The sequence below is a fragment of the Apium graveolens genome, chromosome 4 (genome assembly GCF_009905375.1).
Source record: "Apium graveolens cultivar Ventura chromosome 4, ASM990537v1, whole genome shotgun sequence".
Taxonomy (NCBI): Eukaryota; Viridiplantae; Streptophyta; class Magnoliopsida; order Apiales; family Apiaceae; genus Apium; species Apium graveolens.
This window is the reverse complement of record NC_133650.1, coordinates 57,683,362-57,755,450: the sequence shown is the minus strand read 5'-3', so window position 1 is coordinate 57,755,450 and position 72,089 is coordinate 57,683,362. Positions and strand designations below refer to the sequence as shown.

The following is a 72,089-nucleotide window of genomic DNA, read 5'->3' as shown; positions in this document are numbered from 1 at the left end:
CTCACGCTCCGAATCTACAATAAAACCAAAAATCTTAATCAGATTCTCAACTCTCGTTCCCGGAACGATCACTCTATACGATAACTCGATTATATCTTTTACTCGAGCATACGAATATAGCTTATACATATAAGCATATAGCACAAAGCACATAGCATATCCCTTTCTCGTAGTTTTTATATCCTTATATACTTAACCATCAAAGCGCACTCGCTTGACCTTAGCTATTTCTCAAATCACACTAACACGACTCTATTACGAGTACAAGACCTATTCACAACCAAACAATTACGTTCACAAGTATCACTTATATTCTTTAAAATCAATCAACTTAGTTCCCTTTTCTTTTGTTCCTTAATTTGAACCACATATTATAATCAAGCAAACAAATTCATAGATATTCACTTATACATCTTTAATCATCCTTTCGATCATAAAAACCAAGTTTTCAACTTTTAATCCCTATGGCCTATTCGGCCTTATCACACAAAATCAACCAAATACTCACTTTAATTCACATACGCACACAACTCATTCAAAACTTATTAAAGAATCATCCTCCTTTCCTTTAATCATAAAAATTCGAACCAAATTATACATACATGCTCGCATGCAATTCAATTTCAACTTATCATTATATCAAACACTTCATTTTCATCAAGTAAGCCAAATAAGTTTCTTAGCACAATCCTAAATCACAACATGCATCCATTTATTCATCAAATTAGTCCCTTTTAACTCAATTCCCATTCGGCAAAACTCAAATTTGCACCTCAAAGACAAATCAATGACATGCACATCTTGATCCTCTTTAAAATTAGCATGCAATCACTTTTAGGCCATACAAACTTAGTGTTTACCAAGATTATCTCACAAAAATCAATTTCCTTTCTTATTAACACAAAATTCGAACCTAAACTTAGCATGCAACAACAATTTCATTCCTTTTTAATCTAATAACAATCCATCATCATTTTAAACAAGTTAACTCAAACCCACAACTTTTAAAGATTAACACCATTCGGGTTTTTCAAAAAAAAACAAAACATGCAACTTGATATCCTTAATCTTTAAATCACAAATCAACCTATATTTCAACATCAAATCAATAACTCATGCATTTCAATACAATCAACTTGATTTCCTTAAAATAGTAAGGGCCATTCGGCCTTTTAATCAAAACACCACATGCAAACACAAATACTTGATTTTAAGGTTCTAGAGCTCAGTTTTTAACATCATAGCTCACCACCGGTTCACCGTAGTTCATCACCGGTGGCGGTGGCATCTCGGTGGTGCCCTCATTCGAGGGTGTCCAACCACGAAGCCCCCGATTTCATCAATTACGCAAGATAAACTAACATGCACATCTTTTCTATCATTGGTTTGCAAAGAATCAAGCTTAACAAGATGACATCAATCAACAACAAGAAGGACATATGGTTCTCGGGTGAACACATACACCGAGCACACACAACACACACACATCGACATGCAAGCTTAATCACACACATGTACATGAATTAAAGCTCTTTTATGGAATAAGGATGAAGATTCATGGAGTGTTTCAAGGAATTAGAGAGGGAGAGGCAATATAACGAGAGAAATCAAAGAGAGAGAGTTGCCGAGAGAGAGAAAGAGAGTGAGAGTGAGAGAGAGTTCGGGAGAGAAAGAGAGAAAAGAGAGAAGAGAAAGTGAGTGCACAAAAAAAAGAAAAGAAAAGAAAGTGGGTTATATATACCACTTAGAAACAAGGGCAATCTGGTAATTTACTAACTCTCTTTTAACTCACTCATTCCTTTTCTTTTTACTCAAATGCAACAAAATTCAAATATAAAATATATCTCTCTCGGAAAGTCGAGAATTATTGAAAATGAAAATTTTAACACGTAGGTCTCGAAATTAGCTTTTTATCCATTACTCATAATGAATTTTTGAGCGAACGGTTGATTTACATTTCGCAAACTTGCTTTAATAAATACATTTTTCTCATAAAATCAATTTAAAAATGCAAAGATCAACAAGTAAATTCACTCATCATTTTTAAAAAGTCTCTAGGACCTTTACGAAGATAACAAAACAAATCCCATGTTTTTATCTTACTCGAATGATTTTATAAAAATGCACGAAGGTTAATTAAACCTTTACATAAATCATGTAATTCCTTTAAAATTCAAAAAATTGACACAGAACACGCAGTCATGCATACAGTCAAGCAATCACACATATACAGTCACATAACGACTCAGGTCTGATCATAAAATTCATCCTTCCTTATTCTTTATCCTCTTTTACGCGTACCGGGTCACGTTCAGCCTGACGGCCCGACGCTCAGCGTTTTGATTACGCTTCTCAATATCTTTACCAATCAACACGTCACTTAGGACGAAATACTTTATTTACTCATTCATTCATTCAATCACATAATTCATAATTTATATTCTTTAACTCCATATTAGGACATGTTCCGTTCTACCTGATGGCCCGACACCACAGCTTATCTTTTAAGCTGACTCTTTAAATTGGAACGTGTTTATCCACGCTCGTAAACTCTAGTATACAGATAAGACAAATAATCATCACTTAATTACATAATTATAATCACATCACATAACACACTCTTTATTTACTTAATTACGACGCAAAATTCCTCAGTCGTCACAGACACTCTAAATGTAAGAGAGGAATTATAGGCGCTCGTGCCAGAGGAATACAGTGATGATGGTTGAAGCCTTGAAGGCTGTATTATGGTTTGGAAGATTGACATTCCTTCTGATGACTGTGCAATACCCAACCGTAATAGTAGTTTGGTAAAGGTTTAATTCGTGTAATCGCCATGAGCGGGCTATCTATCTTAGAAGGTACTATCTTGAGAATAAGCCAGGACCATATTTCAAAAGGACTAAACAAACCTTTGAGTTAAGTCTTCTATTGAAGGCATATGATTAATAATGGTATTAACCTACTATCGTTGCTTTTATTGAAACTCTTCTGCAATTTTATCTGCTTCATGTCATGAAAGTACGTCAGGATCTGGAGTGTTCTTCATGAATTATGAATGGGGATTATGTTAACTCCTTAGAAGAATTAGATACGATAGCTATGGACTTTGTATGGTTAGATATTAAGATTTCATGGAAACGAATGACTATAGTAGGTCAACGGTGGGCCATAGTAATGCAGGAATGATTCTGCGAGTAATGAGCCGATTACTTACAACCGTGAGAGTTGTATTTGAATGGATGTTGAGAGTGAGTACCACTAATCGGGTCATGGTGGAGTATAAGTTATCATTGATAGACTAATTAAGTGGATTATCTACCTATTGAATACTTATTCCTTCTTATCAATAGAGAGTCGGATTACTATACGAGGAAGGTTGCGGTGCAAGCATAGGATTCTAGTAACGATGATGTCTAGAATGAGACCCCAGATTCGATTTTCGATGATGAGGGAGTTTCAAAGGTGATTGAGTATAAGCTCGAGGAAGAGCATGGGTCCATAGAATGATGGACGGAATAGCAAAAATAATTAGGCATGTGAAATACGATGCTATAATGCTTGATGTTGATTTATATACATATATGTTTTATTCTCCTATGATAAACCTCTATAGTTCAGAGGTAGATTTCAAGCCAGATATTTTGTGGCAATATATATTTATATATATATATACAATTCTCTTCAATTCGTTATTTTCTCTCTTTTTCATTTCATGTAAACTGAGAAGAAAACCCTTCCAGAAGGGGAGGTATTGCCGAATGACTATCTATCTGTGTGATAGAAGCCTAGTAGGATACCATCTATTGTTTAATTGCTTGTCAAGTACTAAAGGCTGGCCACCTTCTGTACTAACTATGCAATGTAACAAGTGTTCATGATCATAGTGATCTCTCAATAAATTCTTTTACTTCTATATGAAGGACCGAGCTTTCGAAGATGGAGGCAGCTAGAGATGAAGTGGTACCAAGTACGGTGGTATTCCGAATCTAACACGTTCGTGATACTAAGGTTGACATGATTATTAAGAGGTTATAAAACTCTAGCGAGTAAAGGTATATCTAGAATAGTATCCTGTACGGAAGATAGTAACGATTACGAACTGGAAAAGAATGGGTATTGAGAAGCAAAAGCTATAGTGCTAGAAGCTATGATGAAATTCTATGCAATAGACTTGAAAGAATTTGGAATGATCACTTAACGCGGATTGAGTTTTCTTACGTAATAGATCGTATGTCAGTATCGAGATATTGCCTTATGAGATCCTTGAGGGAACACAATGTCGATCTCCCTTATGTTAGGATGATGTTGCAGAGCGCAAGATTCTCGGACCAGCAGTGGTCCAAAGGACCAAGGATATAATAGATCTAATTAAAGGACGGTTGGTAGTAGCCCAAGATGGACATAAGAAGTATGTTGATTTGACACGAAAGGACAAGGAATAGGAAGTAGGGGACCTAGTGCTGTCATAGGTATTCCCTTGGAAAGGATGGATGAGGTTCGGAAAGAAAGGAAAGCTAAGCCCACGAATTGTTGGACCCTTGGATATATTAAGAAGTATTGGGAAGATAGCATATGAGCTATCCCTACCCCCAAACATGTAGCAAGTTCATAACATTTTCCACGTATCAATGTTAAGGAAGTATAATTCGGATGCCAGACAAATAGGGGCATATGAGCGCATAGGCATGCAACCAGACGTAACCTATATGGAGCAACCGGGAAGGGTTATAGATCGAAAAGGAACAAGTGTTTAGGAGAAGTGTTATAAAACTAGGCAGAGTTTGGTGGTAGAACCACAATGTGGGAAAATTTACCTGAGAGTTAGAAAGTGCAATGTTAAGAGAGCATCCCTATTCATTTTCTATCTGATTCCGGGACGGAATCCTTTTAAGGAGGGGAGACTGTAATAACCCCAATTTATTGGAATTTTTGAAACCCTTATGAATAGTGATTTTGCTGATTATGCTGAATAAGAAAACTTTTCATGCCACACTATGTAGGGGTTCTTTTATTGATCTTCTGAGATATTATTATTACTCTATGCGGTATATAAGTGTATGTATGTAAAGATTGTCAGAATCCAAATCCGAACACTTTGATTTTTCCCAAAAATCCACCAGATACCGAAAGAATTGAGTATAAGGTAACATGATTAAAAGGATTTAAATTCAAGGATCATAAGAAAGGATCATAAAAGGAATATAATGTATTGAGAAAGGTTAAGGGAACCCAAGTAATAAGATCCCGGGTATGATCCCTCAAACGATAAATAAGAACGAAAGTTAAGCGAACCGTATAACAGATCAGCGGTCATTAGCCAAGTGATTAAGAGTTAATCAAAGAGTTAGTGGAGGGTGATGTCATTTCACCAACAAGAAGAGGAAAAGTGTGGGATGATGACATAAGAGGATGACATGAGCATGACAAAAAAGGGAAGGAAGTGTTGGTTTCTAAACCACACAAAATTCACCATGGTTAAAAGTAATTAATCAAAACAAAGCAACCAACCAAGGAAAGCAAAACAAATCACAAAAAACACAACTTGACTTCCTTTTCTTCAAGAAAGCTCTCGGCTTTTCCATGGAAAGCAAGGGAATTTTTTTCAAAACTTAAGCTACACACCTTCATAATTCAAGAGGCTTGTTTCTTTAGCTTCCATTATTCATAACTTAGATGAGCCATAAGTTTAAGCTCAAGATTCCATGATTATCATAGCTAATCAATTCATCAAAGTTCTTGGTGAATAGTGTTTTTTCAAGAGCTTGAAATTTTGATCTTGTGTTTTTGTTTAGATATAGCTTTGGTAAGGATTTTCGAGGGTGATTCCAAGCTCCCTAGTTACTTTTACTCACCAACGAAGGTATAATCTCATACCCTAGCCCTACTTTTGTATAAATTAGAGTTAGTATGTTTGGTATGGTTCATGAGAGGCATGGTTATTGTGTATTTAGAGATTGGTTGGTTTTGTGATGTTTTTGGAATGGTAAATCTTGGTAATTAGTTAATGAACTTAAGTAAACTTTTAGTTCATGATTGAGAAGTAGTATAAAGTGGAAACCTTGAGATATTGGGGCTGTTGTAGTAGTTTATGGATGAAGTTTTGTTCTAACAATGATTGTGGGTTGATTGTGGATTGAATTGGAGTAGTATAAAATTTGGTAATCGCGTAAACATAGCCGTCGTAATGCCCGATTTACCTTAGACTGCTTTTGTTCTTAACATCAGGACCCGTGAACTCACTGTTAGGTTTTGACCATTGCCATGATTAGATAGTTCATGTTATGAGCTTCGTTTTGATATGTGGTTCACTTGAATCCGATGTACGGTTTAGGAGAACCGACCGTTTTAAGTAACGGCGTTTCGCGACCGAACCATTACCCCTCGCCTTACTTTGAAACCTTGGTTAAGGCCCTTAAATGACTAATTGGAGTATAAAACAATTATGTAAAGTGGATAAGGCAGTTGGGAGGGTACTCACGAAAGAATCACCTTAAAACTCTTAATGGTTAATTTATTAAAATTGGTGGAGCCGAGGGTACTGGAGTGACTTAAGTGAATCGTTAAGCGCAAAAACGAACATTAGGGTCTAATTGGTTAAAGTATAGATTCTTAAGCGACTTTGGTTTAATTCCAACTTATATGTTATTTATAGGTTACCAGACTCGTCCCAGACCTTTTACCACCCCCAGTCGCTCAGGCAAGTTTTCTACCCATTATACTGTTGTTGTGATGTAAATATATGTATATGCATTATCTTGTGATAAGTGCATGATTGTTATTAGCAAATCTTGCGATATATTGGAGCATGCTGATATGGTATATATGCATGTATGTTTCGTAATCTTGATATCTCTTTGTTGATTCAAATGCTTATAAGTTGCATAATACCTATGCTAGAGATAAGCAGTAGTTGCGTATACCCTTAGTATAGGGGACCCAAAGGTGAACATTTTCTAAATCGGGAGTCGATGTTCCCGAGTATAATATATATATATATAGATATAGTTTTCAAAACTATTAATCGAATAAGGTTAATTCGATAACTTTATTTTATTTAATGAATATTATTTTGAATATTCATTCGAGGACTTATGACTCGGTTTATTTTATTTAATGAATATTACTTTGAATATTCATTCGAGGACTTATGACTCTGTTTATTCTATGTAATGAGTATTATTTTGAATATTCATTCGAGGACTTATGACTCCGATTATTTACTAAATAATATTCTTTATTTTATTAAAGAATAATGTTTCGATAATCAACGTATTTTCGATTATTCAAATAAAGATAGTACTTTTGTATAAGTATATCTTTGGTTATTTAATATTCATTTCAAGTACGAGTTTTAAAACTTCTACTTCAAATTATTTTTATAGAGATTATCCTAATGGGAATATTATTTAAAAAATATTATTCAGATATTTTCTAATATATTGGGACTGATTTATTTCATTAAATTAGCATTACTCCAAACATTCTTAAAAATGTTTTTGAGTCTTCAAAATAATTTTAAAAGTTAGAGTATATCCCAAAACTCATTTTTATATTTAAGATCTTCCTTTTAAAGGGGATTTAAATACTCGCTCAAACCTGAGGGATCCGGCTCTGTGGTGTATTTTATATTCGCAACGAGGTAGCTGTTTTGATAAATGAATTAATTACTTACCCAACGTTCGGGTAGTAAGTCCATCTATTGAGTCGGCATAAGCAACATGGGCTCAGTAGGCGTCCATGAAAGTGTAAGTGGCTCAGTAGGAGTCCATCAAATGCGTAAGTGGCTGAGTGGCAGTCCAGCATAAGGTCCTATTGCGGCAAGGGTGATGGCCAGTGGGGAATTCGTCCATCTACTAGTAGAAAAGGTTACTTATTGGTATCTTTGCCTGATCAGCAAGATATCAGGTTTATGCCAGGGTTTTCTCCTTTCCAAATTCATTGGATATTGCAACTCTGTTTATAATTTTCATAATAGAGGTTTTCAAGGTGTGTATGAAATGTATATATATAGGTGTATATATATATCGGGACTTAATGAAGTATCTCGTAACTTTATTATTTATAATGGTATTTCAAGGATTGAATCTATTCAAATCTTATCTTGTAGTCTCATCTATGTTATGAACTTTTGAAACGGATTATACCTTGAACGGTGGTAGTTCGAGTAGTATTCGGAAAAGATATAGATATATTGGAGTATCTCGTAACTTCACATTTTCAACTTATATCTGGTTAATGATTATCTTATACATGACAAAAAATTTCAGAAAAACGTTGAGACAAGGTTAGATATATGAGATCACCTTGCAACGATATTTTTATACAGTTCTAAACTGGAACTCTGCGTATATTATGCATGGCAGAGGATTTCAAGGATTTTTAAAAGTATATATACATACATACTAAATATTTTGCGACTTGGTTGCATTAAGAGGTCAAACTTGGTTCATTTCTTTTGACCAAGACTTTCATGAGTACAATGAGAATGCTCATATATTGTTAATTATTATACATATTATTTCGGTGGGCTTGTTGCTCACCCTTGCTTTCTTCTTTCATCATACAACAACAGATAGACAAGATGAACTGGATCAAGCTCCCAATTCACGAGCGGATAGGAAACGTTCCGCAGTTTCCTGTAGGCGTTGATGTCGTCGTAGCTGAGTTAGGAACTACCAATAGGCTAGGCTTTCAACTATTGGTGAACCAGACTTATGTATATTATGAATTGTAATAATGGCAAAGAATATGTAAATTATTCAGAAACCCTTTTTAAGGTGAAATGGTTTATAATTGTGGAATAAAATGACTTGTGTTATTTTTGGTATTCATCTCTGAGACTATAACTTGTGGTGTGTGTGTGTATTATGGGGTCACAGTACGCAGCAGTTGGTTGATTGTTAAGGTTAAGTATTATTAAGGGAAATGGAACTCGTGACAACCCGAATCCCCGACCCCGAATTTGGGGGTGTTACAGCGTCCCACCCGACTCTTGGTCATTCCGACAAAGTGTCTCATCATAACACTGTTCGTCCCAATCAGAAAGCAAAACTTGAGGGGAACAATTAATTTGAAAGGAATGCAATATCCTCCTTTTTGATATCATCATAAGGAGTTTATTAAGAAAAGAAGTTAATACTTGTTTAGGAATCAAAAAGGGATATACGGTGTAATATTGGAGACAAGAACGATACCATTGGTCACCATCCCCATTTCACTTGTATTCATCTTTCGAGCTTGCTCGATCATATTCCTATTGTTCTATATAACAACTTTAGAAAGTATGCTGAAATGCCTTCGCAAATTAGGAATTATGGTAAATTCTTACTTGTCACGTCTTGCGTCTTTAACATCGCACCTACATGTATAATACTTTAATAATTTGATCATAATGGCGTTCTCATCAGATAACTTCTGGTTTCCTCTTTTTAATTTAAAATAACCACGAACCATTCAACATAACGATCCCTTTTGTTAATAATATTCTTCTTTTAGAGAGGTCAGGAAATCTTCCCAATCTTCTTCGATCACACCCAGGCTCCTTTTACATCAATGAATCCTTTAAACTTTAATGGTCTCTGCCACTGGATGAACAATTACTCCGTACGCGGATTCTGTTGTTAATCTTATCAAACAATATTTGTACCTTTCGGTTAGGGATAATCAACTTTTTCATAATCGCAGGTTACTTTGTTCTCTGGATCAATACCAAGTCTAAAATAAATATCTTTCCAGGTAATCAGGGTTTTTAAACAAACAAGAAACTCAAGTAGTAACTTGACAACCAATGTTTAAAACTTATTTTATTCAAAAAGGCTTTTAGAAATTTTGTAAGGAAAAGTCTTTTTCGAAAACTTGTTTAAAAATTTTGAAAATCACAAATCTAGTTGTCCTTACTATATTAGTTGGTTGTTGTCCTTCCTACCTATAACAAGGTACTAAATTAAAGAAACAATCACCTAAAAGTCCGTTTACTTCAATCTACCTTTTCTTCTTTATCGTGTCCATTTGCCTTCCTTAATTGACGAAAACTTCAATTGTCGTTGCATGTTATCTTATTCGTAGCTTCACATCAAAGTTTCCATACTAATAATACTCCCGACATTATCGTTGCAGTAATCAAGTAGAACAGGCTATCCAATAGCCAACAAATCGGCTGATATCACATTACCTTGTTACTATAAATATATCACATTGTCATAACACCACTATCTAATTTCAAGAAAACTCCAGATCCATAATCTCCTCTAACTCTCTCTTTTCAATGCTTATCTAATCCATTCCACAAGCTAGTCATGGGTGACCTAATTACTAATGGCTTCTGGTAATCCGGTAACAATTATCCTTCGGAACACCTGAATCTTCTTTCTAGACTTCTTCTCACCTTTATTTATATCTCCAGTACTCACCATTTACTGCGACTCCCATATCCATCCCCATACGTACAATTGCTTCATAGGACAAGTTTTAAACTGAGAGTATAGAACAGGATGTAGGGTAAACTAAAGAGATACACTCACAACCCAATGTCCAGTAAAACAAAATTAAATAGATGGAGGTTCTTGTATTGGTAGTCTCGTATCAAAAGGTAGTAGAATAGCGTAGAATAGCTTGAAGAGGTGCAACTGTCATAACGGAAGGTAGTACCATTAATACTGATGGAAGAACAAGGTGCAATCAAATCTGATAGAAGATGACAATCCTCGAACGGAAAACTCCAAACGATCCGATAATACAGGGAAATCAGGATCTGCCATTGTCGTTGTCTGGAGATCACGTCGCAAGTTAAGAATCCTGAATCGCAACATGAACCGCACCGGAGACCTACTATACAATCGCACTCAACCTCACAACGTCTTATCTTTCTATTTCCTAATCCTAATCCTAACCCTCTACCCAATCCCGACAATCTAGGCTTGTTTCAGTGACTTATAACCTGTAGCTCTAATACCAACCTGTGGCGCCCTCCAAACCCGGGTCAGAAGTTTGGGGTCCACAACACAAACACAATATATCAACTTGTATAAGAAATATTATTTATAATGACCCTGCTTCACAAAACCACGGATCGCAACAGGTTAAAGTATGAAAACAAGCCACAACCTTAATTTATTATTACAACGTATCAAATCCCAACTAATTTAACTTACAACTGATAATAAAATCATTCTTACAATCTTACTATCTCCCTACTTTAATAAGTTCCTGCTAGCTCGATCCAACATAATCTGGAACCTTAGCCCGCACCTTGGACTGAGGAGCTTCTCTATTATCCATATCCTTTTAACTGTAAAATATATAAAAAGTTTCGCAAGAGTGAGCTAACTAGCTCAGCAAGTCACAATAATGATAACTGAGATTAAACAATGATCAAATGAGATGATTCAGAGGAATCAAGTTTCTTTTTAACTAGTCATTAGAATTGGATATTCATTTTAAGTTTTGAAAACCAAGGATAGTCATTAGAATTGAATTTTTAAATCATTTTTAAATAATTAAATCTAATTAAATAATTGATTAAAATCAATTAATAATTAATTAAATCAATTAATCAATTAATTTTAGAATTAATTGACCAACTAATTAATTAAAAATTAACTGAAATTAATTAACTAATTAATTTAGATTTATTTTTGAATTAAAAATAATTTTCGGAATTAAAATAATAATTTTCAGAATTTTCAGAAATTAAAAATGAATTTTTTTATAATAAAAATAAATAGGAAATATGATTTTTAAACATTTTATAAACAGGAATCCTATTTTTGAAAACTTTGCAAACTACAGGGACTAAACTTTACCATCTTCAAAAATACAGGGACTAAACTGCAATTTTGCAGTTCCAGTCGCCGGAAAATCGGGGGTGGCCGGAGAACTCACCTCCGGCATCCTCCCACCACCATCACCTTCAGAATTAAACTACACAACACCAGGAACCTATATCTGCAATCAAAATTCATCAATAACCCCAGACTTGGCCGGAATTTGATCAAGAAACTCGCCGGTATCCGGCGGGTTCGACGTAAACTTCAAAACACAACTCCCTTCTCTACAGACCTCGTTGATTCATGAAACTTGTACTGACTAGATTGCAAATTTCACAGAGAATACAATACACTATACCACAACATCAATCTATTTCAGAATAAGAAACCCCCAAATTTCAATTAAGAACATTCATACGGGTTATAAACCCTAATTTTAAAATTCGAAAATCAAACTCAAATTTGAACATGTTATTGAACTCCAAATCAGACGTATAATATATCAAAATCATCAGGAAAACAAGCTCTAATACATGCAATCATCAAATCATACAAACAATCATCCGAACAAAAATTCATATTTTTAATAAATTTAATTCGAAAATAAATAAATTTCCAGAAAATAAACCTTTAATTCTGCAGTGAATCAAAGCTCAGAATCTGATAGAACACTTCAAATCCTTCGTTTTGGTTACTCAAGCTTTGAAAACAAAGATCGGTAACGCCTTCGTTTTGCTGTTTGATTCTTAGAACAGTTTATGTAATTCGGGTTTTTCTCTGAAAATTATAAAATTAACTATCTGCAAATGATTTTGATACGAAATAAAATACGGAAAAAGACTATTTATATTTACGGAATATTAGTATCCCGTTGGATCATTCCGGATATAAAACGGTACGTTTATTTGTAAAAACTGATCCAAACGGTATCGGTTTTCGGGATAATTATCCAAATCAGTACAATTTATACTGCGGTCTTGGTCTCAGCGCCTGGTTACACGTATTACGAAGTGATAATTGGGATAGTTTAATAAAAAGCTCCCGTTTATCGAAAATACGGGTTTTATTGATTTATCGGAACGAGTATTGTATTGAAAATGTTGCGCTGGGACCCGCGCAGAACAAACCGTGCGCTGGATCGAAAAAGTCGAAACATGGAATATGCTCGGAATATTACAATTAGGTTAGGAAGGAGTTCTCGGAAGAGTTTCGGGTTCCAAAAACGTAACAACGGGTGACGTCGGTTGGTTCCCGTTTTTATAAAATAGATTTTAAATACTCGGAAAAAGATTTTAGAAATTTCATGTGATTCTTATAAATCCATAAATCATCATAAAATTAATTAGGAAGATATGACAATTATCTATGTTTTATTTTGGACATATAAAAATTAAAATACTCAATTAATATTATTTTTGAATATCCAAGTACAGATAATATTTAACAATTAATCACAGAATAGATACTGAACACACATAATAATTATTGAATAGCAAAAATAATCACACGATATATCCCGGATATTACATCCTTCCCCCCTTAAAAGGATTCTGTCCTCAGAATCTCCTAAGAAAACAAATGAGGGTACTTTTCTCTCATATCATTTTCTAACTCCCAGCTTGACTCTTCAACCTTTGGGTTTCTCCACAATACTCTTACTAACTTTACCACTTTATTTCTCAATACTTTCTCTCTCTCCTCTAGAATCTCTATCGGACTCTCTACATATGATAAATCTGCCTGAAGCTCTATTGGCTCATATTCTATTACATGCCTGGAGTCTGGATTATATTTCTTGAGCATTGATATATGAAAAACATTGTGAATGTGCTCCATGTGAGGTGGTAACGCTAACTCGTAAGCTACTTTTCCAACGCGCTTTAGGATCTCAAAAGGTCCGACATATCTTGGGCTTAGCTTCCCTTTCTTTCCAAACCTCGTTAGTCCTTTCCATGGTGATACTTTCAGTAATACCAAGCTTCCTTCTTCAAATTCCATGTCTTTTCTTGACTGATCTGCATATTTCCTCTGACGATCTTGTGCGGCTATCAATCTCTTCTGGATAATTTCAACAATTTCCTTTGTCTTCTGTACCAATTCAGGTCCAAGTAATTTACGTTTTCCTACTTCGTCCTAATATATTGAAGATCTACATTTGCGTCCATAAAGGGCTTCATAGGGTGGCATCCCAATGCTGGCATAATAACTATTATTGTAAGCAAACTCTACCAAAGGTAATGTTCGTCCCAACTTCCTTTAAAGTCAATAGCACAAACACGCAACATGTCCTCGATTGTCTGGATCGTTCTTTCACTTTGGCCATCCGTCTGGGGGTGATAGGCCGTACTCATATTCAGTCTTGTTCCCAAAAATTCTTGAAAACTCTTCCAAAATCTTGAATTAAACCTTGGGTCTCGATCAGATACAATAGACACAGGAACTCCACGACGAACTACAATTTCCTTCAAGTACATATGGACCAGCTTGTCGAGCGAAAATCTTTCATTTATAGGCAGAAAATGAGCTGACTTGGTAAGTCTATCCACTATAACCCAAATGGCATCATGATTAGCCCTTGTCCTTGGTAATCCAACTATGAAATCCATGGCAATATGTTCCCATCTCCACTCTGGAATCTCCAATGGCTGTAACAATCCACTTGGTCTCTGATGCTCTGCTTTAACTCTCTGACAGGTATAACATTTGCTAATCCATTCCGCAATTTCCCTCTTCATGTCTGGCCACCAATAATTCTTCTTTAAATCTCTTTACATTTTGGTACTCCATGGACGGACGAAATACCTTGAATTATGTGCCTCCTATAGAATTTCATTTTTCAGCTCCGTCACTGGTGGAATCCAAATTCTAGATGAAACCTCAAAATACCTTGGTCATCTTTCTGCGTGCATAACTCTTTCCCTACCAAGCGATTTATATCTTGATCCATTACATCTTCCTGACATTTCTTTATTTTCTCAAATGATTCTGGTTGGAAAGTCATACTGTATACTCTCGCTTCCTCAGGCTTGCAAACTTTAATCTCCAATTCCAATTTCTGAAATTCTTTATATATATCTTCAGGTACTGATAACACATTCAACCTTTCCTTCCGAATCAATGCGTCTGCTACCACGTTCGCTTTACCGGGATGATAATTAATCGAGCAATCATAATCTTTGATCAACTCTAACCATCTCCTTTGTCTCATATTAAGTTCCTTATGTGTGAATATGTACTTTAGGCTTTTGTGATCCGTGAAAATCTCGCACTTTTCTCCATACAAATAATGTCTCCAAATCTTCAAAGCGAAAACTATGGCTGCTAGCTCCAAATCATGAGTAGGATACTTCTGTTCGTGTGGTTTTAATTGCCTTGACGCATACGTAATCACTTTTTCGTGCTGCATTAGAACACATCCTAATCCTTTGTGAGAAGCATCACTATAAATTACGAAATTCCCTTGATCATCTGGAAGTGACAAAACAGGTGCCGTGATTAATCGTCGCTTCAACTCCTGAAAACTTTCCTCGCATTTGTCGTTCCATATAAACTTCTCATTCTTTCGTGTAAGCTTTGTTAATGGTGTGGTAATCCTCGAGAAATTTTGAACAAATCGATGATAATATCCCGCCAATCCTAAGAAACTTCTTACTTCGGTGGGTGTTTTCGGTCTCTCCCAATTCGTAATTGCCTCGATCTTTGTCGGGTCCACTTTGATCCCTTCGTTACTGACTATGTGTCCTAAGAACTGAACTTCCTGTAGCCAAAACTCACACTTCGAGAATTTAGCATATAACTTCTTTTCCTTAAAATCTCCAAAGTTGTCCTCGAATGTTCTGCATAATGCTCTTCCATTTTTGAATAAATTAAAATATCGTCTATAAACACAATAACAAACTTATCCAAATACTCCTTGAAAATTCTGTTCATCAGGTCCATAAACGCTGCCGGGGCATTGGTCAACCCAAAAGACATCACTAAAAATTCATAATGTTCATACCTTGTTCTAAAAGCTGTCTTTGGTATATCTTCTGGCTTGATCTTCAGTTGATGATATCCTGATCTTAAATCAATTTTGGAGAAGTACTTGGCTCCCTTCAACTGGTCAAACAAATCGTCAATTCTGGGTAACTGATACTTGTTCTTGATTGTCAGCTTGTTGAGCTCCCTATAGTCGATGCACAGTCTCATGCTTCCATCTTTCTTTTTGACGAATAATACCGGGGCTCCCCACGGGGATACACTGGGTCTGATTACGCCTTTCTCTAACAACTCCTGCAACTGCTTTGCTAGCTCTTTCATCTCAACAGGCGCCATTCTGTACGGGGCCTTGGATACTGGTTCTGTTCAAGTGCTAAGTCGATCGCAAATTCTATTTCTCTATCTGGAGGAAGTCCTGGTAACTCGTCGGAAAATACGTCTGGAAATTCATTCACAACTGGAATATCTTCAAGTTTTGTTGGTTCTTGACTTCTGTCAATCACATATGCCATGAAATGCTCACATCCTTGTCGTAGTAACTTCTTGGCTTGAATCATCATTAAGAACTTCTTTACTTGTTTTTGACTCTTGAACGTTACTATCCTTTCATCTGGCGTTTTCACCATTACCTTCTTATTTCGACAATCTATCTGGGCATCGTGCCTAGATAACCAATCCATCCCTAATATAACGTCAAATTCTCCTAACTTAAACAGTACCAAATCTACACAAAACTTACTACCAGAAATCTCAATCTCACAATTCCCATAAACTTGATTAACAGATACACATTCTTGATTTGCTAATTCCACAGTCATTATTTCATTTAAACACTCAACTGGACTATTTAACTTACTAACAAAATCTTGTGAAACAAACGATCGAGTTGCTCCCGGATCTATTAACACTTTGGCACATAAAGAATTCACATTAAGCGTACCTGCCACGACATCCGTATCTTGGATCGCATCCTTCACCGACATGTCAAAAACTCTAGCCCTTGGAGTCTCATTCACTGCTAGGGTAGATCCCATGATCCTCAATGTATTACTGACTGGGGCTGGTCTCTTGCAATCCCTGGCCATATGTCCTGGCTTTCCACATTTAAAGCACGTAAATCCAATGGCTGGAACCTTTACTGCTGGATTCCGGATAGGCTGATCCTTACTTGCTGGTTCTCTTGCCGGCTGATTTCGGCACTCCCTCGAATAGTGCCCTTTCTGGTTACATTTGAAACATACCACATTCAACTTATTACAAACTCCTCCATGCTTCTTTCCACATACTTGACAATCTGGAAAAGTTAGTCTCAACTGATTTGGCTGATTTGTATTAACTGGACGGTTGCTCTGGCCTCCGTCTCCTGCATTCTGTTTCCTGAAATTAAAATTTCTCCCTTGCTAAAACTTGCCTTTCTTAAAATTTGAAAACTTCCCTGGTTGTGACTGGCCCTCATTCCCTTCAAATTTCCTTTTCTTGCTTTCCTTTTCCTTCTGGAACATCTCACTCTCTGTCTCTGCGATCATAGCCTTCTGTACTACTCCTGCATAGGTATCCAATTCAAAAATGGCTACCTTCCCTCTGATCCATGGTTTCAAACCTTGTTGGAATCTCTTAGCCTTCTTCCTGTCAGTATCCACATACGACGGTACATACCTTGACAATTCCTTAAACTTACCCTCATAATCTGTTACTGACATGTTCCCTTGTTTTAATTCTAAAAAATTCAGCTCCATTTGATCCTGAACAAACTGAGGAAAATACTTTTCTAAAAACAATTCCTTAAACCTTTCCCAAGTAATAACATATGTACCTTCCAATGTCTTCACCATTTCCCACCAATAGGTGGCCTCATTCTTCAGATAGTAACTTGCAAACTCAACATTCTGTTCTTCCTTTACTTTCACTAAGGCAAATGCCTTCTCTATTTCCTTTAACCAAACATTTGCTTCAATTGGCTCTAAGGAACCCTTGAATTCTGGTGGGTTTATTGCCTGAAAAGTTTTAAAAGTTACCTGGGGATTGGTCTGTCTTTGTTGTTGTTGTGCCAGGTGAACTGTTTGTTGGGCCAAGATTTGAAGAATCTGGGCTATGGCTGGGTCCATGGGTCCTGGGTTCACATTTGGATTTGTATCATCTTGGTTGTTATTATTATTGTTGTTGGTTTCTTCATTCTGGGTGTTGGTGCGGGTATTTCTTCTGGGAGGCATTTTCTGTAAAGAATCAATCAACTTATTTAGCTTTTGAATCAATCTTTTGCATAAAAAAACAGTTTTGCAAAACAAAAATATCTCTTTTTGAAAACAGTTGTAACTAAGTAAATTGCATCCTTCTTTACAGAATATAAACAGTTATGGAAAACAGGGTACATGGTATCACAGGGGTATAACTGGTGCAATAGATAAGGTAAGGTAAAACAGGTGCAATAAAATAAATGACAATGCTGGAAAGGAAAAAGGTACTGATATATATAGATCAAAAGTTTTAGGTAATACAAGCGTAAAGACGCTTCGGAAGTAAAAGCAAAAGGGTACAACAACCTACTCACTAGTCAGCATAGCTAGTCTATAAAGACAACTCAAAAGTCTACTGATACACACTACACACTACTGTACGTACTACATAACCATAACAACACTGCTCAACATCTCCATCTCTGAATCTCTGGCTCAACTCCAAGGAAACTCTGGTCCTGCCAGCCTCTCAAAGTCCCCCATCACCTCAGTAGCCCAGCCCATCAGTGCATCAGGGCCTCTGCCAGGTAGTGTAGCTCCATGTAGCCTAGCCTCCAGAACCCTCCGTGTCACATGAATCTCCTCTCGAAGCTCCCTCACACCACGATCAACATCTGTAGTCCTGATAATATGCTGTAGCTCTCTGATCTGGGCCAACAAGGTATCACGCTCCGATAGAAGGGCCTCATATCGGTAATAAGGAACTGGGGGCAATGTAGACTGGAATGGGGCACTCACAACTGAATATCCAGTGGAATCTGAATCAGCTGGTGGGGGTCCTCTGACAGGTGGCCTCATGCCTGGAGGTGGAATAGCCTGCAATGGTACGGGCTGCAACACAAGTGGAGGTAATATAGCCAACACTAGTGGAACAACAGGACGTGGATCCGAAGACGGCACTCCAACTAAAGGCTCTGAGTGATCAGCTGATACGGGAATAAAAGAGTCGGCCATCGCTGCTATCTGAAATCATATCGCAATATAAGAATCTCGAACTATAACGCGAATTACACTAATACCTGATATACCGAAGCACTCAACCTCTCGACGTTCTATCTTTCTATTCCTTACTTCTAATCCTAACCCTCTACCCATTCTCGTCAACCTAGGCTTGTGTCAGTAACTTATAACCTGTAGCTCTGATACCAAACCTGTGGCGCCCTCCAAACCCGGGTCAGAAGTTTGGGGTCCACACACACACACACTTTATTTATAACCTGCTTATAACAATAATAAAGATAACAGTAATATGCAGTGACCCTATTTACCAACTACCACGGATCGCAACAGGTTAAAGTATGCACACAAGTCACACATCTACTTATTACATACCATTCAAATCCCAACTATTCCAAACTCAAAATTGAGTATTAAACATTATTACAAACTTTTACAGACTTAAATTATCCCAAAAGAAGCCTACTAGCTCAGCTCAATCAACCTGAACCCCTAGCTCTCGTGCTGGACTGGGGATCCGCTGTACCAACTGGTTCCTTCTTAACTGGAAAAGAATAGAAACAATATCACACAAATGAGCTAACTAGCTCAGTAAGTCACAATGACAAAACTGAGAATAATGATCATCAAGTGAACATGATTATGATATCAAGTGAACAATGGATTATGATTTAGAATTGGATATTATATTTTCATGTTAAAAACCAAGGTTAGGCTGCTGATCAGTCACGCACTAACCCCGAGCAAAGCACACAACACTGCTCTAACTACTGGATCCAAGGCACACGTTGGCCTAACTTGACCATTATATGGTCTGACCACGAATCTGGTCCACAATTTTATAAAAACAATCCAATTCTAACATAATAACAGAATAAGCAATAATAATCAATAACCAGAATCATTAACAACAATGAGTGTTTAACAATGAAAGAGTTTCAATCCTTGTAAGGATCAATAAGGTAATTTCAAAGCTTGGATGCTGGGTAATGAAAGAATTGGATAACAAAGGAATCAATGTTTCAGGGTTTCAAGGATTTGTTCTTTCAAAGCATACAATACAAAGATTTGATTGTGTAAGCAATCTGGTTCAGTGTTTAATATTTAGTTTGTATGTATTTGTGGAGTAGGATCGTATACTTGAGGTTCGTGTTTGGGTATACAACAATCAATGGTATAGAAAGAATCAGGTTACGACTCAAGATCAATAACTGGAATTAAGGTTTAGGGTACAGTGCTTCAAAGCACTTGCAATATCAATAAGACTATCAAGTACTACAATATCTCGAGAAAGTTCAGAACACTTGCCTGGTATTAGCTTACTACACTGCACTCGCTTCCAATCACAATCGTCTTACTCCTCAACTACTTATTTCCCTTTCCTACACCTTACCTCTTCTGCTCACATATCATAAGCATCTATCAATAATCGACTCATAGAGTTCTATTCAACACATACTTCTATCTACCCTTCATTTTACCCAAATCCGATTAACGGATTGAAAGTTATGCAATAATCAAGTAAACACTGTATATATAGACCGATAGTCAATCAACAAGTCACATATAGCACATAATACATCACGTAATCAATGATATATTATTTATAAAGAAGTCTCGGGTCATAAATAGGCTTTCTGATATTTAAAATGATTTTTAAAACATTTTTCGGAATTAAAACGGGTTATTGGATCAATTTCGGGTTAATAAACAGGGTTCGGTAGGCCAATTCTGGCTCCGAAACAATTTTATACTAATTATCGAGCTTTAGAAATAATTTAGAATAATATTTTAAAGCTCGAAACTATTTTTCGGAATTTTTAAATCATTTTTAAATAATTAAATCTAATTAAATAATTGATTAAAATCAATTAATAATTAATTAAATCAATTAATCAATTAATTTTAGAATTAATTGACCAACTAATTAATTAAAAATTAACTGAAATTAATTAACTAATTAATTTAGATTTATTTTTAAATTAAAAATAATTTTCGGAATTAAAATAATAATTTTCAGAATTTTCAGAAATTAAAAATGAATTTTTTTATAATAAAAATAAATAGGAAATATGATTTTTAAACATTTTATAAACAAGAATCCTATTTTTGAAAACTTTGCAAACTACAGGGACTAAACTTCACCATCTTCAAAAATACAGGGACTAAACTGCAATTTTGCAGTTCCAGTCGCCGGAAAATTGGGGGTGGCCGGAGAACTCACCTCCGGCATCCTCCCACCACCATCACCTCCAGAATTAAACTACACAACACCAGGAACCTATATCTGCAATCAAAATTCATCAATAACCCCAGACTTGGCCGGAATTGGATCAAGAAACTCGCCGGTATCCGGCGGGTTCGACGTAAATTTCAAAACACAACTCCCTTCTCTATAGACCTCGTTGATTCATGAAACTTGTACGACTAGATTGCAAATTTCACAGAGAATACAATACACTATACCACAACATCAATCTATTTCAGAATAAAAAACCCCCAAATTTCAATTAAGAACATTCATACGGGTTATAAACCCTAATTTTAAAATTCGAAAATCAAACTCAAATTTGAACATGTTATTGAACTCCAAATCAGACGTATAATATATCAAAATCATCAGGAAAACAAGCTCTACAACATGCAATCATCAAATCATACAAATAATCATCCGAACAAAAATTCATATTTTTAATAAATTTAATTCGAAAATAAATAAATTTCCAGAAAATAACCCTTTGATTCTGCAGTGAAACAAAGCTCAGAATCTGATAGAACACTTCAAATCCTTCGTTTTGGTTACTCAAGCTTTGAAAACAGAGATCGGTAACGCCTTCGTTTTGCTATTTGATTCTTAGAACAGTTTATGTAATTCGGGTTTTTCTCTGAAAATTATAGAATTAACTATCTGCAAATGATTTTGATACGAAATAAAATACGGAAAAAGGCTATTTATATTTACGGAATATTAGTATCCCGTTGGATCATTCCGGATATAAAACGGTACGTTTATTTGTAAAAACTGATCCAAACGGTATCGGTTTTCGGGATAATTATCCAAATCAGTACAATTTGTACTGCGGTCTTGGTCTCAGCGCCTGGTTACACGTATTACGAAGTGATAATTGGGATAGTTTAATAAAAAGCTCCCGTTTATCGAAAATACGGGTTTTATTGATTTATCGGAACGAGTATTGTATCGAAAATGTTGCGCCGGGACCCGCGCAGAACAAACCGTGCGCCGGATCGAAAAAGTCGAAACATGGAATATGCTCGGAATATTACAATTAGGTTAGGAAGGAGTTCTCGGAAGAGTTTCGGGTTCCAAAAACGTAACAACGGGTGACGTCGGTTGGTTCCCGTTTTTATAAAATAGATTTTAAATACTCGGAAAAAGATTTTAGAAATTTCATGTGATTCTTATAAATCCATAAATTATTATAAAATTAATTAGGAAGATATGACAATTATCTATGTTTTATTTTGGACATATAAAAATTAAAATACTCAATTAATATTATTTTTGAATATCCAAGTACAGATAACATTTAACAATTAACTCACAGAATAGATACTGAACACACATAATAATTAGTTAATAGCAAAAATAATCACACGATATATCCCGGATATTACAGAAGGCCCACACAGTTCTAGAGGCCGATGCCCATTATCTTCCCACCGTTGGGATCCCCCCAACCATAACGCCCCTATTTCACTTCTCTTATTTACTCAGACATAACGGACGATCATTCATGGTGAGTTTGGGTATAAAACCCCCCAGGAAAGTAAGACATAAATAGTTCAATTTATAGTATACTTTCTTATATTCCCCAAACTCACTCTATATCCAGATCATTTATTCTCAAACCGGAGGTGAATCGGGGACTATTCTTTCATATAGCAAAAGGATTCGGGGCATAAAAGTTATATATAAATGTATTGAAAATTTATAAAATCTAGTGAGGTCCGATAATTTCTGAATTTCTAATTCGATTCTGGCTCAACTCAAAACTTATTATTATTATATTTTTATTATAACATATAGTGATTTTGTTAGACACCCGACCCTGACCATTGTTAGCGTAGTATTTACTCCCAATAAACGAGGATAAATAGAAACAAACAGAACCTGGGAGAGAGGATGGATCCAGATGCAGTAGCAAAGGCATTTGTGGAGCACTACTACTCAACATTCGATATGGACAGATCTGGTTTAGCTAATTTATACCAAGACAACTCTATGTTGACTTTCGAAGGTCAGAAGATCCAGGGCAGTACTAATATAGTTTCCAAATTAGTTTCACTTCCCTTTACTCAGTGTAAACACACTATCACTACTGTTGATTGTCAGCCTTCCGGTCCCGCTGCTGGTATGCTTGTGTTTGTTAGCGGTACTCTTCAACTTGCTGGTGAACAACACGGTCTCAAGTTCAGTCAGGTTTTTCATCAAACACCCTTTTGCTGCCCTCTAGCCTATGCTTCGTTTAATACGCGTTCAATATGTTAATTTTGTGTTTTTATACTATGATGACAACTGTTATACATTCCTTAGATATATTTTTATGAATGTGGCTGTAGTAAATTTTAGATTGTAATATGGAGAATTGTTTCTGTGTTTATTGATGTGTGTGTTTTCTGCCCCTTTTCCTTATTTTTGTGATTATTGCTGCAAATTACGAGTTTTAGCGCATGTTTGAAACAAATACAACTAGAAAATGAAGATGGATGGATGCACGTGACTTGTGTACTTGTTGCCTATTTAAGATATTGATTCCTCCGTAAGTCCTTCATCATCGCGAATTTAGTTTGTTTGAATTGTTTTTTGTCATTAGTTTAATTTTGGATGTTCAGTTTTCCAGTAAGGTACCACATTCAATCTTCTTCCTGTTTATAATTACTCTGATCCTTTTCAAAAATTTAGGCACTTTGTCTTAGTAACAACTTATAGAAATAAATTGAACTACCATCTATAATTTCAAGACTACTTTTTATAGTTGTGATTTAAGTGTTATGATAATTTAAGGAGGTGGTATTGTATTGTATTTGTATATAGCGTAGTAGTGGTTTAAATAATTTGTCTTTGTTGAAATGCTTATAAGTTCTGTTCTGCACTTTCTATATATGTTGTTAAGAGCCTCAAAGTCCAAACTCTTAGGATTGTGCAAGAGTGCTTCTTGTTTTCGCAGAGTAAGGGATTTGGGGCTTACAGCTTTCTTATCTTCAGTTTTACCCAATTTTTGTTCACTACTATCAAATTTTCTATTTGAGATGCTTTGTGTGCTTTTCTCGTAGTCATTTTTTAATTGGATTGATATGAATCATGAATGTGCTGTCAGTTTTCTGTAAACTTCATATACTGCGCTTTTCTTGACATGGAATAAGTAGACTCTAGAAGTGTATCTGTATTCTGTATTTGGCAGTAACTTGATTAGTTTAGACCTCTTTGATTTGTTGCGGCCTTTCCTCCGTGTGTTTGTTATTAATACATTTTGCATGCCGAATTATTACAATGCTTCAATGCAATTTTTTTGAACATTTCATAGGCTTGTCAGTAGTAATTTTTTTGAAGTATCATACCAAGTGCCCTTTACCTTAATGAAGAAAAGAGTGCATATTTGTTTATAACATGTTTGAGTATGTTATTTTTATGCAAGTCTTTAATATGAATAGTTTTTCCATTTTTGGTTAAGATTGACAACTGAGTATGCATGCATGCCTGCATATATATTTGTTATTTTTATTTAAGTCTTTGATATGAATAGTTTTTCCATTTTTGGTTATGATTGACAACTGAGTATGCATGCATGCCTGCCTGCCTATATATTTTAGCGTTCTTAACATAAATTTTTTTAAATCACTCTATCAAAATATCAGTAACATTTTTCATATAAACATTTTTTAAACGATATTTGTAATTTGATATTTGTAACTTGAAATTAATTGTAACAAGTAACAATTTAAAATTATGTTTACCAAACACTTGTATTTTTCTTTTAACTTGATGACTGTTTCTACCAAATGGTGCCTTGTTACACTGGAAAAAAAGTTATGAACTTGTATGAGGTTAACAGCCACACGCTCTAACCAACTGAGCTATTCCAGCAGATGGTAAGAAGTCTGCTCTAATACTTACATATCTATATTCAATACATTATAAAATTGCACCAACTTCAGTGAACTGTTTTTGGGTCTCAACTGACAATCAGAGGCGTGATTTACAAGGTGATCGCTGTTTCATTCATTAATACATATATGTAATCATACCATACCTATTATGTATCTGATTTCCTACTGTGTGTGTATGTCACAAGTACCCATATCGACCCATTAATTTCTAAAGGTGTTTGGTCTTTGTACATATTAGGTAAATAACAAGCATTGTCTAATGCATGATAACTAATAGTATGACGATATTAGGAGTCTATTACAAGTTAAAATCAAAGCTTCAGTTTCTCATACTGAAGGCTCTCTAGTTAAAATTTTCTAGGGATTTGTTGTGGTTTGAGGTGTTGAATTCCTTTTTATATTTGCTTACCTTAGTACAACTTATCCATATGCATATTTTACTTGATGTAATTTTGACTGTTGTAAGGTTCATATATATTTCAATGACGTTTATCTAGATGCATATGCTAGTTCATTAATGATGAAACATCTTATTCAAGTTATGATAACTTGATTTTTTATTAATCGGATTATACATCGAATTCTCATTACACATGTACTCTGTGATACAGATGTTCCATTTAATGCCTACGCCCCAAGGAAGTTTCTATGTGTTCAATGACATATTCCGCTTGAATTATGCTTGAAGTTCAGGGATGCATCTGAATCTTACATTTACTTTATTCATGTCCAGTACTTAAAGAAATTATCTGGAAGGTTATATACATTTAAATGATTGAGGAATGCCAAAGATTCTCCTATTAATATGTTTTCTCCATTGAAATTCAAGCTATTCTCTTATTGTTAGTCACTTGTGACATTCTGTTACTTCTAAACCTCCTAAACTATTTGTCACTTGCTACTGTGCTAGTTGCTTTCCTTTATTACCATTGAATGTTTGGCATGTATGACACAGTGCCCAATGAGGTAGAATGACCTGAAGCCTAACAATGTCGCTAGAAATCAGGACTGAGATTAGGACTTCATTAAGATAGTAATAATGATACTTATCCATGAACTCTACTAAATTATGGTCAATATTTCTGACAATCACAAAATAAAAATAAGTAGAAATCTGCTCTCAAGTCCAAAAAAAAAAGAACTATGAATCCAACCTGTGTGGATCATCTTTTTCTAGCACAATTTCAGAGTGGAGTAGCTGTCAGCTCTCGTTGTATCCGTAAACCATGGTAGATAATCTAGATAGCAATGGGGGAACCAATCACATACAAAATTAACCTTCTCTCTCAGTGGCTTGATTGTCCTGAATTACTGCAGTATAACACTTTAGAGTAAGGGCTTGATGTTTAATGTCAGTATGCCCATTCAGCCCTTGTTCTGTTTAATGTCTTTCTTCTTATTGTCGTCATTGCCAATTGGTATGGGATTGTCACTGTTGTACATGGAAAATTAGATGGTTTATTTCCTATTTTTTCAAGCTTGTAATTCAATTGGGCATGTTTCAAGGACAGAGATCCTTCTGGTGGCACTTGGCAGTCTTTTATCTGGAAAGGCCTTCCATGGGCTGAGGTAAACCTATAGTGCTCATAATCTAATCAAGATGTTTCTGTCCTGAGGTATAGGCTCTGTTTGGGATTGCTGTTAAAAATTGCTGTGCTGTTTGGCTCTGCTGGAAAAAGTGCTGTTGTAAAAATCAGATGACTGTTTGGTAATTTTTTTGATTCGTATATGTTTTGATGCAAAAAATTAAAAATAATGATGCTTTTGGTAAGGTTTGATGGTGAAATCAGAAGCAGACATCTGCTTCCCGCAACAGCTGAAAATCAGCTTTTTCTAAAAGCATGAGGGGACTTGCTTTCTTTAACAGCAGCTTTTAAGCCAAAAGCACTTTTCAGAAAAACAGCTTTTAAATTTTACCAAACAGTTTTTTAACTGATTTTCAGCGAAAAGCTGCTGTTGCTGTGTAACAGCAATACCAAACACACCCATAGTGTAATGGTGGTAGTACAACCCAACACGATTTGTTTGGGAGATAAGAACTCATATTACATCTATGGTTGTGGTTGTCGTCCGGATGCAAGGTGCTCGATCATAGTAACGAGTTCATAGTTTATGTTCTGGTTTCATTTCTTTGGATTGTTTCTTGGGAATTAAAAACAAAAAAGAGGCTACTTTAATAAGTTGATCATATCTGATATAACTCAATGCTTATTTTTAATAAATATTTTCATAAACAAATTCAAAAATATATTCTTACACCATTGAAGTACAAAATATCGGGTGTAATTGTAGATCCTTTGGCCAATTCTTTTGAACCACTAAAATATAAAAGCAAGCGATATCTACCCTCATCTTTATAAAGATAATAATTAAAAAGAGTTTCAGCATTGAACAAAGTCTCTTCTTGCAAGCCTTCTGTGTTGTCTTGCACCAACAAAATTTTAAATGGGTATTATAAAGCAAGTCCGTTCTATAATATTGAATATTTGAAGTGCCCGCCAACAAGTTGTTGTGCTCCCAAAATGATTAGTCCTAGTCTGAACTTTGAAGTGTCCTTATTCGAGTCTCTGTGTTTGAAGTCAAGATCCGAGAAGCTCTCATGTCTTAATTACGTGCACTGAACTAAGGTTGTTTAGTAATATCGGTAAAAAGAGGAGGAATTGGAAGATTAAAAATGGCTGATTGGGGGCCAATGTTAATAGGAGTGCTGCTATTTATACTTTTGCAACCTGGGATGCTGTTCCAGTTACCAGGAAACCAAAAGCCAGCTTGAGCTTGGGAGCATGAACACCAACGGCAAGTCCATCGCTGTCCACGCTCTCATTTTCTCATGCCGTCCTTATTCTTGCTGTCCATGTCCACATTTACATAAGTTAGCCCATGTTTATTTTGCAAACGGGGTTGTGTGTAATTTGATGTTGGTGCATTCAGTTGCTTTCTGTTTAGTTTGCTCTTACCTTATCTGAGAATGTTTTCGTGTTGGTCAACTTTTTCTAAGTCTAATTTGGTGTCCTGTTTTTTTATATTCATCTTGTTCGACTGCAACATGTCATGCCTACATAAAAAACTTGTTCAGGATTGTCACTTACCCTATGATGATGATTCAGATTGTTATCATATATCAACAGAATTTGTTTCACACATTCTAAAACCAATCTTATTAACTTATCATGTGTGGTGTATCGTATAACACTACTGATCTATCCACCTTAAAGAAGCATAATAGAGCAGAATCAACTAGCAAAAAAATAATAATAGAGCAGAATCGCAAAGACAAATTAATTTTCACAATGCGATCCCTGATCATTTGAATTGCAAATTTCAGGAAAGTATGCGCGCTCTGCAGATTTCATAGTGTAGTTGCATTTACAAACAAGAGTATGACAAATAATTTTTGTGAGTGTCCATAATACCTTGGATTGCAGTAACCAATCTGGTGGGAATACAGCACCATGTAAATGAAAATACAGCGAAACTTTAAACACCAACAAGTTGAGAAGAGATATCTCAATTGATGTAATAATAAATATAGTAGTTGTGATGGACAAGGGATCATTGAGTACGTATGTGAATTCCAATAGCAACAATCAAGATGGTATAAATACAAAAGTATAAGACAGCATGTACCAAGATGGAAATTCCACTGGTGTACATGTTCCCGAATTCCATCACCCTATTCCTTGCTGGTAACTGAAATAGCAACCCCGGTGATAATACTATGAACATCACCACTGCCACCACCACTGGTCCCCAATCAGTCATTTGTCTTTATATATATATATATATATTTTTATCTATGATTAAGTCTGATATTGATAATAGACAACGAAGCGTCTATGGGACTTGAGCAATAAAAGGTGATAGAGCTTCTGTATATGTAGGGAGAGACTTGCTAGTTTTTCTTAGTGAAGAAGGAGAAGGTATATGATGATGCTAAACTTGAGGACAAGATAAAGGAAGTGGGATTAAAAGGGAGGAAAGGTATATACATTGAAGGGGATGGGACTTTACTTAATGGAGTTATAAACAAGTGAACTTTATTTCTCCCTTGACAAAAATCCAATAAATACTCACTGATGCATTGCCCCCCCTTTATCATGTCTATAAACTATTAGTTGGCTAAAAGCATTTGTATCTGTAAAGTTGAAAGTGCTAAAGCCAGGTTTAAAAACGCGGACTCTCTTGAGTTCCCTTTATCAGCTGCTGGTGGTTTGTACATCACACTGCACAGATGGTCACAGATGATGATATATGATGATAAGATTGATCTGTAGTAACTATGATGTTTAAGATGATACAGTATTGGGCAAAATATGTAACTGACTCGTATGATAGATTTGCTTGTATGCAAGGTGAGTCCAATTATGCCCAACATTTCTTTATAGGTCAAACAAAAAAATAACAAGCATCATGTTTGTCAAAATCTCGTGGAAACCAAATGATATTCCATCATATTACACCTTAAAAAATATTTAAAAATCTCTTTCGCTGTATGCGTATGCCAAGGAGAATCGTGTAAGCAACACACAAAATACAATATGATGTATATTCATCTAAATCTATATCCGGGTTTGGCACTAAAGGTAAAAATGCATTACCTAATAACTGACAAATTTTATTGTTGTCGCAATACACTACTCCTACTCCTATGTCCTAAATGATCTTCTAGCTCCATTTCTGGACTCTTGATGTGGTGTCTCAGCTTCATAAATGTTTCCATGCTGTATAAAGAAAAACATAGTAGTGTTAAAATATTGGCCTATAAAGTCATGGTTCGGTTCAACATCTAAAGACATATCAGATACTTAAAGGTATGAACCAGAAGCAATGTAAAATGATATGAAGGATAACACATGCATTCTGAAGGCTTGGAGGAGGTGTGATGCTTCAGCTTAAAGAAGATTGAACTGAAAACTCAATCTGTTTCTAGTTAATTCTTAATAATATAGTATAGACTATATTATATAATTAGTATGAATGAACTTTGAAGAGGATTAAACTGAAAGAGATATAGGATGAAGCAAGCATAATATTGTAGCATGTGAATTGCGATATCAAAATATACTACCCCCAAAGCATCTTGTTTCAGCAGCACAACTAACTTCTTCTAAGGAGCAGGGGGCATATCCAGCAAGCATTATACCAAAGGGGTTATAGCAAGCATTAATCCATTCTTAATTAATATGGTACATACATACTAGCTCAGTTGGTAAAAACAGGACAAATTGAGGTTTGGATCTAGGCTAAAATTCAATTTTTCTAAGCATAAGTTGTATATTCATTTTTGTTATGTCTTGGTTCATCTTGTAGCTAGCAAAAATTGAATCATCCCTATTTCTAAGTTGATGTACATGTACATGTACATGCAGGCTTAGGTTTTATATCACAGTGCAACAAAGCAAGCATAAAATGTACTCCTTCCGTCCAATTATATTGTTAATAATCTAATAGTGAGCAGCAGATATAATACAATTGTAAATAAAAATCTACAGTCTCAAAAATTTAACCCAGAACAAAACATACCTTTGGACGAACAAGGTGGAGAAAGAAAGGCCCGGCCCAAAGCGGACAAATTAGAGAGACCATCAACGAAATAAAACAAGATGAGCAGCCCAACAACACAAGGCAACAATACCAACCCAATCAAAAAGATAACCGACCCAAACACCATCAAAGCCAACGATATACCCAAGAACAACGACGCAAAAGTGGCCGGCGACGACGACAGCGACGGAAAAGGAATGGGAAGAGGGGGTGATCCGAGAATGTGGATAATCATGGTACATAACTCGTAAAACACGCGGTTCTGATCATCTTCTTGTTTTTGTTGTTGTAATGATATTGGAGATACCATTCTTTTTCTTTCTTTTTTTTTTGTAGTAAAGGTGATAAGGTTGATGTTACATATGATTTATGTTTATATAGTATAGTCTTACTATTAGACAAATCGAACGAAGAAGATAAGAGGGGTTGACATGACGTATGCATATATTGTTATGCATTGTATTTTATCTGCATTGATTTTCGCAACAACTAGACCAAAGGATTTGTTAGTCGTTACATTCAGCAACTTCGGCTTGTTTCTATAAAATGTGATTTATATTTGTTTTTCAACTTTAAAGATATGTAGGGGATGCGGCTCACATGGTAGAGCGCTCGCTTTGCATGCAAGATGTACGGTGTTCGATACCCCGCATATCCATTTTTAAGATGATTTGTTTAAAACCAAGTCTTTGAGGCAGAGGAGTTGAGGAAGCATATAAACTTGTTGAGTTTATGAATGTGTTTATCTTTTCACTTTTAAGAAAAGACATTTCTATTAATCCACCAACACAGACAGTTCCATCAAATGATGACTCGCATAAACATTTGTAGCCACAACTACAAGTAATATATAGTTAGCCTAAAGCAGCAACACATCTCCAAATCCTGGCCTCATCAATATTAGTGAAGAGACATTTTGAGGTTATTGAACTACAGCAACGCATAACATTAATATCTATTTTTATATCAAGTGCAATTACAATTATTCAAATTTTAAAAAATCAAATTGAGTACTGAGAAGACCTTTAGCGGTTATGGCGCAATGTCATTTACACTCTTAGCTAAAAAATACTATTAGCGGCTTTCTACAAAAACAAGGAAGCCGCGATGCCCCTTGTTCAGTAACACTGTAATGTAGATAGCTCACTTGCAACAAAATGAGAAGCAAGCTAGAAACTATAGCTTACTTACAAGGAAATGAATTGTTACGCCCTTGCTCATACAGCTCGTTGGAACACAGGTGAGATATTCCATTGCTGCTGCAATCAAAAACATTGCTGCCCTCATTTCTTGCAGCTGCACCAATTGGTTTATCCTCCATCACTCTTGGATATGAGTATGGGTAAATTTCATTAAATTGCAGATTGATGTCTGTGGGCTGAATTTGTTGGAATATATCCTGCTGGTATGCAGAGGAGTTCATCATAGTTTTCGGAGCTTGAATTTTGTTAGTTGACAGAAGAGAGAGAGCACACGTGGATTCTTCCAAGTGTGTCAATTTATCAGATACAATGATGCTATTGCAATTGCTTGCAGAAGTGCCTTTGGAGTGGACAAGTTTTTGGGAGCTTGCAGCTTCTGGGTTCTGGTATATACCCTTTCTAGAGTTGGTGTCTGTCAAGAATGAGAATTCTTTTTCTGTTTCATTGAAAGCCTTTTTCAGGCTAGATTCCAACCTTTGATTGTTGTTGGTAGGCCAACTTATACTAATGCCAGTGTTGGAGGTTGTACTACTTCCATATGCTTGTGGACTACTGAACTGCAACCAGCCCCCACCTATATTTTTGAAACATACATCAACTTAAAATCTCTTATGCTTGACCTTGAGATGATTTAATTGCTACAGGCAAAAAATGAAGATGCTACACTGATTAATATAAGGGTATTACATAATTTCACAGTTAAAACTTGAAAGTACAATTAGATATTTATATCAGATTATAGAGTACAGCTGTACCAACAAAAAGACTACAAAACTCAAAGCTCCTGCCATTAAGACTTTTCCTTCGCTAGAAAGATTTTCCTATTAAGGTATCTTCTTACACTACAACATATGCAAAATAACAGTTACCGATAAGTAGTATTTGCTTGATACATATAATCTGTGGTTCCTTCATCATGATGCTAGATCTTTCACTTCTAGAAAGTCAAGTAAAATATAAAATGTATGTTTCCTTCCTCGTGTTGTTTGAAGGTCATGCTTATCCAATAATCAGGTGTTTATTTGTTGTCCGCTAGGTCACGGTTTAAACTGCGTACATCTGGATTTCTCCTAGACTGTCCTGATGAAGGAGGCTTTGTACAGGACTACTGTAGACTAGTGGGCCAGTAATATGGGATGATAGATTTTAAACACTTCATATAACTCAACTTTTTCAAAAACATTTGAAAATATCTGATTACCTTTGTAGAAGAAGGAATAATAGCTTGGAATGTAAACCTTTCGTCTCACTTATGATCACTTGTCACTAAGTTCCTCTGCTTTGCAATTTTATCTTTTCATCTAAAAGTCTATCATAAACTCTCTGAAGTTATGATGAATGCATTCCTATTGTCCAGTTTAGATAAATGCAAACTATCTCAACCAATGCTTCTTTAGATTTTATTCAAAGTAGTATAATGCCGGCAATTTGACAATAATGTTCATGTTAAGAGACTACTTCACCCCAAAAAAGTTTTAACTAAGAGAATATTTATAAGAAATGTTGATAAAAGAATAAACCTCTGTAATCTGATATGAAGTTTTGCGAACTCATGTACAGCGACTCTTGCTGAGGCTTTCTTCGACGGCGGTTGTGACCATCAAGACGTTTTCTACAACTTCTCTTCACATCATCAAACTCCCCAAGAGAATGGAATCTACAAAGATTAGATCAAAGTGAAACTCAAAACTTGACTACAGTTAATATATTTGAAAAAATATTTTAGCTTTAACTGCACGAGTGACATAAAGAAAGTAACACCTTAATTGCAGGGAAGAACTTATGCACATTCTAGCATTTTGAATTAAGTTGACAAATGACAAGTATGCCAAATAAAATTTGCATAAACTGTGTCTGACAATTTTTGGCTACATCGAACTCCAGTAAAAAGTTTAACTGTTTAAGCTTATAGCACACCAGTGTGCAGCCTATATTTCTGCTGTATCATAAATGACATCCACAAGTGTTGTATTTTAACTTCTACTGAGGCATGACTGATGTAACTAATATGTATACCTAATTGCAGAAAGCTCTGGGTCTACAGCTTTGTTTACTAACTTCGGACACCGTTGTTGAAATACTGGAGAAAGGATATAAATGGACCTCTGAGGTGAATACTTAATGCTGTAATGGCTTTAAAATTAGATACGGTCCTAAATCAGAGAAAAGCCATGAGTGCGATAATCGTGCTGTTATATATTTCTTTTGCACAGTTGAAACATTTGAAAAACAACAATAACAACACTGGTCCAGAACAAACTTGAAGGGAGTATATCTAAATGGAATATAAGTTAGCCGCACAACTGAAACTGGAGAATATATATGGCTTAATTCAACACTCAAAAAGTCTTACCTGCTACATTGCTGGCAGAATCGTTGCTCTCTGCCTTTAATTATCACAACAGGGGTCTTTGAGTGACGCTCACAAACTCTATGGCGCCGATGATACTCCCTGCACTTGCTGAGGTCTGACGAGCACCCATCCACTAAACACAGTACCTTTTTCACGCAACTTAGATCATGTGTCTTCTTCATTTCTGAAGGTAACAACATTGATGTTAAACCCTCTCCCTCCTTTATTATGTCCATGGATCCATCTTGCAAATCTTCTAATCTACCTAACCCCATATCATTTAGCAAACCTCCTCCATTCTTCCCACCAACTAAGCTACTAGATCCACTTAGCGCAATAAAGTGGGAGTTGTCGTCTTCACCTAACCCAGCCACATCCCAAGAAGATGCTTTAACTACCCAATCCATGCTAGTTCTCAGAAGTAAAATATTTGGTTTCTACTCTCCTCTATATAGTAAAAAAGACCAGCAGATCTCTCTATCTCACCAATTCAAAACATGAATTTAGAATCTTTTAATAGCCAAGTTCCCAAAGAAAACCCCAATAGACATATGTAAAATCAAAAACATGTTCATTGACCAAACATATAAAACCAAGAAATGAACATCACCTAATTGTCCATATAAGAAAAGTTCCTAAATATGATCCCACAACAATTAAAATACTAAAACTTACACTCACAACAAAAATGTGATTATATGCATCAAACAAAGCAACAGTATTAAACATACATATTGACTACTTGGAAATCAATGAATTTGGTTAAAAACAAAAGCACTGCTTAAAGGATATGATAAATACAATACCCAAAGATTTAATTGAAACTTAAAGTAATCCGAAATACATAGATCAAACCTAAGCAAGATATATTTTCATGAACATGGATTCAACTAGAAATAGTCCATTTTTGGCAGCTAAACCAATAAGATTAAAGAAGGGTGAGTGATTGTACTTACAAACAGTTGAAGTAGAAGAAAAAAGGTGAAAGAAGCTCAGCTAACTTTTGAGCCTCAGGCTTTTGGCAACTCAGTCAGTGACATGGATTCACACCCAAGTATTAAAAAAAAACAATAAAAATGGTATAATAATCCTTAAAGACGAGTCAATGGGTATTCCATTGAGATACAGTGTTTGAGTTTTATATACAGTAATACAAATAGACAAGTGTATGTAGTATTATAATGGGAAAACTAATAATAGTGCCCACTGGGGTATGAGAAATTGAGAATCAAAGAAAAGCAATGCACGAGATGATGATAAACTTCTTTCAACTTTCAAGTCAAAAGAAAAAGTTGGGGTTTGCTATGGATTTTTAACTGTTCATACTCTTTGCTTTTCCATTTTATTTTCAAGAACTGGTTTTGAGAATTGAGTTGAGACAATGGAGTTGTTCAACAATCAAACTTGTGGATGTTTCCTGACTGGTTGCTAAATATACATGTATACTTATTCATCAATACAACAAATCTACAATAGTTCTTGTGCATGGACAATTTGTATTTCTTTTTTTGCTAAGTTGCATGGAATTATCTTTCATGCACCTAACTTGACTAAATCGTATATCTTCACAAAATTTGGCAGAATAATACTGAAATATTCTTCTTTCTCCTAACTATAATAAAGTTCACATTAAGAGAAAAATAATGTAATATCTTATTTTGTCTAAAACCAACATATTGAAATTTCACCATCACTTCATGCAGTCACCCAATTCCTCTAAACTTGTTACCAACTACTTACAAAGTATTATTACTACTCCGCTATAATAATTTTAGTATGCCTTGGAGAAAAGTACGTCACTTCAATTGGTTAGGTGGGGTTTTTACCCAGGTGATTATAATATTTAGGTTGATTAAAATGTTTTCAGTGCAAAACATGTTTCAACTACAATATACCAACACTAATAACTTTTCTGCACAGCATATACATACCAAAGTTTTTAAAAGAAAATGAAAAGATTTTTTCCCCTTATAAAACAATATATTTTTAGCTTCTCCTGTGCATGCATCGACAAATGAATTGCAAATTTACGTCCTAAATCTTGAAATCCAAAACATAACAAATCATATATATTATATATAAGCAATAGCTGTCCCTAATGTTGATTTTTAAGCCTGAAACAAGATGATGAACATTAGTACTTCTAGACTGAAATCTACTGACAGCGTTTAAATGTACAAATTATAGTCAGCTTCGTGAAAATGTATGTTTGGGTCATTCTAGAGCTCCAGTAATGACTGATGATTGCATGAAACGGAGAGAAAGTACGATTAGCTGAGTAGGTCCAGTTATTCGTTTGAAATTATAAAACGACTTGTGCCACTTTTTGGGACAACCCTTCGGCATCTTCTTCAGGTTGCTCGATAATTGTTTCTTCCTGTAAAATATTACATGATAATAGCTGTAACAAACAATGGTTTGCAAGAAACGAGCTAAATATTTTAAAATATGCTACATTGACTTGTACTTGTATCTAAGTAAACTAGTTTGTTTTTCTTCTTTAGGTACGTCAATCAGGACTATTGAATGCATCAGAATGTTGCTGTGTGTCATGAAGAAGATACATTTCAATAAAAGATTACTAATTTGTATTGAAATCAGTAAAAAGAAGTTAGTGAATACAATATTGCACTTCTAAGAATCCTAACCTGATTACATCAGTCTATTGACTTCACTTAAAAACTGGACATTCTAATGCAACAATCCCAACGATAAATTCTTGTAATAACTCAAAAAGCATCTTTCTGAAAATTAATGTGGCAACACATCTTTATAAAGCTGATCGTCATCTGCCTTGAAGGGAAGGTGAAAAAGACAAGACTATTGTGCTACAATACTTACTTCCAACTTATAAAATCTAATATTCACTAGAAACACTACATATGTCATCAGAAAGAAATATAAATGTTATCAGAAAGCATAATAACTTACTGCTGTATCTTTTCTTGGTTGAACTCCTATACACTTGGAGCCACTTATACTGGCACTCTTTAACAAGCTATGCTCACTGTGGTTTGGCTTTTTTGCATTTTCTGATCCCTCAGGTTGATCATTATTTTCAGCAGTACTTTCATCTTTGGGCGCAGGAACTCTCTCCCTGCGGAAAAAGCATGATGGGTTATTAATCTATCATGCCAAGAGCATCTTGTGCCATAAAACATTATAAAGTTCCACCCACATTCAAGAGGTGCAGAATCTATCAAACAAGAAAAACTTACAGGTTTGAGAATCCAGGTATAGCCTATACTTAAAGACTCCCCCACCCCTTCCTTCCCACTAAATTCTCACCACGGAAATAATTGCAAGTTCTCCGAGTCTGATTGGATTTTTGAGTTATACAACAGGTTACTTTATAATTTTTTTTTTAAAAAACAAATATATAATTTCACTATTTTAGCCCAGGAAAAGAAATTATAGACTTCTAAACTTTGTTACCCCGACTCTTCATTTTGCCTCAAGTATCCTTGTTGGACACCATTTTTTATCTAACAAGCTTATATGTTTTTTAAAGAAGTTCCAAGTGCAACACTTGGACATTATCCATCTATGACATTTCTAGCCGAGTCCAGGCAACTTTAAAATTGATTGAATTAAACAATTAAGAATTTGTTAAACTCTAAAGATTAACAATGGAAACACTTGTCTCACAGTCTCACACTCTCAATCAAACAAGTTCGATCATGAAGCTTCCTTATCAATTAAAAATGGTAGTGAACATACCTAGGCAAAGAAGCATGCTGCCTTAGGAGTGGAGTTTTTCCATCCCCTTTCCCATGATTATCTTCAAGATGTGCAAACTGCCGCTTAAACCGGTCAACACCACTAATCAACAGGAAACAATAAAAAATGGTGAATAGCCGAGTACAGTGATATATTCTTCAATAAGAAAAGCAAATTCCCCAAAATAGTAACGCCTAAAATACCACTAGAAACAAGTGCGAGAAAACATGCAAAAGCAGTTAATGAGCCTGGGCAATTATTTTGACACTGCTTAATGCATGTCACCTCGATTAACTCTCATGGCATTATTTATCAGAAAATAAAGTCCATCCGTGTTTGATTAATTATTAGGACAGGCGCACAGAGATCACTTATTATGCTTAACGGTTAGAAAATTCACCTTTTACTCCCATTGAAAGGTAATACAGCTAAAATGTGTAAGTAGCTAATATATGCAGCTCAAACTTGAGGAATGAACTAACAAGGATAAAATACAAACTCTAGTAATATAAAAACATGACTAAACATATAACGCATGAAAACCTAGTGCAAAATTATCATTATATGATAGATGGATGGGATCTTCATTACTAACAAACTGCTAATTTCTTTACAGAGTTAGTAGTCAAGATAATAAAACGAATGCCTGACCTTGGGTACATGAAATTAGTCTGCTCACCCCCACGAAGATACTCCTTAAGCATTTGTGGGTGGTACTCAAGAATCTGTTTAATTCATAAATTGTTGATAAATATACATAATTAGCATGATCAGCAAAAAAATGGTTATAAGATGAGATCAAACCTCTCGATAGATAAGCTCTCTGACATCATCTTTTGCCAATTTCCTCCGTTCAAACTCAAATTCAAGTTTTGATATAGGTTTAGTTGATGGCTCTCTGTCCACATTGGCCAAACCTTGAAAGTAAGGATCAGCTAGTGCCTAAATAAGAAGAACCAAAAGTATAAGTATCATACGCCCTCTAATCAGTAGGATTACAATATGTTCCCCCATGCGACCCCAAATCAAAAATGTCATCAAAACTGGTAGTTTAGTTCTCATATAGCTACCTCTTCAGCAGATGGTCGGTCTTTGGGATCAAAGGCAATTAAGCGTTCTAGCAGCCGAAGTGCCGAAGCATCTACATTAGGGAACTTCTGTGTAAATGGAACTGGCTGTTTCTTGCGCATGCTACTCAAATACCTTCTTGCCTTTTCGTTACGAATCTACAAATAACATGTAAATTTAATATAATACAAAAACACTATTAATGTAACCCAGGGGCAGTATGTTCCCTTAGGTTAGTCAATATTTATGCAGACAAGGAAGGAGGTTAGAAGAAATCATTTGCTCAAAACTGATGAGAGAATCTTCTTGAAGACGGAAAAAGGATAAAGAAACTAGGGAACTTACCCTTGCAATCGATTCTGGGGAAGGAGTACCTAGCAAATCAGTCATCAGATCCAGTTGATGTACAACATTTTTTCCAGGAAATAATGGTTTTCCATTAAGCAACTCAGCGAATATGCATCCAATGCTCCACATATCAATTGCAGGAGTATACTGCAAAAGAAACATCTTAGAAATCCATATTATAGTTTAAAGTAACAGATAAGCTATCTACTAACTGTAGTAATGTCTTCATGAACATGTTGCGAACTGCAAAACATATCATTGAATGGACAAAGAGACAATTATCATGTAACAGGATAACTAACCCAATTTCTAATTCTACTAATTACCAAATGAGGAACAAGGTAAGACAAGTCTGACCTGTTCCTATGCAGCATGCCATTAAATATTTTATATCATAGGAGTAACTGCATCAAGAAGCCTGCATCATTCCCACCATCCAGATCTTTTACAGTACTCCAAGTTTACACTTTTAGATAAAAGATTATCTCTCTTTTGCAGGTCATTATCTATTGTTATCTCCGCTCGCCTTTTCTTAGGAGACTTCGAACTGAGAGTATATGGAAATTTTATCTTGGCTTTCTGATACGAGACCCTCTTTCTAAGATAACTTACCAAGCTCAACATCCAGGATTTCTTACAACTTACAGAGAATAATCTTTTTTATACGGAAGATTGTGACAAAAACAATCTCTCAAGTTTTTGACTTGCAAGAATTATGTTAATGCAAGAAGGTGATTTGTGGTCTCAAATAAAAAGAGAATAATATTAAGGTAACCATAGTACTGCTGTCTACTAATCTAGAGGGCAAGAGAAGGGTCTGGTAGTATCCAAGATAACCTGCAAGGGTCCTATCAGGAGCTAAGATAGTCAAAGAATTAGCTGGTCACACCTTCTTCTCAGATCTCAGTATATTTCTTAAATTGCAATTCAAAGACAAAGAAGTACGAGTTCTATAACAAGCATTATTACTGTAAATAGCAAGTTTATGACAAAAGCACAATAAGTAAAGCCCAATTGACATTTCTCCTCTAACACGGATTATCCTGAAAGGAATGTTTATCCCAGACCCAACTCTCTACTTTTAACAGAATAGTAGGCAAATTAACTTAATATATGCTACATTATAAATCAAATTTGAAGAAATTGGCCCTCAACAAAAAAAATTAGAATAAAGTCCATCAAAATACTGTTTTGCAGAGACCCCAGCCCCAGCAGAAATTTTTCGCAGAGTTCTGAGTATTCCCTCCTCTCTCCATTTGACATGAATTAAAAATTGGTTGTGAAAGGTATGGTACCTAGATAGTTACATGTTACATACATAGGCCGTAAAATAATAGTTTGGTTCTTTTAAGATGTCTCCTTTTCACTTTTATAGTTATTAAATGTACAAAGGAAACCTAGGCTATAAATTTTTATCCTTTCCATGTAAAAAAGCAGATCAAAATTGATAAGACATTAATAAACATATAACATGGAAAAATTTTACTGTCCATACTTCATACAGTAAGTACTTATAATAATACTTCAAGTCTTCAGCCCACTTAATATGCAGTTGCAAATTAAAAAGTCTATTCTTTTACCACAGAAAATTAATGCATCCATTATGAATCTTGAGTTTAATGTGTACAGTACCTAGCACCTGACTTTATGCCGAAGAAGAAAATACAAGTCACTAATATTTGGGAAGTGCAAGTGAAGCAAAAAGAAGGAAGTGATAATAAATCGCTTAAAGCTAAAATCTCGAACCCTATTTTTCTCCTACTTAGACCAAATCCGACATTCACACATCCCATTCTTCTCTTGCTAACACCAAATCCAACATTGTGCATGGGGTACATAATCTTCAACACATAGTAGAGTTGATAGTAGAGCAAGTCCATTGTATCATTAATAGAGGCAAAACTTGCAATGTTATGTGAAGAAGTTAAAACTAGCTCTTGTATAAATAACCTCATATTAATACAAAATCAGGAATCAAACAATAGTTTATTTATAGATAGATATGTATATATTTTAGTATAAAAGCAATGAACTTTAATCACCACTATGAAATCCAGCTTACCTTGGAGAAGAAGGACCCACAGAGTTCTGGAGCACGATACCATCGAGTAGCGACATAGTCCTTCAATAGTCAAATGAAAAAATGATTAGTTAATTAGTTAAGAAGTCTGTCTACAGGATCTCGGCCTCGAATATACTGCACTATACTACAATAGTTCCAGAAGCAATGCAAGATAAGTACCGTCCAGAATATAGCAGATGGAGCGTCATTAAATGATACACGAGCAAGCCCAAAATCACAAATTTTCAACTTACAGTCAGCATTAGCAAGGATATTCTTTGGCTTTAAATCACGATGAAACACGTTGGCTGTGAGGGTATAATATATTTTAAAAAATTAGTTGATGTATGTCTGTGAATAATATTTGAAAGGATTGATATTAAACACATGATAAAATTTAACCTGTGTGTATATACTTCAGGCCACGTAGAAGTTGGTACAAGAAAAATTGATAATGTTCGGGTGTTAGATCATCATTTGCCTTAATTACTTGGTGAAGATCAGACTCCATCAATTCAAAAACAACATAGATGTCCCTGAACTCTCTTCGAGAAGGAGGCAGCATAATATGCTTTATTTCTACAATATCTGGATGTTTGAGCAGTCGAAGCAGCTTAATTTCCCTTAGAATTCTTGTGGCATCAGAGACATGCTCAAAGACATCGAGGATCTTCTTGATTGCTACCTTTTCCCCAGTTTGGGTATCAGTTGCAGCACCCACAACACCATAACTACCTTTGCCTATAACTTCTTGAAGAACGTATCTGCTAGCCTCTCCATACTCTGTGAAGAAGTCTTTGTCCAATGCTCCCTGAAAAGAAAAAGATCTATAAGCATCACCATATATTACTTAATTTGGTATACACACTGTGAAGATATAACAGAGACAAAGAGAATAACACATATATTTATGCAGTAAATAGTACCCTGTCTTTCGAGTGAATTTTGGGGAAGATTTCATGCTCTATACATTCGATTTGTCAATAACTTACTTCATTTCTTATTTGGAAAAGGTAAATTCTTGGGAGTGGAATATCCTTTTACCCGTTTTCTCATATAAAAACACTAGCCGCTTTTATAGCACATACATAAAAGGGTCATTTCAAAGAGAAAATGATAGAAATCAAAAGAGAAAAGGAGTTGTGAATGCAAACATGCAATACAAACCATTTCCTCCAAAAAAAAAAAATTATTACTCATTTACTCCTAATTTAATACAAATCCGCCCCTTAATTTAATACACGTAAATAACAAATAAACTGCTAATTTATACAACTCATTGCAACATTGGAAGACCTAGGAGGACGGAGGACTTTAATTAGTAATTACAGAAGACGAAAACCATAAGATATCAGATGATAGTCTTCGATAGATAACGAAAGCTAATATAAATGTAGAACAATGTATATCAAAGTAAAAGCGTAAGAATCAAAACATATATCATAATAAATAAAAGAAGTAAGTAACAGGCACATAAATCTAAAGGGTAATTGCAGCCAATATAAAGCAAACAAACACATACTCCACTTGCAGAAACATAATTTATAATTAACTCAAGAAAAAGGAAACCCCATTATAAAAAAGAAAAACAGAATGTATATGCAAAAAAATTGAAGAAAAAAGTAGTACCTTTTTGTGAGGATCCATGAAAAGGGAGAATTGCTTACAAAAAAGCTATGTAAATGTTAATAAAAAGAAAGAAAGAAAGAATAATAAGGATGTGAAATTAATGATGGTACTGATATGCCCAAACAAGAAGAAGAAGAAGAAGAAGAAATAGGAAGCTAGTTTATCTCCCACACCAATGAAATGAATAGTATAGTAGCATTGCTCGCGGGGGTATATACACGTGTTCGATACACACGGAGATTGTCTCAGGGACGTGCACCAACGTCAAGGACAAATGGAACGTTGCCAGGACGGGGGTTATGGTATTTAAATCAGTAATGAATTCCTACCAAAAAACAAAATCAGCATTGTATTTTAAAAATCGGTTTTCTTAAGTGTGGGGCAACCGCCCGCGATAAAGAATCGGTATTTTACAAGTTCTCAAAATTTTATTGGTGACTATTTTTCTTTACGCAGGGGTTTATTATTATTTTTTTTTTCACCAGTAAAATTTTGACAACTAATCACACATGAATTTTTAGTATATGTGATTGGGCAGATACTAGAAAATTCGTTTTAAAAAAAATAGAATTTATCTTATCGGGATCCAGGTCCCGGACAATCGGGGGCCAGTTAAGCCTCATTTAACATATTACTGCAGGAGCGTCGAATTTACATTTTAAGGGTTCAGTTTAAGTTTTTTTTTTACGTTTCACACATATTTTATAACGGAAGGAGTTTTCTCCTTTCCGCGGATAAATATCCGTGGAACACAAAAAAAAACTGGGTTCTTAAAATATAGGTATAACGGTTATGGAGTGTTGTGTTACATAATGCTTTCCTGATAACCCATTGCCGGAGATTAAGACCCTTATCAAAAAACCTAATAATTTTAATTATAGTCATTTTTAAACTTAATTCTGAAACTGTTTTGTACGTTTCATTTCTAAAGATATGATATGTTTGCAATTCAAAATACACCTTTTTTTAAATATGGGAAAATATTAATTTTAAAATTCATTTATGTTGTATAAATTGTAATTCAACAACTCCATTATTTGACAACATTCTTTCTTCACTTAGAGAATGAACAAATTTTAATTTTTTTCAAGCATTATTAAAATATTAATTCAACTTTTTTATATATATGCGTGTATGTGTCTCGAATTACAGATTTTATTAAAAATAGGTTTTGATTTTTGAATTCTCAAATTCGTCTTTAACGAAGGATACTAATAAATTATAGTGAATGATGATGATTGGTGAAGCTTTGTGATTGAAAACCCGTTTTTTGTGCACCTTTAAGCTTTTCCGTCGTCGGATCAGGTGAACCGGCGGGGACGATGATGGCGATTCTGATCCGAAGATGTAAATTTTTATTTGTTTTGGCAGAATTCATACTTGCATGTTATATGATCGAATTTTTTGAATACTTTGGTTCGAGTTTGTGTTGGTTGGTTAGAAATATTAAATATTTGAGTTAATTTAGTTTGTTTAAGATTGGATATGAATATGCATGTTTAATTAGATAATTTTCGGAATTTTATTTGATTAAATATGGTGTTTGGTTAAAGTTCTCGATGTTAAGATCGAAAAATTTAATTATGAGGTTAGTTGCGAGGTGTTTAATTGCTAGTTGTGTTTACGAGATCCAAGACTTGATACATGTATAATGATGCAGATTTTTGAATAAAAAGAGGCTCAAACCTTAAAAGCTTTTCTTTTTGAGTTTAAGATTTCGGGATTAGTTATTATATGGTTATAAATTATGTTTCCTAAATGGAAACTTATAAGATATGAATTGTGAACTGGTTGTGTATAATTGATAATGAATTTGTGATTGTATTGATATTAAAGGGTTTCGAGACATAAAACGCAACGGAAACTGTAATTAAAACGTAAAAAATCAGAATTTTTAAAACCCTACGCAGAGTCCATGGGGAAAATATATATTTAATTTATAGATTAGATTGTTTATCTTAAGAAGTTTTACAAGTTGGTTGACTAATGAAGATCCAAAATTTGTTCAATCACCGCGTATTCTACTCTCGCGATCTACGCTCTATCGGTATCCACACACGAATGTTTGAACTCAAGAATCTGATGTAGTAGCACAAAATCGTTTCCTCTTGCTCCCTCTCCATCTTCTCTCTTGGTGGCTAGGGTTTTTAATAAAAGTCTTTTTAAAAAATATCAGCTAAAAAAGATAATAGGGAAATTCTCAATGGTACGCTCGTAGTTTTGGCATTTCCAGATGGTACACCAAACGTTTGATTAACAGAGCTTAACGGGAGGAGTACAACAGAGAGTGATATAATAGTACAAGAGTACCAAATAACAGTCAATACTATTTGGTGTACCATCTAGAATAGCCAAAACTACGAGTGTACGATTGAGAATTTTCCAAGATATTATATAGAGAGTAGAAAAATGAATTATAACTCTTACCTAATTAGGAGTTATTATTAATTCAAAATTTTTTTTGTATTATAATTAAGTCTCGCTTAATTATTTAACAACTGAATTTGAGAATTAATATTAGTAAATTCGAATATCATTATTTATCTAATTAATTAAAGCATACTTAGTTTTTGAAGAACAATAGATTTAATTCAATAATAAAAAGCCATACGGCATTTACACAAATGATCGAGTCGAACAAACATAAAATGGATCAAATCGCCGGTCTTCATGCAAGTCTTCGTGCAGAGACCATCAAGCGATATGTTGAAGAAGATATATTTACATGTACCTGTTTCATCACAATCCCAACGCGTTTGAGTTATCGATCTTAAATGTAACCCAGTATAAACCTCCATCACTAAATCAGATCCAACACTCACAATAAAGGAGAGAAACAAACACACTCTCACCAAGGAGAGAAAATAAAATGAAAATCTAAATAAAAAATTTAGATCTGAAAAAATGAAACTTAAAAAGAGATAATAATTTCAAATCCCAATATGTTTCGCTTGAATTCAAGATGAAAGAAAATCCAAACTCTGACAATTAGATCTAAAAATAAACTAAATAGATAAAAATTCTTCCCCGAAAAGAAAGATTATTGAAATAAATAAAAGAAATAAAACAAATTAACAGATTTGGGGTTTTCCACCGGATAAATCGACGGAAGCCCCGTTAAAAGAAGGCTGATTTTTGAGAGGAGGCTAGGTTTTTGAGAGTAGGCTAGGATTTTTACGTTTCCGTACTTCAGATAGTTAAAATGGGGATTTTTTCCATACTTAGTTAATATTATAAATAATTAAAATTACTTTAATTTTAATTTAAATCCAATTTAAATTAAATAATACTTCAAGCATTCACTTACTTAGAATTAATAATAATACTCGACTAGGGACATTTAGAAATATTGATATTATTCTCATAATCTCATTTCTAAGTCACATACTTAGAGATATATAATACATATCATATTCCAAGGATATTTATTAATCTAACATTTATATCGCGGTAAATAAAGACTTAATAAATTATAAAAGTAATAATCGATAGAACATAAATATTAATAATCCAAATGTCTTAAACTAAATATAATAGTGTTGTCTCTAGGTTATAAATACTAACAATCTCCCACTTGCAGTATGTTAGGTCACACACACTGTAGAGGGGGTGAATACAATGTATAGCACAATCAAATCGAATTCTAATAACACAAGTAACAGAAAATAGACTTTATTCAAAACAATAAACTCTGTTACAGTATGGAACTGTCTTATCTCAGTGATGAACAAATATCACGAGCGCTGATAGGATTACAATGAATAATATTCTCGATAATGATAACACTTATAGTGTAAACCCTATGTCTGTGTTTATATCCTACACAGTTACAAGATAATCGCTAATTGATATGGAATATAATTCTGCTTCCTAAAATATATCAATAAAATATCTTTTCTTCCAAGTATTCTATTCTTCATAGAATTCCTTCTTCATGCATATCACTTCTTACGTTTGTCTTGATCTTCTTTTTCTTTCAATCAGCCGCCTTCCTTATCTGAATGTTTCCTTTAAGTCCTGATATTATCTTCTGATAAATATCTCCTGAACCTTAAGTACTGCCGACTTAAGTTCTGACTTCAGTATAAGTGCTGATTTCAGTTAAGTACTGATTTGTCCTGTTTAAGTAAGATCTGAAAACTAAACATAAATCATATTAGTCATGACATTATCAAATATATCTAACAATCTCCCCCAACTTGTAAATTAGCATAATATACAAGTTTAACAGATATTTGATGATGTCAAAAATATTAAGTACAAATGTATGAGAATTTGACTAGATAACTACAACTTACAGTCCTTAAAGCTTTACCAATTTTAACTACTGATAACAACTTCAGTCTGTATTCATATCAGAATTTGAGCAGTTATAGATCTTGACTTCGCTTCACTTTCTGATCTCTCTGATGTCAGGAGTTGTTCTGAGATAGTTCTTTAACAAACATCTCTCAGCATATCTGAGTTCATCAATCATCCTCCTTTTAGCATCTTTAAGTTCTGCAGAATCTTCACCAGTTTGAAAGATAGCAGCCCTGAGATCATTAATTCTAGCTTTCCTTATGTCCTGATCCAGTCTGATCAAATACGCCTTGTCAGACTCAAGATTGAATTCTACAGCCTTATAACCCAGAAAGGTAGTTATAATCTTAGCAGAGTTAGGCTTCATCTCAACAATATCACCCTTGTGATCTCTGTACCTTGGAAGATATGTGTTGTCAGACTTTACAGAATAAAGCCTTTTCTGTCTCTGAATTTGATTCTTCAAATAGTTTGCAGCACTTTCTGTTATTCTGTCATTCACTTGAAGTAAGAATAATACATGTTCCAATTCTTCAAAATACTTCAGTGGAATAGCATTTTCCCTTATATGGTAAACCCTACCATCTGTCATGAAGTACAACAAGATGTGTTCTTTCAAGTAGGTATGGTAAACCATCTGTACAGATTCTAGTTGATTCAATCTTTCAGGAGTTGCTCCAATACCTGGTTCACTTAAGGAAGTTGGATCATTGGTTGTGTTCTGTACTCTTCTTTCATCGGCACTACCCAATCCAGATTTATCTCTTGCTTCCTTTCCAGTAACCACTCTTGCTTCAAAACCACTTGATACAGTTTTCAAAGGTTGAGTCTGTTTGGCTTTGGTGAATCCTGGTAGGAATAACCTTGAGGGTTTAACATGAGCAATGTCAGAGGTTTCCTTTTCCTTATCTTCTGATATCAAGTCAACTTGAGCTATGTCAGAGGTTACTTGCTTCTTTGTAATATCAGAACTAACTAAATCTTGACTCTGAGCAACTTTAGCCATGTCAGAGGTTGTCTTAGAAATCTTCCTTGAAGTCAGAGTAAGATCAGCATCTTCAACAGTAATTTCTTCATCCACAGGAGGCACATAAACCTTTATAGGTTCACCAACTTTTTCTTTGCCCTTGGACCTTGGATCTATCTGCAATTGTGATTTGACCTTGGTTGCTTCAGGATTTATCCTTTCTTCTATCACAATTCCTTTGGCCTTAGGAAGTTTCTTTTTACCAACAGAAGCTTCAGATTTAGAATTGACTTTTTCTGATTTAAGTCTAGCTTCTTCTTCCATCAGACTCTCAAAGTCCATTCCTAGATTTTCCTTAAGAAATAACTGTCTTGATATTTCTTCATCAAGATCCAAAAGTTCATCAGAACTTATCCTTTTACTAGTATCAGAAGTAATTCTTTTTCCAGTATTAGAACTTGTTCTATGACCTGTAGCTTCAGCTCTTCTTGATGAGAAACCACTACCTTGACCATGACCTCCACCCATTCCAGAGTTTCCCTGGTCATCTTTTTCATCATCCTTCCCCTTCAGTGTCTTAACGGTTTTGCATTTGGACTTAATTACCTTCTCCCCCTTTTTGGCATCAGCAGGTAAGAGAAGAGAGACAAGCAATTCCACTGAGGATTGGATTTCATCGAGTTGAGATTTATGAGAAGCTTGATTTTTCAAAATATCATCAATCTGAGACTGTTGCTTCTCTTGGGTCTTCTCAATATAAGCAACTCTGTCAAAGGTAGGTTTAAAGAAAGTTTTCTTGTCAATTTTCTTAGTCGTTTCTTGTTTGAGCAATTCTTCCTGAATTTTATGTAACTCTGCATGAGTTGTTGAATGTAGACCTTGCAGATGTCTAGTACTCAATGCAGTGACTCGAAGCTGTGTCCTGAAATCATCATTAATTAACATCTCATCAGCTTTTGCCACGTGCTCAGCAAGAATCTTTTCAGATGGAACAAAGGTAACTGTGTTCCATTCCTTAGTCCACTCCTGTCCTCTAGGAGTTTCACTCCAAGGTACTGGTGCTTCTCCTCGAACAAACTTCTTGACTAGTTCAGATTTAGAAACAGTTTGTTGAGGTGCATGTCCTGAAGGACCAGCTTCATCAGCATCTACATTTATAGCAGCATCACCAGTATCATCAGCATTTGCAGCATCAGAACTGACCGAATCAGCATCTTCTGTTAAAAGAACAGTATGAGAAGCAATTGAGACTTCAACATCATCCTCTAAGTGCTGATCTGCTTCCAAGTTCTGATCTGCTTCCAAGTTCTGATCAACATCCATAGTCTGATGCTCACCTATATTCTGATCATCAATATCTAGATGCAGAGAAGGTGTTGCAGACAATTCTGGAGTTTCATTAGCATCAGTAAGTGGTGTTGTTGATGGATTTATTGCTGTTGGAGCTTCTAAATAGAGAAACTCAGGCACAACTAGATTGTGAATATCAATTTCAGCACTTGTGCCTGGGTCTTCAGTAGATACTGGTTCATGTACAGGAGACACAGGTGGTGTAGATGCTTTATCTGTAGTAGTAGCTTCATGAGTTGGTGACAATGAAGATGGAGATGCAGTAGCTCCAGCAAATTCTGGCTGTTTTGAGATAAGAGATTCCTGATCTCCTTCCTTAGCTGCTGCTTCCTCATCATCTGAAGCTGGCCTGTGAGCTCTCTGTTTCTTTCTTTTCTTTGAAGGTGTAGATTCCTTGGGAGTTTCAGCATAAGACATTCTTCTAAGACTTTTGAGAAGTTTAGATCCCCCAATTCCAGTATCTTTTTGAGAAGAGACCTTCTCAGCTTCTTGTATAATAGGTTCTGATACAGGAACCTATTCCTCACTATCTGACTCATCTCTTAGAACAAACTTCCTTATCTTCTGTGTTGTCTGAGGTACAGTCTTTGTCCTCTTGGGCTTGGAAGATGAAGGCTTCACAGTATGTGCTGATGATGAAGGTTGAGGTAGCTGTGAAGTTTTGAGATATGTTCTGACATAAGGTTGAGTAGATTGAGGTGTATGTGTGGTATGTTCTGATGGTTGTTGAGTTGTCTGGGTGGTGGTGGTGGGTTGTACATCAGGGTAAACAGATGTGTAGGTTAGAGGATCAGCATTTACCAAGATCTGTTTTACAGACTGAGGTATCTGTAAGGGTCTAACCACCTTTTTCTTAAGGTCAACATTTACCAAGTCATTAAAAGCACGTTTTGCAAGTTTAAAAGGTGGAAATAAAGAACTGGATGGTTGGGGTTCATTAGCACAACAAGAGGTATATATAATCTGATAGAATCTAGCAAAGTAAACTACATTTCTATCCTCTGTCATCCTATCCCCAATAAAGCCTAGCACAACACTTGCAAAATCAAAATGAGTTTGGTGAATAATAGCATACCCGATGTGTTGATTCATGATTGGAATGACATCAAAGTTGGAACACTTATTGCCAAATGCTTTAGTGATGCAGTCGAAGAAAAAGCTCCATTCCTTTCTGATATGTGCTCGTTTCAACTGTTCAAGCTTGGCCAAACTCTTCTCATACCCCAAATTGGCCATGAGCTGCTGTAGAACTGGTTCCTCCGGTGTTGAGAAAATGCAGCCTTCTGGTAAGTGTAGAGCTTTACGAACTGCTCCAGGAGTTACCACATGCTCAACATCATTGACTTCGAAAATAATACTTGGAGTACCAGTAGCACCACCATTGTCAAAATGCCCAGTCCGCCAAAACGTCAGAATTTTTTGGCTGGAAATGACTTGAGGTTGGGTCAATGCATACCCAATTTCACTGTGTGCTAGAAGATCTTGCACAGAGTGCAACTCAGATAGAGCTTCATCATGATTTAAGATTGCAGCATAGTTGTTGGGAACAAACTTGGCTCCATCAATGATCAAATCCTTAGGTGCCATGAGAAAAATTGAGAATTAAGGTTGCCTGTAAGGTGTTTGATAAAATGTCTGTATGAAAAACAATGTCAGGAGATGAGAGAGAATAAAAGTAAAGAAAGATAAAGTATGAAAGTAAATAAAAGAATTTACAATCTTATCTCTCGTTTACTTATACACGGTAGAAAAAGTAACCGTTGGACACCTGTCAGACATGCATCAGTAAAGAATAATTAATGGGCACGGGAAAACAGTAATCATTACTTATCACATGCAGTTTTTCAAGGAAAAACCGTTCCACTTACCAAGTAATCCCATTAATCAAGGTAATTCAGTTTTAATTTAAAATTTAAACTGTTCCCATTTATTAAATCATTTTTACTACGAAACCTATATTCTGTAAAAATACATCAGGTGAGAGAATGACCAAAAAAATAAATCAAGGAATCAGGTACTGCCACGTCAGGATCAGAACTTGATTTGTATCAGTAATAAAATGGTCATCAGAATATGGATAAATCAGGATTTAAAAATGTATCAGAATTTCAAACAACTGAGAGACAACATCTTGCAAAAATATAAAAATTCCATTAATATATTAAGAGAATACATTCATGAAATTGAAATTACAGCACAAGATTACAAGAGTGTCCTAAGCTACAAATCCTATCAGCATCGACTATTGTCCTAAGCTAAGAAGCCTGACAAAGCTGATGGTGAAGAGAAACAGGGAGCAGAAACTATTTCTTCTTCCTGCTCTCAACAAAGAGAATAGTGAGTCGTATGATTCGCTCCTACTGTCGAAGACGACGGAGATGAAGTTATCTTCGAACTGTCAACATATCACGTTTAATAACCTCTAGAAATTAAATCCAGAGATTGTGAGGGATGTTGGCGATAGGGTATGGAGTTGGAATTCCATTTATAAAGATATGTACAGTCTCATCGCCATAATTGTAAAACCAGCCAAATGCAGCCATTTTTGGTGTTAAGAATAAAACAAGAGTGAGTTTATGAGGAATTTAGAGATGTGCTGGCTGAAGTGAAGTGTTGGTTTATATAGGCAATAGAATGCCAGGAGACGCAAGGAAAATTTAATGCTGACAGGTAGAATTAATTCTACCTCGTCTCCCTAGACTGAGGAGAATAAAAACAGCCATTGGAAGTGTAAAACAGGGTTTAATGCGCACAAGAAACAAGTAAATATTACTGTACATGGACGTGTACCACTAACCCTAATTGTATTAACTGTTAATATTCCAATCAAACATAGTCTGATTTAAAATAAGACTGTTTCAGATTTTAACCACAAATAAGTCAAGTAAAAAATCAAAATTTAATATCAGTACTTAGACTTATATCAGAACTTAGCAGTCATCAGAACATGATTTCTTAACTCGAAAAGTTGAATGGCTATTTCTGTAATTCTTCACACAAATTCTGATTTCGGTTCTTCAGAACTTAATCATCAGAACTTCCATCAGAACCTGTCCTCAGAATTTATGCAATATGATACATAAACTGTTCATCTTAAACAACATTGATCGCCACAGTAATTGTTATCATTCATATGGAGTGTAAGTGTGTGCATTAAGCTAAATATCAGACAAAGAGTAAAGTCTGATTCACTTCAGTACATCTTAGAAATAAGGCATAACTAAGAACTTTACTTAAAATCTGTCATTATTCTGAAGCCTACTATTGAATGAGTTCATGCATGAGTCCACCTCAACTGTTTTGTGCTAATTTTATGCATCTTTTGAAATTCTATTTTACAGTGGCTTCTCAGTGTAAGTGAGTCACGACTGCTTATCAGAATTTATGCTATTATCAGAGTATTTCTCCAGTAATCATAGAGTGTGAAATGTTACCAAGAAAAATATTTATTTGCTTTTCTAATGCATATTACTTAATACCAGCAATGCACTTGGGTCGTCCCTTCCACATTTTTACTCTAGATCTCAAAGGAGTACCTGATTTTTATTCCCTTTTCTTTTTCTTTATTCTTATGATAAGTGAGGTTTATCAGCACTTAGTACATTCAGCAGATTTATTAACATCAGAACTTAACAGATGAGAAGCATTATTCTAGTTTTGGACTTAGTAATAAGATAGACAAAGTAAACGTGACTAAGCTCAATATCAGAATTTGCTTGTGTCAATAGATTTCCACATAAATAATTACTTCTAACATGGGATCTCTAGTATGTTAAAGGCTACTAGGTCAGCATCTAGCACAGTTATCCTCATAGGATTGAATAGGCACAGAAGCAATCATTTCACTATCAAAGTTTAGAAATTCACATCAGACAACAATCAGTACTTAAGCAATTTTCAATTAGGCACAGAATACACAAAGAGAGTAATATCTGTAAATACTGATCATAAAGTCTGATGTATCAGAACAAAACTAAGCAGATTTAGAGAAAGAACCTGAAACCATTCCAAGTTCATTTAGCAATCTTGTAAAAGTAGCTTCACACAGTGGTTTTGTGAAGATATCTGCTAGTTGTTGATTTGTTGGAACAAAGTGCAATTCCACTGTACCTTCATCCACATGTTCCCTTATGAAGTGGTACCTAATGCTGATATGCTTTGTCATTGAGTGTTGAACTGGATTACCTGTCATAGCAATAGCACTTTGATTATCACAGTAAATAGGGATTTTAAAATATGTTAACCCATAATCCAGTAACTGATTCTTCATCCAAAGAATCTGTGCACAACAGCTTCCTACAGTAATGTATTCTGCTTCTTTATTTGATGTGGAAATTGACTTTTGTTTCTTGCTAAACCAAGAAACCAATCTGCCTCCAAGAAATTGCAGCTTCCACTTGTGATTTTCCTGTCAATTTTGCAACCTGCAAAATCTGCATCTGAGTAACCTATTAGTTTAAAATCTGATTCTATAGGATACCACAATCCCACATCAGCTGTTCCTTTAAGATACTTGAAAATTCTTTTCACAGCTGTTAAGTGAGGTTCTCTTGGATCTGCTTGAAATCTTGCACAAAGACAGGTAGCATATATGATATCAGATCTACTAGCAGTTAGATAGAGTAAGGAGCCAATCATACCTCTGTAATCAGTAATATCTACTGATTTACCAGTATCCTTATCCAATTTTGTTGTAGTGGCCATGAGAGTGGATGCACTTGAACAATCTTGTATTCCAAATTTCTTCAGCAAGTTTCTGGTGTACCTGGTTTGACAAATAAAAGTGCCTTCTTCATTCTGCTTGACTTGAAGGCCCAGAAAATAGCTAAGTTCTCCCATCATACTCATTTGATATCTTGACTGCATCAGTTTGGCAAACTTTTTGCAAAGTCTGTCATTTGTAGAACCAAAGATGATATCATCAACATAAATCTGAACCAGAAGTAAGTCCTTTCCATGGTTGAGGTAGAACAGTGTTTTGTCTATAGTTCCTCTGTTAAATCCACTTTCCAGAAGAAACTGAGCTAAAGTCTCATACCCTGCTCTAGGAGCTTGGTTAAGGCCATAAAGTGCTTTATCAAGCCTGTAGACATGATTTGGATATTTGGGATCGACAAAGCCTGGAGGTTGTTCAACATATACTTCCTCCTCCAATTCTCCATTGAGAAAAGCACTTTTCACATCCATTTGAAAGACAGTAAACTTTTTGTGAGCAGCATAAGCCAAAAATATCCTTATGGCTTCCAATCTAGCAACTGGTGCAAATGTTTCATCATAATCAATTCCCTCATGTTGAGAATATCCTTTTACAACCAACCTTGCTTTATTCCTTGTAATTATGCCATCACTATCAGTTTTGTTTGTGAATACCCATTTTGTACCAACAACAGATCTGTTCTTTGGTCTTGGCACTAGGGTCCAGACTTTGTTTCTTTCAAATTCATTTAACTCTTCCTGCACTGCTTGCACCCAATCAGCATCTTGAAGAAGAGCTTCTTCCACTTTCTTTGGTTCAGTCTGAGAAAGTAAAGAATTGTAAAGACATTCACTTGAAGTAGCTGTTCTAGTTCTGATACCTGCATCAGGATTTCCAATTATTAAGTCAGGTGTATATGATTTAGTCCACTTCCTTGCAGATGGAAGGTTTTCTCTAGAACTGGGTGCTCCCCCATGATCCATGCCATCTTCATCAACATCTTCTGATGCTCCTCCTGAAACTATGCTCTCTGAGTTGGATCCTTCAGTATTTAAATTTTCAGAATGATCAGAACTTGGCTTATCAGAACTTGATAAATCAGAACTTGAAGAGCCAGTTGTATGTTCTGATGCTTCTTGAGATGTGGTTGCATCTTTTGTATGCTCCCCCTACACAGGTGCATCTTCCTTTGGCGTAGTCACCACAATTTCAATAACATCAGAGCTTAATCCATCAGAGTTTGCAATATCAGGATTTAGACTGTCAGGATTTTCAGTATCAGAATTTAAGTCTTCATTTTCAAATCTCAGCTGATCATGATCATTGAAATCTTCAAGTCCAGTAATTTTCTTATCATCAAAGGAGACATTGATAGATTCCATGACCACCCTTGTTCTCAGGTTAAAGACTCTGAAGGCTTTTGTGGAAAGTGGATATCCAACAAAGATTCCTTCATCAGCTTTTAGATCAAATTTCGATAGCTGTTCAGGATGAGTCTTAAGAACAAAACACTTGCATCCAAATACATGAAAATATTTCAGATTTGGCTTCTTTTTCTTCACCATCTCATATAGTGTCTTTCCATGCTTGTTAATGAGTGTTGCATTTTGAGTAAAATAAGCAGTCTGCACAGCTTCAGCCCAGAAATAGGTTGGAAGCTTTGCTTCATCAAGCATAGTTCGTGCAGCTTCAATAAGAGTTCTATTCTTTCTTTCAACAACTCCATTTTGCTGTGGAGTTCCAGGAGCAAAAAATTCCTGCTTGATTCCATGGTTTTTGCAGAACTCTTCCATTATCAAATTCTTGAACTCAGTCCCATTATCACTTCTTATAATCTTCACAGAATCTTTGACCAATTTATCCAGTTGCCTGACATGATCAATCAAGATAGATGCAGTTTCACTTTTTGTGTGCAAGAAATACACCCATGTGTATCTGGTGAACTCATCCACTATAACCATAGCATATTTCTTCTTTGCAATAGACATGACATTTACAGGACCAAATAGATCAACATGTAGTAGGTGATAAGGCTCAAGAATTGATGATTCAGTCTTGCTCTTGAATGAAGATTTCCTTTGTTTAGCCTTCTGACAAGAATCATAAAGGCCATCAGGTGCAAATACTGACTTTGGCAGTCCTCTCATAATATCTTTCTTGACTAATTCATTTATATTGTTGAAATTTAAATGAGAGAGTTTCTTGTGTCAGTTCCAGCTTTCTTCAATTCATGCTCTACTAATCAGATAGACTGCAGAACCATCAGTACTTGTTGAAAGCTTGGCTTCATAAATGTTAACACGCCTGTATCCTTTCAGAACTACTTTGCCTGTAGATTTACTTACAACTTCACAGTGTTCTTCAAAGAAATCCACATGATAACCTCTATCACAGATTTGACTAACACTAGCAGATTGTGTTTAAGTCCTGAGACAAGAGCTACTTCTTTAATGATGACATTCCCAAGATTGATATTGCCATATCCCAATGTTTTTCCAATGTTGTCATCTCCATAAGAAACACTTGGGCCAGCCTTCTCCACAAAGTTTGATAGCAGGGCTTTATTTCCAGTCATATGTCCTGAACATCCACTATCCAAAACTAGGATGTTTTTCCTGTTGCCCTGCAATCACAAAGACCACTAATGATTAGTTTTAAGGACCCTGACTTGCTTGGATCCTTTGGCCTTATTAAGTTTGTTAACATTTGCAGCGGATTTAGCATCAGAGTTTATGTTAACATTTTTCTTATCAGAATTTACACTATCAGACTTTGAATCAGAACTTACAATAGAAGGAACAATGCTAACTTTCTTTAAAGAAGGTTTTATTTGATAATAATCATAGTACAGACTATGATATTCCTTACAAGTATAAATGAAATGCCATAAACTACCACAATGAAAACAAGGATTTTGTGGCTTATATCTAACAGACTGACTCTTAACTCCTGACTTTGAAGGTAAGGAGTTTATGTTCTTATTCTTCCTGCAAAAAGAAGCCAGATGGTTGGAACTTCCACAGTTATGGCACGTTTTTCTAGGAGCATCAAGAACAGGCTTATAATCATTGCTTTTATTCACACCTTCCTTTCCATTCCTATTTTTCCTGGGTTATTTTACCTTGTTTGCATTCTTAACATCTTTCAGCTTATGCTTAAGCTGCTTCTTTGTCATTAAGCCTACGTTTACTTCGGTTGTCTTTTCATGTTTTAGTTTGTCAGAAGTTAATTCCTTTTTAACTTCTGATTTCTCAGTATCAGACTTTACAACTACAAACTTAACAGGTTTTAACTTTGGCTTTTGTTTAATAACTATAGGCTTAATATCTACAGTTCCTTTATCATTCTTATCATCTCCATAAACTAAGCCCTCTTTCCAGTTTTCACTACTTAACAAATTCTGAGTTGTTCTGCCAGAGTTAGTCCAAGTCCTGATAATCTCTCTTTCCTTTTCTAACTCAGCTTTTAGAGATTCATTCATTTTAAGTACTTCATCCCTAACATAGAAAACATCATCTCTATCATTCTGAGTTTGATGGAACATGACTAACTCTTTTTCTAAATAATCATTCCTCTTTTTACAAGCAAGATTTTCAAAAGTTAATCTTTCACATGTTAAAGTTTGGTCTCTATAGCTAATGAACATGGTTTTAAGATATCTTCTCAACTCATTAATATCATCAGTATGAAAGGCATAAGTAGTTTGAGGTACCTTTAACTCAGCAGCTTCAGTACTGCTTTCAACATTTGCCATCAAGGCATAGTTCTCCTCACTTTCAGAATCTGAGGTGTCTGTCCAGTTTTTCTTCTTTGTGACAAGAGCCTTGCCTTTGTCACTCTTCAATTTCTTGCAATCAGGAGATATGTGGCCTTTTTCACCACAGTTGTAGCATTTGGCATTTGTATAATCTCCTCTGTCAGACTTTCCTCCTTTGCCTTCAGTTTTTCTAAAATTCTTCTTATCAGAACTTGCACTTCTCCCGAAAAACTTCTTTCCCTTCCTGAACTTCCTGTATGCAATTTTCGTGATTCCTTTCACCATAAGAGCACACAGCTTCATCATCTCTTCATCAGCATCCGTCTCAGGCAAGCTTTCAGTTTCTGAGTCATCATCACTATCTGAACTTGATGACTCAGTATCAGACTTTGTGAAGAGAGCTTTACCCTTGCCTTTCCTTGAGGTAGCTGCCTTGGGAGATTCTTCTTCAACCTTAAGAGCAACTGTCCTTGACTTTCCTCCTTTGCTCTTGCTTCTTTGTTCCATCTCAAGTTCATGAGTCTTGAGCATCCCATAAACTTCATCAAGTGTCGTTTCATCAAGATTATAGTTGTCTCTTATAGTTGTTGCCTTCAAATCCCAGCTTTCAGGAAGAGCTAACATGAATTTAAGGTTTGAATCTTCAAGATCATACTCCTTATCAGCCAGTGACAAATCATTCAAGAGCTTGACAAATCTGTCATATAAATTATTCAATGACTTATTTGGCTTTGAGTCAAAGTGTTCATACTCTTGAGTGAGTATTGTCTTCCTGTTCTTCTTGATCGAATCAGTTCCCTGACATCTTGTTTCCAAGGCATCCCATATCTCCTTTGCAGTCTTGCAGTTAATTACCCTGTTTGACATTACATTATCAATGGCACTATGCAGTAAGTGTCGTACCTTCGCATCCTTAGAAATTGAAGCGATATCTTCAGCAGTGTAATCACTCTTCTCCTTTGGTACAGACTTTGCTGCTTCACCTGCAACTACAACAGCGAGCTTTGTTGGATTGTGAGGTCCTTCCTTGATTCTGTCAAGATATTCTGGATCTGTAGCTTCCAGAAACATAGTCATCCTCACCTTCCATATGGGATATTCAGACGGTTTCAATATGGGAACTCTAATAGTCTCATATCGACTATGGATTTGTGTCTTTGGTGGTTCTTCAGTTTTGGTGGGCTTGGTTGGAGTTTCTGCTTCAGACATGATTGTTTTTGGATCTTAAACTGTTTGTGTGTTAACAGATAGGCTCAGATACCACTTGTTAGGTCACACACACTGTAGAGGGGGGTGAATACAGTGTATAGTACAATCAAATCGAATTCTAATAACAAAAGTAACAGAAAACAGACTTTATTCAAAGCAATAAACTCTGTTACAGTATGGAACTGTCCTCTCTCAGTGATGAACAAATATCACGAGAGCTGCTAGGGTTACAATGAATAATATTCTTGATAATGATAACACTTATAGTGTAAACCCTATGTCTGTGTTTATATACTACACAGTTACAAGATAACCGCTAATTCACTACTAGAAAAAGTAGAATAGACATCACCTCTTAGACATCGGTTGCTTTTCTGACCGATGTAAAAGGTGTCTTCTACATCGGTTTTTGGCAACCGATGTCTTTTATTGTTATAAACATCAGTTGTTTAGCACAACCGATGTTATATGTCTGTATTAAAAAAATTAATCAACGCACCTTCCCCGTTCCCCCCTTAACCAAATTATTCATTCCCTCCAAGTGTTTCCCCCCCTTGTTTTTTGACTTAGTAAAATTTTCCCCCTTTTTTCACCCACATCTTCCCCCTCTTTTTTATTAAAAAAAATTAAAATTAAAATCAAAAACTGAAAACTGAAAACAAAAACAAACAAAAACATTTTATCCCTCATCACTCTCTCATCTCTCAGTTCATCACTCTCTCATCTCTCATTTTATCCCTCTCTCAGCTCTCATTTCACTTTCCTGTGTAGATTTCACCTTGCTGCTCTCATCAAGGTTGCTCTCATTTCCCTCATTGCTCTCGTAGATTTGGGGGTTTCATTGCATTAAGTCAAAGTCGGAGTTGAAGTTCAACTCAGAGTTTAAGGTTGTAGTTCAAGTCGGAGATTGAAGCTAAGTTGGAGGTTAAAGCTTGAATTAGGTAAGTTTTAAACCCTAATTTCAGAATTGGGGGTTTCAATTTGAAACCCTAATTTTTTAATTTTTAATTAGTTTAAGCTTAAACTATCTGCATCTGCTTGTTTGAGTTGCTTGTTACATATTCTATAGTATGGAAATTAGTTGTTTGTCATATAGCAGACCCTAATTTGCTTATGCATGTGTCTTTGTTTATTTTATTTTGTTTAAATGATAGGATTTTTGTTGCTCTTTTCTCTGTTTTCTCTAGGAAATGCATGTTATTTTCAGTTAAATAATGTAAACATTATTTTATAGTAAGGGGATGATAGACGAAATTCGCTTTTTGTTCTGTATATGTTGTTACAACATATATTTTACATATAAAATGACAGGAAGATGGTTCTGTGTAGAATTTATAGTATAATGTAAACATCTTTCATCTATTGATAGTATAATGTAAACATTAAAATGCATGCCCTGTCTTGTACTACCAAATCGATACAAGCAGATTACTGAAAAGGATAATGACATTACCTTTTCAGTAATAAAAATCAACTTTGATTTTTGATGTCATACTTGGAATTAAAAAATTTATAAACGAACACTTCACTAACACATACATATGGTGCTTATAAAGAAAATAATTACCTGGTAGAGAAGAAGGGTTACCTGGGAGGAGTTAGAAAAGCAGAAGTGGTTGGTTTGGGAATGTAATCTTTGAGCAAGTACTTAATAAAGCCACTAAAAGTTCTGATTCTTGTTTGAGAAATGATAGTTAGCATGTGAATAGAGTTTTCTTGGCCTATGAAAGCTAATTCTTTATGAGCATCGGTGTCGGGTGGTGGTTAATTCTGCTCATTACAAATTATATTAATTTGCTATGTTTATTGTCTAGTGGCGTGCTCAGCTTTGTTCTGTGTTTCGTTTCATCATTTTAATCAATCAGTGTCGTGTTCTGCTTTGCCGGTAATTATACATAATAATACATATATATTACTAATTGTACGTTGTTTTTTTGAAATATTTGATATGGAAATTAGGTAGAAAATAGGTTATCCTACGAATATGGAGAAAGATTGGATTTCAAAAGAGAGGGATTCGTTGGAATATGAAGTCGGGGTTGAAAAGTTTTTGATTTACGCCGAAGAAAATTGTAAAAATCCTAAAAAAATACCTTGCCCCTGCTGTAAATGTGTTAATTTCAAAAAATTTCCGGTCAAAGTAATAAGGGGTCATCTCTACGAGAATGGTTTTAGTCTTGGGTATATTGATTGGATTTGGCATAGATCCAAGACTGGTAGGTCGTCTGTTGGTAGCACAGTGCCTCCTCATGAAGAGGAGCAGAATGCAGATGCATTTAAATCAGCCTTTGAAGTTGCATCAAAAGCGGCTGCTGCATCGGAAGCGGTGGCTGCTGGTGCTTCACAAGCTGCTGTGGTTTGTGAAGCAGCATATCGTAATCCGGGGGGTAAATCAGGGGGCGATGACTATGATAAAGACTCGCATGATTTTAAGAGGTTTGTGGCCGATGCTCAACAACCTTTATTTGAGGGCAGCGACTTCACAAAATTAGATTCGGTGTTAAAATTACATAACTGGAAAGCGAGATTCGGTGTGAGTGATAGCGCATTTAGCGATCTTCTCTCTACAGTTTGCTCATTCCTACCTCAGGATAATGCATTACCTGTTAACACATATGAAGCAAAGAAGACTCTTTCGAATTTAGGCCTCGAGTATACAAAATTCCACGCGTGTCCCAATGAATGTGTTCTATACAGGGGTGTAAATGAGACTGCTTCGGAGTGTCCAGAGTGCAAGCTATCTCGCTGGAAGGTGGGTAAGGATGGTAGAGAAAGGTATAAAATCCCGGCAAAAGTTATGTGGTACTTTCCGATCATCCCGAGATTTAAACATGGCTAGATGCGCCACCCTACCGACTCTCCTTCTTGGCGGAATATCGATTACAGGTGGCCTGCCTTCGGAAGTGAGCCAAGAAATCTTCGACTAGCTTTGTCGGCTGATGGTATTAACCCACATAACAATGGGCTGACTAATCGGTATTCTTGTTGGCCGGTAGTATTGGTAACATATAATCTTCCTCCGTGGTTATGTATGAAGAGGAAATTTATGATGTTAACTATATTGGTCTCCGGTCCACATGAACTAGGTAACAACCTTGATGTGTTCTTACAACCGTTAGTTGATGATTTGAAAAAGCTTTGGGAAGAAGGTGAACCGAATGTATACGATGCCTTCACAAAAACTTTTTTCACTTTAAGGGCGACTTTGTTATGGACGATTAACGATTTCCCGGCATATTGTAATTTGTCTGGCTGTGTCACCAAAGGTTATTTGGGTTGTCCAGTGTATGGTGATGATACCGTTGCTAACTATTTACCTTATAGTAGGAAAATATGTTACCAAGGTCATCGTCGGTATTTGCCTAGGCATCATCCATACATGAAGAAGAAGGCAGCCTTTAATGGTCAACAAGAGTTTGGACAGCCAAGGCAACCCCTTTCCGGATAAGAGGTGTTGGCACAACAAGAAAAAATTAAATTTTCTTATGGAAAGGAAGTAAAGAAGTCGAAGAAGGTGGACTGTGCTTGGAAGAAGAAGTCAGTATTTTTTGAGTTGGAATACTGGAAATTCCATCACGTTCGTCACTGCCTCGATATTATGCATATTGAGAAAAATGTGTGCGATAGTCTAGTTGGGACGATACTGAATTTAAAACACAAGTCCAAAGATAGTGAGGCATCTCGGCTAGATATGATGGAAATGGGGGTTAGAACTGATTTAGCTCCAGAAGTAGGAGAAAAAAGAAATTATCTGCCTCCTTCTAGTTTTACTCTGACAAAAGCTGAAAAAAGAAAAGTGCTGAAATCACTCTCATCAATGAAGTTGCCATATGGGCATTCCTCAAACATCAGAAATTGTGTATCCATGGCGGATTTAAAGATATTTGGGATGACGTCTCACGACTGCCATGTACTCCTTCAACAATTACTCCCGATCGCAATTCGTTCTGTACTTCCGAAGAATGTTAGAGTTAGCATAATAAGACTCTGCTTCTCTTTCAACACTTTGTGCAACAAAATTGTTGACGTATCAAAACTTGATAAATTGCAAGCTGATGTGGTATTAACCTTATGTGAGCTCGAAAAAATATTTCCGCCTTTTTTTTTATATAATGATACATCTAATAGTACACCTGGTCAGGGAATTGCGTTTATGTGGACCAGTTTTCTATAGATGGATGTATCCATTTGAGCGTTTTAATAAAGTGTTGAAAAGTTACGTGCGAAACCGTTATTTTCCAGAAGGTTGTATAGCCGAAGCATACTTGAAAGAAGAATCTGTAGAATTTTGCGCTGAGTTTTCTAGAAATAGTTTGACAACTGCCGGACTTCCGAAGGACCAAGGCAAACTTTCTGGTCCATTATCGGCTTTAACAGTTAAATCTGTTGAAGAGAAAGAACGAGATGAGGCGCATTTACATGTCCTCTTAAACAACAGTGAAGTGTTTCCATATGTTAAGTAAGTCACTTTTCTTTTTCTTTTATTGATTAATTTTGTATAAGCATTATTTTAGTTTGTAACCAAAAAATTTATGTATTTTCAAAGGATGCATAAGGAGTTGCTTGAAAAAATTTATGAAGGAAAAAAAAAGACTATTCAGTGGATGATTGGGGAGCATAATAGGCTATTTGCTGATTGGTTTGAGAACAAAGTTATGACTGAATTGAACGAGAAAGTCGAAGGTGTTTCTGAAACGATAAGGTGGCTAGTAGGAAAACCATCATTTACTGTTTTGACTTATGATGGCTATCTAGTTGACGGAATCCGATACTTCACAAAGGAGCGAGACGATGCTAGGGTTGTTCAAAATAGTGGAGTCTCGTTAGTTGCTAAGACTGTCCAAGTTTCTAGTGCTAAGGATTTAAATCCCGTAGAGAGTGATATGACATTTTACGGGAGGATTGAAGAATTATGGGAATTGGATTACCACTCATTTAAAGCCCCGTTGTTCTTGTGCAAATGGGTAGACTGTGACAGAGGCGTCAAGGCTGATGAACTTGGCTTCACACTTGTGGACCTTAGTCGACAAGGCCACAAGAATGACAAATATGTGTCCATTGATCAAGTGAAACAAGTTTTCTATGTCGAAGATCCCGTTGATTCCAACTGGTCAGTCATATTGACCTCAACAACTAGAGACTATCACGAGATATACAATGATGATGATCTTGGAGATACAATTCTAGAAAACCCTCCATTCTGCTCTAACATCCCTATAGTTGATTCTGGTGTTGATGACGACGAAGAGTCTAATGCTGGCAATAAAAGAAAGGATGGCGAAGGAATCTGGCTGAAGAAGCAATCCAAGGATTAAAATTTTGTTGTATGATATGTATGAAATGCTAAAAATATGATATAATTACTTGGAGTTTTATTACTTGGAGTTTTATTATGAGTGCAAGTATTAGAATTTGTAGAAGCAACTGATAAAAATATGTAAATGCTTTATGTGTTCTGCTGTATGTTGTTATACTTTGAAAAGGCGATTGTGTAGTTAATTATATATCTTGCATTAGATGTGTGTTGTGCTAGAATGATTATGATAATCCTAGTATGATGATAATCTTATCTCTTATTCCTACTCCTTTTGGTTAATGCAGGAAATATGGTAAAGAAAGGAAAAAAATCTAAAAAACAGTCTAAAGAATCATTGGATGAAAATCACATTGTTCCAGCGGACACCATTGTTCCAGCGATACCAAATCCTGACCCGGTTACTCTAGCGGACACCATTGTTCCCCAGCAGACAGCTCCACAACCCACTGAAAGTACTACACAATCTACCAAAAGTAGGACATCTGGAGCAGCACGAGGCGTTTGTGCTATGCACAAAGTGGTGATGAAGAAAGCGCGGGGAGAGAAATTGAATTTGCGGTTCAATCGAGTTGCAGTTCCAGTTGGAGACGAACAACACAAACTGCAGTCCTACATAGGTATGCTGGCAAGGACAATGGTGCCAATTGACATTCCGACTTGGCCAAAGGTTGACCCTGAACTGAAACAAAAAATATGGAATGATCTTGAGGTATGTCATTTACAATCGCAATTGACATTAATATCATGGTTTTTATTTAAAAAAATTTGCACTGTCTGAACTTGTTAAATTTGTGCTTCAGGATACGTTCGAACTGATTCCTGAAAGTCGGAAGAGGATTCTACAGTCGGCAGGCGCAAAATGGAGAATTTTTAAGGCTAAATTGATAGCGAAACATGTGATGCCTTTTGTTGGGCAGAAGAAGAAGCTACAGAAGCCACCAAAGCAATATGCTTTTGTCGGGAAGAAAGCATGGAGACGATTTGTTGCAGCTAGAGTCACAAAAGAGTGGGAGGTATGCATTACTTACATATATATATATATATTTAAATTTAGGACCATATTTTTTTTTTGATTTTTTGGGAGTAGATTTAATTGTAAAAATACAGTAATCAACAAGATTTATTTTGTATACAGGAAGAGAATAAAAAATAGAGTGAAAGAGTGGGACAACGGAAATATCCACACCGAGTGTCAAGAAAAGGATACATCGGATTGGAAGAAGAAGAAGTAAGAGTCTTATCATTTTTCTTGTAGTATTCATATTTTCAATTTTATGAATGTATCTTAATTTTTTTGTAGAAACGCTCGGGGAGGTTGGAGCCTGAAGAAAGGCCAGATAGGGCAATTATGTGGAAAAAAGCCCGTATGACAGAAGATGGGACTCTTGACCCAGAACTGGCAGAAAAAATTCAACAAATTGTAAGACTTACTATAATTTTTTGCTTCTTTAATTTTCCAATCATACCTAATTACTCTCATGGTTTTAACAGGATTCCTTACTCGAAAAGCAAAGAAATGGTGAATTCAAGCCGGATGGAACTAATGATGTACTCACCACTGTATTGGAAACTCCCGAGCATGCGGGAAGGGTTCGTGGGGTTGGAAACTTCATACCTCCAACATTGTACTTCGATTTATCGAAACAGACAAGAAATCACGTTACCAAAGAGCAGTTTCATAATCTTGAGTTACAAATTACTGAGTTGAAAGCTTTGGTTGCTGGGGGTAATCTACATTCACCAATGTCTGAAAAAGCAAGTTGTCCTGGGGTAAAAGAACAAGAACAAGAACAAAAGAACAGAAGGAAAGTTGCAAAAGATTTGATGGAAGATGAATTGATGACCGTTGAGGATAAAGATGGTGCAGATTTTGTTGTTATTATTCCTCCTCCTGGTCCACCGGGACAAAAGGTATACAATTACAGTGTATACTTGATTGATTTCTATGATAATATTGCATGTTATTAAATTGTTTGAGCCGATAGTGTCTATTTTGATTTATAATTATAAACTATAGGGTCCTCACAAATGTGAAATGGCAGTGGAGAGCATTGATAACAAGGTAGCTTTTGGTGTTGTTTTTGATGACGGAGATGGAATGAGTAGAGCGGTTCATGGAGTGCCTCTAGAACCAGGATTTGTTCGTGTTGGGGTGGACGGAAGCATCCAGGACGATGCTTTGGTGCCTGTTCCTGTGGTTGGTGAGATAGAAACCGTCCAGCAAGCCATCGGTTCTCATTTGGCATGGCCCAAAGACATGATCATATACACCTCCACTACTGGTTTCGAGGTATATAATTTAATTACAAACCAAGTGTCATTATTTTTAGGAGGTTGTACAAATTTGCACTAAAGTGAATAATACCGGTTATATGCTTAAATATTTATTTACAGAAAAGGAAAAATGCGCGGAATGTGAGTGAGGTACAAAGAATGCATAATACATTTAATTCTGTGAAGCCAAAGGACAAGGTGCCTCCTCACTTTAGGCTTTTGTACAAATTTGTATCGACAGTGATGAAGGAAAGTGGAAATTCGATACCGGTTCCATGTGATTTTCAAATCTTTGGAATTGAAAGAACTATATATTTGCTTCATGAGAACATACTTGAATTGCTAGAGTTTAAAATGATTGGACAGTCTGCTATATCAACATACATGGCGTAAGCTTCTTTTTATACTTTTTTAGAATCTGGTCTCATTTTATATAGTAATGATCTATTTACAGAAAATGTAATTTGTATTTTTTTTATTTTTTAGGTATTTGTATTCAGTGTTTCGGGATAGGCCGGGTAGAGATTTGTCATCGATGTTTGCTTTTCTTCATCCGTCCACATACAAGTTGAATGATGAATTTAATGAATATGTTGTGCAAAGGCTGAAAGATGGAGTTCTTCGGATGAACTTTATGCCTTATAACTACAAGTATGTCTCTTTTTGTGCGTCCTATTTTAAAATATTGTATGGCCTTGATTAGTCATATAGTTGTTGGTAAATTAATTATAATGTATGTAAAATTGTCGGATATGTATTTTTTAAATTACATTTTGCTCACTTTAATTTGTTTATAATGAAAACAGTTTACATTGGATTTTAATTGTGTTTTGGGAATCAGAAATTTTCATCCTTAATCCATTGCCTCATCATCCTCATCCCCAGGACCTTGAAAAGGCTTTAATGCGGTAATTTTTTACTTCAATTTACAATTATATATTGAATGTAATCGGTAATTGACGGATTTGATACTGTATTTTATAATTATAACATTTACAGGGCAGTGAGATCTTATAATGCTCAAGAAGGACGGGTAAACAAGAATCCCAAAATTAAAAACCTTGTTGTGAGTATTTAGTCGATTTTTTTAATTTTTCATTTTTGTAAAATATGGAATTATGATTAATCTTCGATGTCACTAATTGTCAACAATTTATTGGAATGTATAGGGATGCCCTAAACAACCAGGTGGCACAGAATGTGGATATGTGGTCATGCGATATATGAAAGATTTAATTGAGGATCAGGAGATGAAGCTGCTAGACAAGGTATATTTTTTACTTTTCTTAATTCTATGAATATTACTTTTCAGTTGGTTGAGGAATGACATAGGTTTATTTGTGTTCCAGTGGGCCTCCAAGAGTCGCAAGTCTTATACAGAGGAGGACCTTGACATCGTTCGCTATGAGATGCTTGATTATATCCAATCCATCATGTAGTTGTTGGCGACTCTAGCTTGGTGACTGGTACCTATATTACAATCTGAAAAACACCTTTATTTTGGTTACATGTATTCGGATTGTAACTAGTAATTAGAAAAGATTATGGATGAATGTCTAGTACTTCATGTTTGGTGGTTTAGATTTGAAACTATGTAGCTAGTATGGTGGGATGATAATTTGGATGTTTGGAGATTGGGATGTTAATTTGGATGGTTGGAGATTGAATGATAGTTTGGTAAATATTGGAGCTGAATTTGGTTGTTAAATGGCAATTGCTTGGTTTTCTGGCAATTTTTTGGCATCTGTGTTTCTGATTTTTGCATGGATAAAACAGGTGATCAGACATCATTTTATATAAACCAACTGATTTTAAAACAAAGCCATTTATCATCATTTTTTTGACATAAAACTGGTGATAATGTAATACTATAAACATCTGCTACAAAATAAAAAAATGATGTCTATCAAAGCTTGATACATCAGTTCTAGTTGACCATTGACATCAGTAAAAACCGATGTTAAAGACTACAGCAAAAAAAACTTAAAACAAAAAACTGATGTTATTAAGCATTATAGACATCAGTTTGTCAAAAATAGACATCAGTTACTAATGAAGAACCGATGTCAAAGGTACTATTAACATCGGTTGTTTGATGAAAACTGTTGTTACTGGTACTAGTAACATCAGTTTATTATTTAAATTGAAAGATTTTGCTTAGCTCACATATAATTAAATTGATAACATCAGTTTAAAACCGATGTTAAATGGGGGGGTCTTTAACATCACCCACGAAGATATCGGATTTTTACATACATAGACATCGGTTTTTAACCGATGTCTATTGACATTTTTCTAGTAGTGATTGATATGGAATATAATTCTGCTTCCTAAAATATATCAATCAGATAACTTTTCTTCCAAGTATTCTATTCTTCATAGAATTCCTTCTTCATGCATATCTCTTCTTATGTTTGTCTTGATCTTCTTTTCCTTTCAATCAGCTGCCTTTCTTATCTGAACATTTCCTTTAAGTCCTGATATTATCTTCTGATAAATATCTCCTGAACCTTAAGTACTGACAACTTAAGTTCTGACTTCAGTATAAGTGCTGATTTCAGTTATGTACTGATTTGTCCTGTTTAAGTAAGATCTGAAAACTAAACATAAATCATATTAGTCATGACATTATCAAATATATCTAACACAGTAGAGCCAATCACCCATGTATTTAATACTCATGGAACTAGTATGACCATCGTGCTTCTGCTGTGACAAATCCTTAGTTAGTGGGTCTACAACATTATCATCAGTATGCACTTTACATATATGTATATCTCATCTTTCATCGATATTATTAATAAGGTGAAATCGCCTATGCACATGCCCAAACAGTACGTGGCCAGATGGAGGCCAGTACGTGGCTGATCACCCGCTCAATTTGAAGAGGTAAACATTCCAATCGAATAAATGGTTTATGTAAAAAATTTAGATGATTGGACTACTTTGAAAATGATATGGTTTTAAAAATGAAAGTGAAGTTCTAATGATAGAACTGTATTAATCAAATTAAAACTCTGATAATATAACTATTTTAAAATGAAATTTATGGAAGTTTTTCTTTGAAAAATAAGGTTTTATGTAGTGATGAGTTATAAAATGATTTTCAAATGAAACCTAGCCTTGTACCCTTAATGATATCCTTTATATTTATGGTCTTTTTCTAGAAACCTTTTAAACCATCATGTTGAACTGTTTATCTTACCTGTTTATCTAGTTACTTCTTGAGCTTTGTAGCTCACGATTTTAATTTTGTCACCCTAACAGTTATGCAAGAAGATGGACATGTTTAAAAGTACATTAGAAAGTGTGTTAGCATTGGTCTTCCACAAATAATTAGATTCGTGATGACACTTTAGTTAGGGAACCTTTAGTAGACAGCTAGTGGCTGTAATTTGTACGGGGAAGGTAATCAGTTTAGCGTCGAGCTTCTAAAACTCTCAGTCATTTGTATAACTTTATATTGAAATGATATGTAAAACATGGATTTGGTTTGTATTAATTTGGTTTGATTAAATGGTATATAAATGCTTCTTTCACACCATTACCTATTAAAGATCCAGATTAGTGTAATGGGTTATCATTTTTTTTATTATTTTCAGGATATGTATAATATTGTTGAGAAATGACTCTCAGATCTAGACCACGGACTGGGAGGGTGTTACACTCGCCCTATTTTTTCCTGTTATGTGCCGAATGACCGTCATCTTTGACCCATAAAAAAAATTCGGAGCTATTCACGAATGCAAAATTGCGACTAGGGTGCCAATTGTGACTCATTTTACTGATGACTACTACATGTTCTTTCGTGCCACTGTTAATGAAGCTGAGACGATTAAGGAGTGCCTGATTTTATATGAGAGAGCTTCTGGATAACAAATTCACTTACTGATATTAGCAATCTTTTTTAGTCATAACACTTCTGTCCCTAACGAATCAGCTGTTGCATGTCCTTGTTTGATAGGGATAAATGAATCCTGATTGTGTAAATCTAATATTATATTAATTATGCATGATTTGGGCTGCTAGGCCCAATAAGAAGATGTATGACATTCAGACCAAAAAGGTTAACACATTGATCAGGCCTGATGGACCAGATCAGGCCTGATGGAACAAAGAAGGCCCAAAAACCCTGAATATTAATTAATTTCGTAATTAATTAATAAGGGAAAAATCAGTTATTGAAAAGAGTCCCAATAAGGACATAAATCCTTGCAGATTAACCTCTAAGGGACCTAGAAGGATAAGGAATCAGTTTCCTACTATTTAGGACTCCAAAGTCCATTCTAATTCTGAGACTTGGCTACCAAGTCTCCTATACCAAGTCCAATTTAAGGACTCCCAACATCTATATAAGGGGCCTCACCCCACAAATCAGAACTACATTTTTTGACTTGATCCTTGACAATCAGCAAGGTACGTATGCATCTTGTTAAGGCAGATCGAGTCACGAAATACAGGAGCAGTCAAATCGAGCCTCGAAGCTCACGTTCCTTAGTTATAAATACAGCAATCATATACCTTAGTTTTTAATCCATAACATTTAGCGTCGTCTGTGGGAAAGCACAACAACAACCATGGCGAGAACACGGTGAACAATTAGAACTCTTGAGGAAGGAACACCAGCGGGGACAACCCAAGTGATTTCGTCAACCATGGAGGTACCTCCTCATTCAACTTATGCAGCCACCCAAGGAGAAGCCTAGATAGGGGTAACTGAACCTCAGTCACAAGGAACGATTCCCTCGGCTATTCAAGGTATGAATCCCCAAGTTCAACAACTACATACACCTGTGAATTCTCTACCCGTTGGGTACGAATATTCAACTATTGTGACTACTATCCCCCCTTATGGGATGCCCCTTTACCCCGAGGTTGGAGGAAGTGGATATGCTGGACGGAGTGAAGCACGAGGGCGATCGCCCCATACATACGAGGTTTGGCTCCTATCCCTGAGGATCAGGAATTTTCTGGCCCTTACACTGAGTGAGACTCTGAATCTTCGGATGATGAAGTAGCCCCAAGAAGGAGACGTGCTGGCAAAGAGCCGGTGGCTGATGGTAGCCAACGTCCTAGGAGCACCCAAGGGACGAATCTCCAAGAAGTGCAGGAAAGGATCAGGGCTAACGAGGCTGAGATTCAAAGGCTGAAGCGCGACTTGGAGGCGCACCAGACCACCAGACCCCCACTACCTCCTAGGGGAAGAAATCCTCCACCTATCA

General features: G+C 35.5%; 4 protein-coding genes across 6 annotated transcripts; 1 reads left to right on the top strand and 3 right to left on the bottom strand.

Annotated features, from left to right (window-relative positions):
- Positions 1 to 23,007: 23,007 nt before the first annotated feature.
- On the top strand, positions 23,008 to 25,915 carry LOC141717998 (nuclear transport factor 2B-like). The gene is made up of 2 exons (XM_074520327.1): positions 23,008 to 23,381; positions 25,681 to 25,915. Exons 1-2 carry the CDS (start codon positions 23,085 to 23,087, stop codon positions 25,753 to 25,755), a joined length of 372 nt encoding a protein of 123 aa, XP_074376428.1. The 5' UTR covers positions 23,008 to 23,084; the 3' UTR covers positions 25,756 to 25,915.
- A 2,399-nt stretch (positions 25,916 to 28,314) lies between these two features.
- Positions 28,315 to 29,267, bottom strand: LOC141717999 (uncharacterized). Its single transcript, XM_074520328.1, has one exon. It carries the CDS (start codon positions 28,829 to 28,831, stop codon positions 28,622 to 28,624), a length of 210 nt encoding a protein of 69 aa, XP_074376429.1. The 5' UTR covers positions 28,832 to 29,267; the 3' UTR covers positions 28,315 to 28,621.
- Positions 29,268 to 31,569: 2,302 nt separating this feature from the next.
- On the bottom strand, positions 31,570 to 35,321 carry LOC141717997 (putative squamosa promoter-binding-like protein 19). Of its 3 annotated transcripts, none has more exons than XM_074520325.1 (4): positions 35,125 to 35,321; positions 34,169 to 34,645; positions 33,336 to 33,472; positions 31,570 to 32,389 (listed from the first exon to the last, which is right to left on the bottom strand). In XM_074520325.1, the coding sequence occupies exons 2-4, from the start codon at positions 34,573 to 34,575 to the stop codon at positions 31,797 to 31,799; spliced, it is 1,137 nt and encodes a 378-aa protein (XP_074376426.1). In that variant the 5' UTR covers positions 34,576 to 34,645; positions 35,125 to 35,321; the 3' UTR covers positions 31,570 to 31,796. The 3 variants fall into 3 exon arrangements, with proteins under 3 accessions (XP_074376426.1, XP_074376427.1, XP_074376425.1); XM_074520326.1 differs by having other exon boundaries at positions 34,169 to 34,529; positions 35,125 to 35,319; XM_074520324.1 differs by having other exon boundaries at positions 34,169 to 35,321.
- A 903-nt stretch (positions 35,322 to 36,224) lies between these two features.
- On the bottom strand, positions 36,225 to 43,246 carry LOC141717996 (mitogen-activated protein kinase 9-like). The gene is made up of 11 exons (XM_074520322.1): positions 42,996 to 43,246; positions 41,769 to 42,177; positions 41,547 to 41,674; positions 41,367 to 41,426; positions 39,302 to 39,451; positions 38,959 to 39,114; positions 38,693 to 38,830; positions 38,540 to 38,613; positions 37,889 to 37,990; positions 37,100 to 37,265; positions 36,225 to 36,545 (listed from the first exon to the last, which is right to left on the bottom strand). Exons 1-11 carry the CDS (start codon positions 43,011 to 43,013, stop codon positions 36,471 to 36,473), a joined length of 1,476 nt encoding a protein of 491 aa, XP_074376423.1. The 5' UTR covers positions 43,014 to 43,246; the 3' UTR covers positions 36,225 to 36,470.
- Between the last annotated feature and the right edge of the window lie 28,843 nt (positions 43,247 to 72,089).

Coding starts and splice junctions, on each gene's coding strand:
- LOC141717997 (XM_074520324.1), bottom strand. CDS start 34,575: ATGGATTGGGTAGTTAAAGCATCTTCTTGGGATGTGGCTGGGTTAGGT. Junction 33,473..34,168: donor TTCTGCCAGCAATGTAGCAG/GTAAGACTTTTT, acceptor TAATCTTTGTAG/ATTCCATTCTCTTGGGGAGT. Junction 32,390..33,335: donor CTTCATATCAGATTACAGAG/GTTTATTCTTTT, acceptor TCAAAAATATAG/GTGGGGGCTGGTTGCAGTTC.
- LOC141717999 (XM_074520328.1), bottom strand. CDS start 28,831: ATGACTGATTGGGGACCAGTGGTGGTGGCAGTGGTGATGTTCATAGTA.
- LOC141717996 (XM_074520322.1), bottom strand. Junction 38,614..38,692: donor GAGAGCTTATCTATCGAGAG/GTTTGATCTCAT, acceptor TGAATTAAACAG/ATTCTTGAGTACCACCCACA. Junction 37,991..38,539: donor ACTAATTTCATGTACCCAAG/GTCAGGCATTCG, acceptor CCTGTTGATTAG/TGGTGTTGACCGGTTTAAGC.
- LOC141717998 (XM_074520327.1), top strand. CDS start 23,085: ATGGATCCAGATGCAGTAGCAAAGGCATTTGTGGAGCACTACTACTCA. Junction 23,382..25,680: donor ACGGTCTCAAGTTCAGTCAG/GTTTTTCATCAA, acceptor TCTGTGATACAG/ATGTTCCATTTAATGCCTAC.